The following is a 61,913-nucleotide window of genomic DNA, read 5'->3' as shown; positions in this document are numbered from 1 at the left end:
ATGAATATGTTTATGTGAAGAGCAGGTTATGATGAAATGTTGAATGTTTTGCCTTTCATGGCATATTTTCGCAATCTATGATGTTATGATCAGACGAATGATAGAAAAATTGACATATGTTTTCCCGGAGAACATAGATTGCTATAAGTTGCATGATCACAATTTTAAAAGAACATAGACTACTAGATTAGTAGGATATCTCTACAATCTAGATTCTCAAGGTGATGATGTAGAAGAATGAAAGAGAACTTAGAACGTCTCAGCTCCCTTAAGAAAATGATGGTTCTTTTGAACTACAAAGAGGAATGAAAAGATATGTACGAGGTAAAGGAAAAGCACAGAATGAAAATACGAGATGAATTCAAGGTAAACGTTGCATCAAAGGTTGAACCATAGTCTCTACGTTCGAATGTTCAAGTGCGACGGAACATCGAATCGACTTTTGCTACAGGACAGATTTTAAGAATAGTGTGTTTTGCCTGTGTACGTATGTCTGTGTGTATATGTCTTAAGAGAGGTTTGGGGTTTGAGATCAATAGGATAGAGAACTTTAAGATAAGTTTAGTTGTCATAATGAGCTTATGTTTTGTTATGTATAATATGTTCATGGCTCTTCAAGTTCGGGACGATGTTTCCCGTGTGACTGGGAGGTGATGATGTTGGACCTGGCCAGTCCACATGATCCAAATCTCAGTAGACGTCTTTTGGGTTGAAAACCCATGTGTTTCAACTTTCGATTGAAAAGTCAGATGGGCTCTTACTCGAGGTCATTTTGTTCGACCTTGTAGTTAATCATTTCATACCCTCTGGTCAATCTTTTGATTCTCTTGAACAATTTCTACAACACCTTGTCTTGATGTTGTGTTGAGTTTGAGCCTTGCAACTCGTGAGTTGTCATAATAGATCCCCTTGTTTGATAAGACCAAGAAGTGTTAGTCTACCGATGTAGTATACTACCCAAATTATGGCTTCGTATAATTGTGTCTCATTGTAATTAGTTGAGATTATTAGTCTTTGTCCTATAAATGATATCGACCACTCATTATGATAGAAATTCAGAGTTCAAGCTAAGACCGTAATATAGTGTTCGAGTACGAGGACTTAAGTTAATTGGTCTATGATAGTTTTAAGATAGATTCATAGGAAAGTGTTGTACATGTGTAGGTAACAAGAAATGGGTTGATGACCATTTTGGTCTTTGGAAAATAGGATACTCCGTAAATGAGCCCTAGGAATGAGGTAGGAGTAATGAACCGCCGCAAAAGGACGAGGGAACTTATTCTCAAGTAAATCTCATGTATATAAATTGGAATTAGGAATCCAATTGATATGAGGAGAGACCCGAATCTATTCTAGATCGGAAAGTTAAAGTACTAAGGAATAAGTCGATACCTTTAGTAATAGTTCTTTGGAAGCACCATGATCAAGAAGAGGCGACGTGAGAACTCGAGTTTAGCATGAAGGAGAAATACCCAGAATTATTTCCTGTGGTACAAATTTCGTGACGAAATTTCTTTTAAAGTGGATAGTATGTCATACCCCGACTTTTAATCCCTGATTAAGGGCTTAATTATTAATAATTAGGATTCGGCATCCATTTATGATAAAAACTGGTTTGATTTATCTGATGTGATTTGATCGTTATATATGTGTTTTAATGTGCTTAGTTAAAGAAAATTTTTATAAATGTGGTGCATAAGTTATAATTGGTGAGTTAAGTGTATTTATATGAGCCACATGAATTTTAAATTATGCATGAAGTCATGAATTTTATCTAAATTTGATAGTACATGTAACACCCCGTACTTTTCCCTATGTTGTGAGATAGTGTCTTAACACTATTGAGAATACTGAGATGTCAGAGAGATTGACTGTCCTATTAAGAAAATAGGAATAATGAGTTGGAAATAGAGTCGAGAAAGAAAGAGTGAAAAACCTTGATAAAAAAAAAAAAAAAGCCGGTCGGAGAGACGTCTAGTTTGTCTGTGTTTGTCGACTGCTTTGACGTGATATTATGTGAAATTACGTGACTGATTGATTATGTGAAGTTTTGTTACGTATGTCATTGTGAGCAAGTTATTATGATTTTTATTTGATGATTTTAGCACTTGGAATTTTAATTAAGTTTTCAAAGCAAGTGCAGTTTATTTTTACCGAGAAATCAAAGAATGCCGGTTAATGAAAATATTTCCAAGCATATATTTTGTTTTAAAATTATTTTTCCTATGAGAGGAATATTATAATTGAGTGAGTGCACTAATATTAGTGCTATAATTATTTTATGTGGTCACATGAATAATTATGTATTGGTATTTTATTAATTAGTACATTTCCATAGTTTTTGTGATTTATTTTTGATCACCCTTCTCACCCTATTACTTTAATTTCCCTACCATGTGTCTAAATATCACAATTTGCCAAGTGTAGAGATTATTGAAGAGAGTGTAGAGATTAGAGAGATAGTGTAGAGATTAGAGAGAGAGAGATCAAGGCATTAATTGCCAATATTTCCTTAAGATTACAAAATCCTCTTTAAAGATCACAAGATCATTTACAATCTTGCAAAATCCTCTCTCACTACTCACTCATCATTTTCGACCAACACCTCTCTCCCTCTTTCTCTCACTTTCCTCCATTTTCCTCCATTGAAGAGACCTTCGGAGCTTCCAAAAATTTTACAAAACACCTCAATCCACTCTAAAATCTTCCATAAACACATCCTAGCTACTTATATTCAAGAGAATCATTGAAGAAAGGCTTCCAAGCTAGAGTGAGAAAATGTGAGTTTTGGTGAGAAATTTGGGTAAGTGGTCATATATTCCATAAATCTTGCTTGAATGATGTTGTATGAAGAAAGAAAATCACCTCTCCCTTGTTCTTAAAATTTTCAAAAAATGGGTCTTTACCCTTCAAAAATTTTCTTTTTCTTTCCTTGATTTGGGAAAAAAAAAATGAGATCTATGTGGTGTTTGTTGATGATTGATGTGTGTTGTGAAAGTATATGCTTTGAGATGTGAAAGTCGATTGAGTTTAGTTTACAAAAAAAATTGGGAAATTGTGAGTCGATGATTTATATGATGATTGATGATTATTGAGTTAATATATATATGAATATCTTGATGATTAGCCATGAGATATAGATTTTTCTATTAGGTTAGTTTACCTAAAATTGGGATGTTGAGATCCTATGAATCAATTGATGTATTGATGATGGATTTGAGTTTATGAGATGATCTAGATGATTAATGATGGATGAGATTGAAGCTTGAGGTTGAGAGGTGAAAAATGAAAAGTGTTAGTTTGAGGAAGAAGATGACATACATGTGTATCTATATGTGATCTTGTTTTATGATGTTGATTTGTGCTAATTGGTAACCTAGGATGTTAGATCTATGATTTGATCAATAGGTTATACATGATTAGTGATATTTTCAAAAGAGTTTAGTTTAATAAAAATTAGGACTTTTTGCCTATGTGTTATTAAAGTGATTTTGGCTTAAGATATATGTATTTGAGCATGATATTAGTGTATAATTATGTTTGAGTAAGTCTTTTGTTGGCTAAGAAAATTTTTGACTTAGTTTAGTTTATATGAGTTTTTGAGTTTTCATATTTTGAGAAGTCGATGATTGATAAAATGAGGTTTAATTGCTTTATGACCATTATGTGAAAGTTGTCATGTTTTTTTTTTAAGAGTTTTATAATGATACATGAAGTTTCATTAGAGTTTAGTACATGATAAAAGAGAATCTATATGTGTATAATGATTTATATGATGAATGAGATCGTGTTGAATAATTGAGTAATTTTGTACATGAAAATGAAAAGAGAATTTTAATGATGCGTTCATTGAAACGTTTTACTAGAGATTTGAGGTTATGATGTAAGAAGAGAGTCAAGATTTGAGTATGATGAGCATTATAATGTGCCTGAATGTTTGTGAGTGTTATATGTGTTTAAAATGAGCTTTGATGAGTTTCCTTGAAGGAATATTGAGTTGAGTATTTTAAGAGTTTGAGATGAGATTTTGGTGAATTTCGTAGGCCTACTGACCTACTGTGATCGACGGTTTTTCAATGTCAAAAAGCTTTGACAATTTTATACCAAGTCTCTACATGAGTCTTGAGAACATCGGTAAAATTTCAAGTCATTTGGACTTCGTTTACTATTTTTATAAAATACAAAACCGAAACTGCACATTACTACCGAGAGTTTCAGAGAACAGGGGAAAGAGTAATTCATTTCAGTAGCTTCCTGTGTGATCTAGCTTTCCACAATTTTATGGTATTAACCTTATTGAGTTAGCTAGATATCCACAAAATTTGAGCTCAGTTTGACAACATTTACTATTTTTCAAAAATCCAAGTTTTCGATTGCTCAAAACTGCCGAATATGGTAAACTGTAGTAAAACAGTCATATCTCCTACAATACTTGGAGTTTTTGACTCTATTTTTTTTATATGAAAATAGACTCGAAGACCTTTCTTTTGGTATGAGTCTCGAGTCCAGGAGGTGTCGAAGTAAGAACAGGTTAGATTTTGAAGTTGAGTCAGTGTAAAAACAGAGCATGTTTTGATAATGTTTGATTGTGTTTTCTTATATGCCTTATGTGATTGTGTTGTCTATGTGTTGAATGAGATTGGACGAGCCTTATATGAGAGATAAATCGAGACTTAGTACCATGATTTTCTTGAAACCTATCCTTGAACTTAAGGATTTGAGATGAGTGGAGAGTTTATATAAAGTTGAGTAAAGAGATAGAATATGAGATAGAGCATGAGTTAAGGCTTTATGAGTATGGATTTTAAAAGGATTAAAATGTTTTAAATCAATTCCTTTTTAATGGAGTTTAAAATGCTTATTTAAGTCATTTATAAATGAATAATGAGAAATGCGTAAAGAAGTTCGTAAATGAATCGCGGCATGAGATTTTCAATTTCCCTAGTAAACTAAGGAGATATTATGAAGGAACAAGCAATGAACGAGATTCTCACCACCGAGTCACTACAACAATTGGAGAAGGAAAAAGTTCACGCACAAACAAGATATGTACACCACCTCAAGATGGAGGTAAAGAAAAAAGAAATGGAAGGAAAACACTAGAACTAAACTTAAGGTATAACCCAACCCCAAGACTAGTAGGCTCAAGGTAAGAGAGTGAATGCTTTGGCTAAAGTGCCAGAAGCTACAACAAGAATAAAAGTTGGAACGCCACCACAATGGAAACTTAGAAACCCCATTAAATAATCATTTGGAAATGAGAAAATGAGTTTACATGGCAGAAGGAGTGTCATTAATCTTTAAGTGAAAGTTACCAAGATGATGAGAAAAGTTTGATGTTAGAATTTCCTAGTCAAATCTGAGAAGGTGACTTAGGACGAAGGAAACAATTAAGGTAGTTCACCACTTTACTAAGATGAAGTGGGTGAAAGAATGTTGTTAGGTCCTAAACTGGTCCAATAGATGATTGAGAAAGTCGACCACATCAAGCAAAGAAACAAAGAAACTCAAGATAGACAAAAGTCTTACGCCGATAAACGCCGATCGGAATTAAAATTTAATGTTGGGGATCGAGTTTTCCTCAAAGTCTCTCCCTCAAAGGGAGTTATACGTTTCGGAAAGAAGGGCAAGTTACGACCCCGTTATATAGGACCTTTTGAGATCCTAGATAAGTTAGGTCTTTGTAGCCTATAAGTTGGCTCTGCCACCAAGCATTGTGGATGTATACAATACGTATAGCACCTCGCAATTAAGAAAGCATGTGATTAAGCAAGATAAAGTAGTCCTAGCCAGGACCTAAGTTGTGATGAGAAATCAGTCCAGATACTTGATCGCAAGATTCAAGTTTTACGAGGCAATAATATTGTTCTCGTCATGTAGTGGAACCATCACAGGATGGAAAAAGCCACAAAAGAGATGAATGAAACGAATGACTAGTATCACAAGATAGAATACCAGATATGCAATTCCGAGGACGGAATTTTTATAAGGAGGGAGGAATGTAATACCCCGTTTCCCTGAGTTAAATTTAGAATTTATTTTCGAAATTTAGAAGTAAGATGATTCACGCCGGATTGAGAAAAAGAATTTATTTTAATTCCAACAAAGACGATTTACAAAAATATATATATGTAAATTTAGTTATTAAATTTATATGCATTACATATTTATTTAATTGAGCATCGATCATTTACACGAACTATTTTATTTAGCGAACACTGAACGATTATTACAGTTTTCATAGTACAACCCGGAAGATTTTTATTTTATTTTATTTTATTACTCCCACTTACTCCTACACCCACCTACTCCATCAGCCACCATATGCCACAACTTTATAGCTTTTGTTGAGACACCTCATTCACCACCATACCTTTCAATCATACCATTACCTTTCAATCATACCATCCTCTGCAAAGACACCTCATTCATCACCATACCTTTCTCTACAAAGTCATTTCACTTCAATAAAGGATCTATCTTTTCCCTCACTTAGCATTTTCGATCAATCTCATTTCTCCCTCAAGTTACTATCTAGTTCCAACAAACCCAAAGAAATCCAAGTGCAGAGCTCAGCCATATTGCGAATGGATCAAATTGCCACAAAACTCAGATTTCAGCAACTCAAACCAGAGGTTTCATCTTTGAATCTCTCTATCTATTATATACTTACTCATTCAGTTATGACACTGCAATTGTAGCACATCAAACCTTCACATACTTCAAATCCATGATGACCCATTTCATTCATATACATGTGTTTACAGAAACAAGAAAACATTTTGAATAAATGTACAAAAAAAAAATATAAGTTATGTTAAATCTGCATACAATTTATGTGCATATAGATACATACATGAAAGCATGATTCATTGAAAAAGAAAAGAGAAAAGAGTTCATTTTGAAGCTTGAAATTTTTGTCTCCTGTCCTTGTGTGATGAGTCGAGAGGGAGGTGAGTTTTAGCCCGGTGGCTGCTCGACGCCGGCGACGCCACGGCGGCAAAGGCACCGCCTTTTTCCTCTTCCTGCCAACGAGAGAGAGAGAGAGAGGAGGAATTAGATTTTCAGATTCTATATTTTGAGAGGAAGAGAAGGGAGATTTGGGGGTTTACCTGTGTGGGGCGGTGGCTGGTCGGAGCTGGTCTGAGCGGAGGGAGACAGGGGCGGCGTTGTCGTCGTCTGCCGGAGACAGAGAGGTGAGGCGTCGGAGTCGGCGGACGGTGGTGGTTAGCTCCCGCTGCTACAGCCGTCGGATCTGTGAACAAGCGAGAGATTTGAGAGAGAAACGATGGAGGTGGAGGGCTCAGCGGCGGTCAGTGGCGGTCCTTGCTGCTGTCGACCTGAATCGAGAGGGAGGAGGTGCCGCTGTGCTCGGCCACTGTCAGAGAGAGAGTCGACGGCGGTGGCGCCTATCAAGGCTGCTCGCCGGAAGTTAGAGAGAGAGGAGGCCGCTGCACGGCGGCTCTGCCCGCTGATGTCGGGCGATGACCGTGACGGCGGTTGCTGCCGCCGAGAGAGAGGGAGAAGAGGAGGGGCGTCGGGAAAGGGGCGCGGCGTGTGTTGGTTTGTGAGGTGGGGGAAGAGTGAGAGGGAGACTTGAGGTCGAAGGGAAGGAGAGAGGAGGCGGAGCCGCCGGCCTCCGGGGACGGTGCTGCCGTCCGGTGGCGGCGGCGGGAGAGGCAGAGAGCGAGAGAGGGAGTGAGCGGCTGAGAGGAAGAGAGATATGTGTTGTGTGCGTGAGAATGAAGGAAGAGAGGGGAAATAGGGTAGAGGTTTGGGCTTGAGGGACTTGGGCCGAATATTGGGCCGATTTTTATGAGTGATGGGCCGATTTTTAAATAGATTTGGGCTGCGATTTTTTTTAAAAGCTTGGGCCGATTTTTAATTTTATTTAGCTGGGCCCGATTTATTTTATTCAGTCTAGGCCATTCCTATTTTATTGAGTTGGGCCTCATCTTTTAAATTTATATGAGCTATTATTTATTTAAGCATGGGCTCTATTTCATCTATTTAAATGGCTTCCCTATTTTATTTAATTAGACTATTAATTAGTTTGATTAATTATTTTTAAAGACTTTGGATTGCCTTCAATTAATTAAATTGGGTTTTCTTATTTTTAATTAATTGAACTATTATTAGTTTGATTAATTTATTTAAAGGATAATTTTCATAATAATATTAAATTATTATTATGTGCATATTTTAAGTAAATTACTTATTATATGCTAAGCATGACATGAAATTGCATTATATTTTGCAATAAAACTATTTATGATTTAATTGGTTTTATTTATAATTCCAATTATTAAAGAAAGATGAGTAAGAATATTGTTGGTGTTCTTAACTCAAGAGAAATGTTTTCAATTATTTATTTATTAAATTTTGAAAACCCGGCTAAGTGAATCATAGAATGTTAAGCACTACACCATGACTTAAGATTAGATTTAAGGAGACCTATTGAGAATAGATTTCTTGTAGGCTTTGAGCATCAGAAGGATTAGCACTGCTACTCCGATTCAGAAATAAGGTTAAACGACAGGCTTTGCCTAGACAGGTGGGCATTACTTTTACTATACGTATATAGAGATCCCCTGCGTGACGTAGGCCTCATATGCGAATATATATGCATGATATGTTTTGACTATTTATTCAGTTCTTATGAAATGCTTATATGTTTAATGCCCTTTATGAAAATGAAAATGTTATGAAAATAAAATGTTTATGAAATGATTGACTGCCAAAATGTTTATGTTTTTATATGTATCCTATCTGTGTTGGTTCGCCAACTTTAGAGGAAATCCAATTGGGATCCTATGCTAGACAAAGGTCGCTAGCTAGGGTTAACGTGTACACTTATGGAGACCGCGAGTCGCTTGCGACCGGTCTTGGCGTCCGTGGTAAGGAGGCCTCCTTCCCGGCGCGTGACAAAAAGGAACAGATATGGATCATATGAAGGAAAATGATCGGCCGATCGACTTTATGAAAATGAAAGAAATATTTTAGTAAGCACAGGTCATTTAAGAAAACCCCTGTGTGTTACTGTTATGGCAGTTCAATTTATATATGTATGCATGTTGTATTTTCGGCTATGCCCACTGAGTATTTTTATACTCAGCCCTGCATGTATTTCTAAATGTGCAGGTTGAGCAGTTGATGGAATGGAATGATGTTGAGCGGGTGTTCCTTTGACATTTCAAGAAATGTAACCTTGAGTATACATCTTCATATGTATATCTCACACGTTTTCCGCTGCAAAACACTTTGATTAGGATAACTTTATGTTATGAAGTTGGGATACGTGTTATTGGGTAACCCACCTTAATCAGTTCTCATTTATGTGTATGTTTTATAAGTATCCAAATAATCATATATGATCCTAGCATTTTATCTATGAGTGACATTTCCATATACTTTAATGCTAAGTAATTGTCCATCCCATTTCTTATTGTTCACCCAAAGTCATAACCCCGGTTAACCCGTCATTGGGATAGTGGGCTGTGACAACTATTGTGCACGTATTTTCAATTATATCTATTGTTATGTCTTGAATTTGACATAGGAGATTAAAAATCCAAATTTCCGATGCCCGATGCCCCATGCCCTTGAAATCGGGAAAATAGCAAGAGTTCTACGGTGCACGATGACAGTGCACAACTACGTACACAGTTTAACAACTACATACACAGTGGGCCCCAAACGGGGCATATTTTAATAATTCCTATGCAATTAAGTGAAATTAAGTATGCAATTTCAATCAATAGGCATTATATTCAATAAAAATGAGTCAATAGTGTTCAATTCCATTACCCCCTCAAACATATTGGACATATATCGCATGAGAGTTAAGTATACTAAGAGTACGTGTTAGAGTACATATGATAGCATCGTAGTAATTGATACGTGTTTGATAAAAAACAAGTATTCCATTTGATGTGTTATGTCTTGAATTTGACATAGGAGATTAAAAATCCAAATTTTCGATGCCCCATGCCCTTCAAATCGGGAAAATAGCAAGAGTTCTACGGTGCACGATGACAGTGCACAACTACGTACACAGTTTAACAACTACGTACACAGTGGGCCCCAAACGGGGCATGTTTTAGTAATTCCTATGCAATTAAGTGAAATTAAGTATGCAATTTCAATCAATAGGCATTATATTCAATAAAAATGAGTCAATAGTGTTCAATTCAATTATACGGTCCACAATGACAGTGCACAACTACGTACACAGTTAATCGGGACTTACACAGTCTTCAACAACCGGGTCTTTTTCTTTCTCCGGGCATCTTCTCTTCGTATGATCTGTAATCTTACATATACTGCACTTCTTTTCTCGTCTCTTCCGTGGTTCAGGGTCCAACGAGTTGTTCAAATCTATGGCCTCGCTAGGAATGGATGCCGTGCATGATCTCCTATTGTGCCCACGTCCTTGACACCTACCGCAAAATTGTCGAGGTGTGGTAGACGATTTCTTAAGATGTGATTGAGCTCTACTGTCTTTCGGTCGTCCAGATTGTCGCTTAATGACCGGTGGTCGAATAATGTAGCTAGATACTGAAGTCGGCACATCCCACATGTCAGGTTGTGGAACTGGCTCTACCCGAGCTGCATAAGTTTGTAATAAAGCATGTTGTTTGAAATAACGTCCTACAAAGTCATAGACGTTGAGGTTGGCATGCCTAAAATAGAAAATAATTGATCAATTGTTAATTTCATTTATCAACTAAATAAATTGGAAATATTATACTCCCTCCGTCCGCCAAAAGTATGGCACTTTGGTTGGGCACGTGATTTAATAAAATTGGTGATGATGTTGATGTAGTGGAGAAAGGGTCCCACCACTTTTTGAGATGTGTGGTTGAGATTGAATTTGGGGTGGGTTTTTTGTAAATAAAGAGTGTTTGTAAGGATAAAATATAAAGGTGGATGGTGGGACCATGGCTTTAAAAGGAAAGTGGAATACTTTTTGCGGACGCCAAATATAGTAATTGCCATACTTTTGGCGGACGGAGGGAGTATTAAATAAATAATCGAGATACCGTATAGCTGCACAAGCGTGACGACAAGGTATCATGTCCAAATCAAACTCACGACAATCGCATGTCAAGCTTTGTAGATGGACAAAGGTTGTCCTGTTCTCTGATTCGACTTTAAATACATGTGTCGTTGTTCCCCAAACGTTATACCGACGACCCAATTCTACAGACAAAGAAAGTTTTCTGAAAGCCTCCTCTGTTATCTCGTGGTCTCTCGCTAAAGCTGCTGCGCATCGCTGCTCAAACTATTGTTTTACAATTGAGCGATACACTTCCAACATAGCGCAAACCGGCAAACGTCTCGCCCATAACAATCGAGCATTCATACTTTCGGCTGCATTGGACGTCATAAAACCGTAGCGCCGTACCGGGCACTTAGATCTTGCCCACCTTAATAAATAACTTAAAATCAGTCAACTGTGTATAAAGTATTCAATTGATTGTGTACTATAAAGATCAACTGTGCATATTGTACTCAGCCTGTGCATATCATATATATTTAATTACTAATAAATATATAAGAAAACTAACCTTTGAACCCCAATATCCGTCAGCCTTTTGTAAGCACCCTCCGGGTTGTGGGCTTCCAAAGCAGTGAAATTGACGTTAAATACTTCATGTCGATAACTGTACGCTGCATTTTTGTATATTTGAGCTACGTGACGGCCAAATCGCGCCAAGTTCTTTTGTATATGATAATAGCATAACCCGTGAGAAACATTAGGGCATATGGACTCAATGGCACTCTGGATGCTCGTGTGTTGATCAGACACGATCAGTAAGTCATCCGGCGGATCTCCTAGGCTCATACGCAACATCGAGAAAAAATATGTCCATGATTCGTCATTCTCGATAGGACCAATACCAATTGCAAGAGGAAAGACCCCTTCGTTCCCATCTTTGGTAACTGCGACGAATAGAACCCCTTTGTTCTTTCGTTTAAGGTGGGTTCCATCCACTACAATGACAGGCCTCAAATGATGTTTAAAGGCGTGAATAGACTGTCCAAGAGCTAAAAACATGTAGCGGAACTCACCCGTCAGAGTACTAGTCTGAACATCATATAGGGTCCCAGGATTACGCTCCCTCAACAAGTATAGATAAGTCGGGAGTCGCTGATAAGACTGCTCGAACGCGCCATACATCATCTTTATAGCAATATCCCTGGACCGCAAAGCAAACTTGTAGCCCATCTCAATGCAAAATAGCCTAAGCATCTCATCAATCATCTCTTTCGGTTTGAGAACAACCCTCTCCACCGATAATTTACGTGAAAAGTATGCAGCAACTACTCTAGACGACAACATTCTCGGAGCAGTGCGACTCAAATTCGAACGACAAGTGTGGTCCGGAATGAACTTAATGATTCTCCAAATTCCAACTTCCTGTACTGCACGCAACATGAAAGGGCGATCGTCGTCATGTTTGCATATATAACCCAAACGTTTGTTGGTGGATCGATCCACCGCGTACTCCACTTTTTCCTCCATGTGATAAAGCCCTACAGCAATTGCCAACTCATCCTTAGACCGAAATGTGGCATTCACCGCAAGTTGATCTTTATCTGGAAACGAGGGTTCATCCTAACATAATGGTAAGACACTATCAACCTCTGGGATGACAATCAACCAATTGCGGAGTTCATTACGCGAATCAGGATCGTCATCTTCAGCATGCACGTCTTTGTCCCGATGACGATCATTAGAAGAAAATTTAAAATTCCCAATCATCTTCTCGAGGTGACCAGGATGGCGAATCCAACCTGTAAATTCATGGATTGCCGATAACACTATCTCTTCACGACGCTTGTCCACGATCTCATCATCTGTAGACACTATATCATCATCAGCATCATCGTCATTGGGTATGTCGTCATCGGAAGAGGCTATCTGAGTATGCGCGTTGACTGTTGGACGCTTGCCATCGCCAAAACGCCTTGATTCAGTGCGGTTTTCTACACCTGTAGCTGATTATTTGCCTTTCTTGACCACATATACTATTGGATAGTCATTTTGTTCCAAAAGCAATCGAAAAAAATCTGTATCATTTTTCAAAGCAACTTTTGTTCTCCTACCATCGCTCATGCTCGTCAGGTAGTGAAACAAAAAATCAGAGGCGCTTTCACCACAATCCAGTTGCTCGTTAATCTTTCGTACTAGATTATCATAAGATAGCAAACCCACATGCATGTATACAAGAACCTCGTCCCCACCTATGTAATTAGATCTCTCCCAATGACCACCATGACGAATTGCTACACGTCGCGACGACATATCTGCAAATGAATCACGTAAAGTAATTGAGTACGTATATATCATGCATGCATATACAATTCAACTGTGCACAATATTTACATAATCAACTGTGTACGTATTATACTCAACTGTGTGGAAAATAAATATTGTATTTAAAAAATAAATAAAAAATAAATAATATACTTCATTAGTCACTTAATTAACTAGCTAATTTAACAAAATTAAATATTTATTAATTTTTAATAATAAATTATTAAGATTTTTACGAGCTTGTAATTCAAATAATTTGTTAATGAATATATTAACAAATTCAAATAATAATTAATTAACAAATTCAAATAATTAATAACAAATTCAAATAGTAATAATTAAGCTAATTCATAAATAATATGTCAACTGTGTATATAATTCAACAATGCACAACATTTTTTTTTATTGTGAATGCAACTGTGTTTCTAACTGTGTAGTTAAGAACAGTTGAGCTCAACTGTGTAGTTAAGAATAATTGAGCTCCCAACTGTGTAGCTAAGAACATATTCATAGCTCCCAACTGTGTAGCTAAGAACACATTCATAGCTCCCAACTGTGTCATCAAAATCAACTATTTATTTTATATTTTTCACACTCAATGTGGTCTTAGACGTGAATAAACTAAATTTTTTCATTACAAAACAACAAATCATGAATTTGATATCAATATATTTTAAACTGTGCCATTTACAAATACAACTGTGTTCTGCAAAAATACTGTTCATCGCTCAGTAAAATCGAAAAATAAGACATACAATTGATACATTTGCCATGAATTTAACATACATACCTAAATACAATCAGAATGCCCAAAGAATTTCGTCCGACCCAAGTGTTTTCAAATAAAAAAATCGCTATTTTTTTGGAGAAAATTTTCGTGGGTTTCATCCATTTTCGTCCGACCCAAAGAAAAGAATGAGGAAGAAGAACACAAATCCACTTTTCATCCATTTCTTCCCAACCTACCTTACATTCTCATTTATTATCACATTAATTTAGCTGTACGAACCATCTTAACCTACGAAAATCAAAGGTACGATGAAGAATAAGATCGGCAGTTTCATTAATGGTGAGGAAGAAAGAGTAATGGAAGCCAAAATGAAAATGGAAAGAGAGAGAGACGATGAAGAGGGGTGGGTGAGGAGTAAGTGGTGCTGAGTTGGCAGTTGGAGGTGGGTGAGGAGTAAATTTAATTTTTCTTTATTTTTATTCAACAATTAGTAAGGGTGAGATTGTCTTTTCATTCCATTTTGACCCCCAAAGTCATTCTTTAAAAGTGGTGGCTACTAAAATCATAAACTATATGCTTTTGACTAGAAGTGTCTATTGTCACTTTTTACTTTTCGAAACTGGGGTTTTAAGCCGCTGGAGGCACCATCGTACGTTTTGGCATCTGCAACTTCAAAGCTAGGAGCCATCAATCACACAATCAATCTACAAAATCATGTGATTTGAGTGAGGGGTGAAGACCAGAGATGGCCTACGCTGCCGTGGTTTCTCTTCTGAATATTCTGGATGAGCTCCAACATCCGGATCCACTTCAAAGCATCCCATATCCTAGGGCACAAGTCCAACTCCTCCATGAGAAGCTCAGCTACTTGCAACAATTTCTCGAAATGACTTTCTCTGGCGGAGATCTGGAAGTCAACATCAGAGAGGCCATGTACGAAGCCGAAGACGTCTTCGATTCCAATCTCTCCAATTTCGTCCTTTCCTCCGAAAGCGCAGGCTGGGCAGAAGAGAACTACATGTCCAGCTTCTGTGATGCCTTGGAGGGAGTCATAAGTGCAGTCAATTCCATCGTCGAAATGGCCGAGAAGATTAGCCCTAATGTTTCCGATCGCCCCTTGTCGTCAATACCAGAAGTCAGCCGCAGGAACAACTTGATTGTGGGGCGTGAGGCTGACTTAAACCATCTAACCGATCGGCTCATGGCGGGATCTGACGCGCTCCAAACAGTTCCAATTTTGGGGATTTCCGGGATTGGTAAGACTCATCTCGCTCGAATTGTTTATGAGGATCCAGACATTGTGTCAAAATTCAGATTGCGTGCCTGGGTTAAAATATCCCAGGAATACAGCAAAAAGGAGGTATTGCTGAGCCTTCTGCATTCCCTGAGAAAGCTCGGAAGTGGAAAGGGTCAGGAGCGTACGGAAGATGAGCTGGCTAAGCTTCTCTTCAGAATCTTGAGGTCGGGGAATTATCTTATTGTGTTGGATGATGTTTGTAACCCTGAGGCCTGGGATAATCTTGAAGAATTGTTCCCGGATTACAATAATGGAAGCCGGGTCATGTTAACAACGAGGCGAAAGGAAGTAGCTGAGTCTGCCGCCGGCAGCCAAGGGGGTTTTGAGGAAATTTTACCCTTCAACGAGGAAGAATCGTGGAGCCTGCTTCAGAGTGTGGTCTTTCGTTACAAGCCGTGCCCAGAGGAACTAGAAGAAACTGCGAGGCGCGTTTCGGGCAACTGCAAAGGACTCCCTCTAGCAATAGTCACTGTTGGAGGGGTGCTTATGGAGGCCGGCCCAAAGGATTGGGAGATTGCAGCTTCTTCTCTCGGTGACTGTGGCAACTGCGATGAGCTCATAGACGCAGTCATGTTATTGAGCTACAAGAGCTTGCGACAGCACGTCAAGCCGTGCCTTCTCTACATGGGGATTTTCCCAAATAATTACGAGATACCCGTGGCGAAGCTCCTTAAATTGTGGATTGCTGAAGGATTTATTGAGAAGATGAGCCAGCTTCAAAGCTTGGAGGAAGTGGCGGGGGAGTGCTTGTCGCAGCTTGTGGACAGAGGTATCGTTTTGGTTTCTGAGCAGAGCCCCATTGGCAAGACGAAAACTTGCAGGATTGATGGAGTTTATCACGAGTTTCTGAAGAAGAAGGCTGAGGAGGAGAAGTTCTTCCATGTTGTAAACGGCTACACAAGCTGTTTTCCGGATGAAACTTGGACTCAGGGACGGTTTTGCATTCTTAATAACATCCATTTCGCCAACAGAGATGAGTTGAAGGCAAAGGAATCAGTTCCAACTGTGCGTTCTCTGCTTTTTGGTGGTGCACAAGAGCAGTTTCCATTATGGGTGCACTTAGATTTCAAGCTGCTGAGGGTGTTGGATGCTCTTAAAGTTCGGTTCTACAGTTTCCCAGATGAAGTTCTCAAATTAGTTCATTTGAGGTACCTTGCTCTCACCTATAACGGCGAGATCCCCGAATCCATTTGTGGGCTTTGGAACCTTCGGTTCTTGATTGTTCTTCGACATCTCAGCAGCAAAATCTCTGAAGCTGTGTCGCTTCTGCCGTTAGAGATCTGGAATCTGAATGAATTGAGGCATCTCCAGTTGATGGGAAGTGACTTGCCGGATTCTTCCACACCAACTCCACGCCTAGAAAACCTTGTAACGCTTTTAGATGTGAGCTCCCACAGCTGCACCCCAGGAATTCTGCAACGAGTTCCCAACTTGAGGAAATTAGGGGTTCGGATTGAATCACCAGCGTTAGATGCTGCTGAAGATTTCAGCTTTCTCACTCATCTCATCACTCTTCAACACCTTGAATCATTCAAATGTGTAGTTATGCATCCTGATTTTGCGTCTCAAGTTGTATCTTCCATTCCTTGCTTCCCCACCACTCTTACAAAGTTATCTTTGAGTGGATGTGGATTGTCTTGGGATATTATGAAGGTGATTGCCATACTGCCGAATCTTGTATCAATGAAACTGCGATGGTATGCCTTCCGGGGCTCCGAGTGGAAGCAGGAGGGAGATGGCCGCGAGCACAAGGACTTCCCACGGCTGAAATTCTTACTGCTTGAAGACTTGGATATAGTGTGGTGGAAAGCCAGCAGCGGAAACTTCCCTTTGCTGACAAATCTGGTTATTAGGCACTGCTACAAATTGCAAGAGATCCCTAGTGGAATTGGCAATATCCCAACATTGAAAAAGATAGAACTGGTTGATTGCAGCTCAGCCGCGGTGAAGTCCGCCCAAAAGATAAAGGATGATCAACGGAGCAAAGGATTTATTCAAGTCGACTTTCATTCTTCACGTGATGATTAGAAGTTCCACGCAGCCTTTTAGAGCATCAAAGCATTACTGATGAGCTTCACTTACTTGTCAGTTGTCATACATCTATGAGAGATTTAGTATTTAAGTTGTTGTGCTTTAGATTGTGATTGTGATTGGGATTGATATTTTCTAATTGCTTATTGGCATAAAATTAAGTTTCACAAGTTTAGTCTATGCTAGACTTTCTTTTTACTATATAATGTGTATGTTTGTTATATGGTCAAGATTACATTTTGTGTGTCAAGTATTGCTTGGTGTTAGAACAGCTATATGCAACCATGGAGCTATCTCTCCTATTCCTATATCTGAACTAGATCAAGAAAATGAGAATAAGTCAACATGTCCTGCTAAGCAGCCACGTATTCAAGATACCCTCCATGTTGGATCACGTGCCAAGTGTAGCAGCAAGAGGATACTGTCTCGTACAGATAGTGACTAATGGATAGAGATGGTAGCTGTAGCTTGTCCTTGTTTCATTCTTTGCAGTGTTGCTTTAGGGTTTGTGTTATGGTGTTTAACCCATTCTCTCCCTTGTTTTAGTATTTTGTTTAGTCATTTCAAATGGCAGAATCCTCAACTAACACAACTTCTATCTCCTCTCTTTTCATCCCTCAAAAGTCAAAACAGTTAAATTTCTACCAAGTTGACTGATAGTAACTTTCTTATATGGAAGCAACAGATTCTTACCACAGTCAAAGGTTATGGTCTTGAAGAATACCTCACTGCTGTTCGAGGCCAAAATGGTGAATCTTGACCTAACCCAAATCTTGTTCTTTGGCATCGACAAGATCAGCTTCTTGCAACTTGGATCCAGTCTAGTCTCAGTGAAAGCATCATGCTTCTTATTGTTGGTCTATCTACAACAAAACAGATCTGAAAATCTCTGATGGATAATTTCTCAAACCAATCTAAAGCAAAACTTATGCAATATAAGCTTCAGCTGCAAACATTGAAAAAGAAAGCCCTGTCCATGAGAGATTATCTCAATAAAGTGAAAACATGTTGTGATCTCCTTGGATCTGCTGGATATAAAGTGTCAGATGAAGATCATATTATGCACATCCTTGCTGGTTTAGGAGCTGATTATGATGCTGTGATGGTGACTATCACCTCTTCAGCCAGAAGATTGGAGTATTAGTGATACATCAGTTGGGCTAAACTTAGAAGAGCCCAATACCACAAATGAGGAAGAGGAAGCCCAGCTGAAGAAAGACCCGAAGCCCACACGCATGAGAAAATTGCCAGCCCACTTTGAGGATTTTGTCATGAAGTAGACGTTGAGCACCTGGTTCTTAAAACCCTAGGTCCCCACCTTTCTGTTAGTTTTTTGCAGTAGCAGCAGGAAGATGCTTTTGGCTTGTAGAGAATAAATAGCAGATATTGTACCAAGAATGAATTAATGAATGAAGATATCTGTTCCCTATCTCTCTCCTTCCTCTTTTAGTTGGAGTTTGGCTCACTCTAAGTAGTCTACCTAGCTTTATCGTATCATTTTGGTGCTTTCATTTACTCTCTTCCATGGCGGATAAAGACAGCCAATTGCATATTTTAGCAAGAAGCTTAGTCCTAGACTACAAGCAGCCTCAACTTACACTAAGGAGTTGCACGCAATTGTCGAAGCTGTCCATAAATGGCGTCAATATCTCTTGGGCCGATTTTTTGTGATTCGAACTGACCAGAAAAGCATTCGCGAGTTGCTCCAGCAAACCATCCAGACCCCCGAACAACAGAAGTATGTACGGAAGCTGCTCGGTTTCCACTTTAGAATCGACTACCGCACTGGCGTGTCTAATTTAGCGGCGGACGCCCTATCCCGGCGTCACGAAAAGATAGTGGAGGGCAGTATTGATGTTGCTCCAGTTGCACAAGTTTACCTCACACAGAGTGTGCCCGTGGCGGATCTCTTGGATCAACTCCGGCGAGAGAATGTGAATTGTGTTGAAATGCAGGAGCTGCACCGCCGTTTTCTTGACAACAACCTGAACTCGAACTTTGCGGTGGTGGAAGGCATTCTAACCTTCAAGCATCGATTTTACATCAGCAGATCATCGCCTCTCATCCCTCGTTTATTGCAAGAAGCTCACGCTACTCCAATGGCAGGACATGGAGGAGTCAAGAGGACTTTAGTTCGGCTTGCTTCCACATTTTATTGGCCTAGTATGCATCTAGCAGTGAAGGAGTTTGTGGCCAAGTGTCTCATTTGCCAACAAACTAAATATTCCACACAGCCACCCGCGGGCCTACTACAGCCGCTGCCGGTGCCGACCCATGTTTGGACGGACGTAACGATGGATTTCATCACTGGTCTTCCCCCTAGTCGCGGTTTTACGGTGATCCTAGTTGTGGTGGATCGGCTGACTAAGTTTGCTCATTTCGGCGTACTACCTACTGCATTCACAGCTGCTACCACAGCTGCGCTCTTTGCCGAGATGGTTGTGAAACTTCATGGATTTCCGGCCTCTATCATTTCTGATAGAGATCCCATTTTTCTCAGCTCATTCTGGCAACACCTATTTAAGCTCAGTGGCACTACTCTTCATCACAGCACGGCCTATCATCCTCAAACCGACGGCCAAACAGAGGTCGTTAATCGGACTTTGGAGCAGTACCTGCGCGCATTTGCTCTCGCACGACCAGCGACATGGTCTTCTTATCTAGGCTGGGCAGAGTTTTCCCATAATACTTCATATTGCAGTAGCATTCGAAGAACCCCTTTTGAGGCTCTGTTTGGCCGACGCCCACAGATGATCCCACATTACTCTGCTGGCGCCACTTCGATTGAAGCCTTAGATGACCTTCTGCAGGAGCGCGACATACTACTTGGCCAACTGAGAGAGATGCTTCGACAGTCCCAAGTCCGCATGGCGCAACAGGCTAATCGCCACCGACGTGATTTGGAATTACAAGTGGGGGACAAGGTGTTAGTTCGCCTCCAACCGTATCGACAAACCTCTGTTCAAGGCCGCCGTTCGCCTAAGATTGCACAACGGTACTATGGACCGTTTACTGTCACAGAGAGAGTTGGTCGTGTTGCTTACCGTTTAGCACTTCCACCTGAGAGTCGCATTCACCCCGTGTTTCACATATCCAAGCTCCGGCCATACAAAGGTGATAGCTCAGTACCGATCTGCAAGTTACCCGTGACAGCCAAAGACTCCGAGCCTATGCCACAACCTCTAGTCATCTGCGGCGAACGGAACGTAATCACCGCGGAGGGGCCGCAACAACAGGTACTGGTGCAGTGGAAAGGGGAACCACCAGAATGTTCGACGTGGGAAGTCCGAGATCAGCTCCAACGATGGTTTCCTGACTTTAACCTTGAGGACAAGGTTATTTTCGATGGAGAGGGGAGTGATACATCAGTTGGGCTAAACTTAGAAGAGCCCAATACCACAAATGAGGAAGAGGAAGCCCAGCTGAAGAAAGACCCGAAGCCCACACGCATGAGAAAATTGCCAGCCCACTTTGAGGATTTTGTCATGAAGTAGACGTTGAGCACCTGGTTCTTAAAACCCTAGGTCCCCACCTTTCTGTTAGTTTTTTGCAGTAGCAGCAGGAAGATGCTTTTGGCTTGTAGAGAATAAATAGCAGATATTGTACCAAGAATGAATTAATGAATGAAGATATCTGTTCCCTATCTCTCTCCTTCCTCTTTTAGTTGGAGTTTGGCTCACTCTAAGTAGTCTACCTAGCTTTATCATATCAATTAGAGATATGCATTCTCTTTTACTAAGTTTTGAGACTAGACTTGAATCAGCCAAAATGACTGTGGTGAATATAGAAGGTTCACAACCTTCAGCAAATTTTGTTCAAGGTGGTTCGTCTAAAGGAAACAACTCAAATTTTGGGAATCAACATGAGAAAGGAAGGGGCTATCAAGGCAATAACTACGATCCCAACTACAAAAGTGGCTTTGGAGGTCGTGGTCGTGGTGGAAGAGGCAGGGGTTATGGAAAACCCTCTTGCCAAGTCTGTGGTGGTCCTGGGCATACCGCTGATAGATGTTATCATCGCTTTGATCCCAACTTCGTTCTGAGACACATGAATCAAATGCCTCCAAGTCCACAACATTTTCAGCAAAACTTCCAAGGTTTTTAGCAACAATAGCAACCTCGACTTCATTTGGCTCAAGTTCCTTCTGGAAATTAGTTTTAGTCACATTCAGAGTATATTTTTGACATTGCTAGTCACAACACTTGGTATCCAGATTCAAGAGCTACGAACCATGCGTCTCATGATTACAATTCTTTCCACAATGTTGTTGAATTCAGTGGAGGTAAACAACTTCAAATGCGTAATTAATGGTTCTTTAGTTAAAATTGCTCATGTTGGTACCTCTTGTTTACAATCCACATCTCCTTATTTCTCTACCTGATTTGTGCTCAATAATTTGCTTCATGTTCCTCGTATCACTAAAAATCTCCTTAGTGTTTCTCAATTTGCTCAAGACAAAACACTAGAGTTATCACGTTTTGACCAGACTAGGGGGAAAAACTGATGAGGACAAAAATATGCATCCTTGGAAGATCGGAAGACTAAGACCTAAATTCAACGATAACAGCCCAGTTTCAGCCCTATAGCCGAACAACCCTATTTTTCCGGGATTTGGAGATATCTTGAAGACTATCAAATTCTAGATAAAGAAGGAGATTATCATGAAAGAGAGGATAAATATGAAGAATTATAGTCCTAATATAAGTCTAATAGAGTCCTTTTATTACTAGGTTGCTTAGTATTTTGCCTATAAATAGAGACATGTATTCTCATTATTGAGGGATTCAGGTAGGATCAAAACCGATCCCCGACCGACCTCGATCGATCCCGAACGATTAACCTTGTACGAATGTAATCTCTCCCCGAAAGATAGTGAAAAACACCCTACAACCTCGTGGACGTAGATCTTTATGATCGAACCACATAAATCTCGTGTTCTTTACTGCTTTCCGTTATAACTGTTATTTTTGGATGCAACAAAACATAACAAATATAATATTTTTGAAACATTACATTTGTATATATCAATAATTACTTTTTTATCATAATATTCACTTGACTAAACTAACACTTTAATAGGTGAGGTGATCTTGGGTACACCCGGGTGTACCGTACAACCGGGTTATACCTTCACTAAAATTTTGACCCATACCCTAATTTGAATCCATATCCTGACCCAACCCATATAAATAATACTATTATGGATACGGGTCAACCCGGTTGTACGGTACACCCAGGTGTACCCAAGATTTTGTGTTAATAGGTAGCTATCATCAAATTCTCAATTACAGATAGTTCAACACAAAATTTAAGCAAATAAAAAACAATTAAAATTAATATGAAATCAAATAGTCAAACTCATTTAGCAAATTGTACCATATTGTGAGCTAGAGCCAGAACCACTGACAAAGCTATCAACCAATAGTTACTTTTGCTTATAAAAATAATTACTTGAACAAATAACTAAAATTAAATTTTCTTATGAATAAAAATAAACACTATAGTGAAGAAATGTACTCCCTCCGTCCCATTAAAGTTGGCCACATTCTTTTCGGTACGGAGATTAAGAAATTTGTTGTTATGTTTTAATTGAGTATAGCCTCACTAAATTTAATAATATTAAATGTCTTAATTAGTGAAAATAGAAAATTGGCTTCATCTTCTTTCTTAATTCGTACACAATTTTTTAGTATAGCCCCACAAAAAATTGGCTTCATCTCTCCCTCCATTCAGTATTACCCACCGTCGTCGCGCGAATTTCTGGTGACAATTTACTCCCTTCAAAACCAGATACCCAACACCAGATAGACAAAGTTCTTACCTTCTTCTCCGCCGACAAAGAGCTGCCGGAGAATCAAAAACAAAATCTGACCCCAACACCAGACACTCCAAACCAAATCAGAATGCAGAATCAAAAAGCCCCAATTCCATAAAGCAATCTGACCTTCTATTGAAAATCATCAAAAATTCCCAAACCCTATCTCAAATCGCTACCCAATGCCCCCACCAAACGGGGATATGCACAAAATTGCAAAATTTATCGGTTCACTGAACATTCCATACATCGTTCCGCGGTCGGCTCGAACTATAGTCGGTGGCCATGGGGATGGCGTCCGCCGGAGATGAACAGAGGGAGAGAGAGGGAGAGACGGCGGCGGCGGCCATGGGGGTTGCGTCCGCCGGAGAAGAACAGAGGGAGAGATGGAGAGGCGACGGCGGCCATGGGGGTTGCATCCGTCGGAGAAGAACAGAGGGAGAGAACAGAAGTAAGAGAGAGGAAAGTCAAGGGGCGAGGTGGCGCTCGGCGCTGTCCGCCGGAGAATAAGAGAGAGGCGAGAGGGAGGTGCGGTGTGAGAGAGAGAAATATGAGTGAGGATAGGTTAGGTTAATAGGTGTAGATTAGTTGACTTAATTATAGAGTTTAATTTGGTGTAATTTTTACCCAAAAAGGAAAGTAGCCAACTTTAGTGGGACACCCAAAAAGGAAATGTGGCCAACCTTAATGGGACGGAGGGAGTAATATTTTCTAAGCATTACCTTTCATCATATCAATGGTTACGTTTTACTACAACAATAATTACTTTTTATTACAATAATAATTATTTGACCTAATAATTAAAAGTATAAGTTCTCATAAATAAAAGTAATCCGTAGCAGACTACTTCTTTGATATTATTTGGCACTTTTAGCAAACCTTTGTGGACTGTTATTCGGAGATCATTTGTGATATCCTGTTGCTCCCTATCAGCTTGGATGCGGACACGCGTTATTGGAGGCCAACGGTTAGCGGCAAGGTGACAACTGCGCTTGTCTTTGCCAATTATTGCCATCGCTTTCCTCGAGTCTCCTGGGGAAATTGGATTTGGAAGAAATATATTCCAGAGAGGCGATCGATTACTTGTTGGCGGTCCTTCATAGTCGCCTTCCCGCTATGGATCGCCTCATCCAGCAAGGGGTTCCTAATCACTGCACGCTGTGTGTGGCCTCGGCTGAAAAATATTCACCATCTTTTCTGGCAATGCAGTGTTACTAAGCAGATTTGGACTTCTTTTCTCGAGTGGTTTGGGCAATGACACCTCCTTCATTGTGTGGACATTCATGATTTTATGGCGGCGGCATGGAGTGTTGATTTTAGCTCCCAGCTTCTCAGTTTCTGGAAAGCTGGTTTCATCTTTATCTTATGGGTCATCTGGGAAGGTTGCAATGCTAGCAAGTTTGACAATAAGCTTTTTTCTCCAGATCGCGTTGTTTCTTTTATCAAAGCTTTTTTGAAGGAGATGGATGCAAATTTCCCGAAGCTCGGCACTATGCAGAACTCTTGGACAGATTACACTACGCTTCGTGCCATTGGCCGTCGCCCAGGCCCGCCCGCCCTCAGGGCCGACCCTGATTATGGTCTAGCTCCGTTGGCTTTTCTCTTTTCTGTGTGTTTTGTTTTATCAGACGCATGCCCCATATTCTTTGGCATTATTTTTCATTTTTGCTTGTAATAAATGTTTACTCTTTTTCTTTGATCAGTGTTTTTATCACTGAGTTTTCGTCAACAAGTTTTTTAATGAGGCTCAACCCTTAATTAGCATTTCTAGGTTTTCTTTTCTTTTCTTTTTAATAAAATTTCAATTTAGCAGTGTTAACAATAATAAATCATATTTATCATATCAATGTATATATAAATTTTTTAATGAGTGGAATTTAATTAGAGATTTGAAAAAAGATAAAAATGAATGAGACTTGAGGAAAATTGGAATAAAATGATTATACGATAACAATTGAGAAACTTAATAACAAAATCTTTGTTATTATCATAAAATATATTTAAACTCATGATAAAATGAAATAATTAAACAACAATTAAAAAATTAATTACGAAATCTTAGTTGTTATTAATTATAATAACAATTCTAAATTATATTTATCATATCAATGTATAGATAAATATTTATATAGATTTTTAATGGGTGGAGTTTGATTAGATGTGAAAATTAATTAGAGATTTGGAAAAAAAATAAAAATAAATAAAATGATTATATGATAATTGAAAATTCAAGAAAATTGGTATAGGCGCAGCGTCATTTTAGCGTCCGAAGTGAAGTCCAATTCAGCAGTAGTCACATGTCTTTCTCAATGTAAAGTATTAACGTATCAACATATTACTAAACAATAATTTAATGAACATGCATCTGCCATCATTTTTATGATTTCATTTATTTATACTCACTTTTGTTCCAAGCCGTTGAGATGGGCAGTAGGGTGGGCAAATTAAGATGTGTAGCATAGTTTGAATTTGTGAATTACACTTGGCCTGCAAGATATTATAGGTGTCAGAAAATATTAAGTTACAAATTTATTGAATCAAGGGATGGAGGTTCTTACCATGAGACGAAGAACAGATCCGAACTTGTATATCATCATTTCCAAACGCCTCTTGCTCCTTCTTTATGCGTTCTGCTGAGTGAATGAGGGACATGCTGCAATCATCCACCTCTATAAGTTGAAGTGTTGATATCTCTCCAAATTCAGGGGGGATCTCTTCGAGGTTGTAGCAGCGCCTAAATATCAGTTGTTCCAGAGTTGGGAAGTGGGACCACTCTGCCATCAACTGCTTTATATCTAAGTCTTCCAACACCAGGACTTTAAGACGCATAAACCCCCCCTCGTATGATTCCCACTCATGGCCACAGAAGGCGTGCCATCGCAACTTTAGTACTTGAAGATGCGGTAATGAAGCAATGATGGGCATATGCTCACCCCATACAAATCCACATCCACTCAAGCTTAGCTTTCTAAGACAAAGAGGAGGGAAACCTGTAAGGGAAAACGCAGCTTCTGATCGATTCATTGGTGTGCATTTGAATGACTCTAGCCGATGGAGATGGGTAAAAATAGCGTCAAAACAAAAAGTTTCAACTGCATACTCAGTTGTTGTTGGCTCGAGCCATATTCCTAACTTGATTAGGTTAGGCATCCTTGCAAGAACTCCGTTGATACAACTACGAGCACTCACACCTGAAAGCGTCTTGAGCTTTCTCAAGAATAGAAAATCCGAAGCATCTTCCATTGAAGGATCTGGAAGGTCAAATCCCATGCACTGTAGGTGCCTCAGTTTGTGCAGCTTCCAGATCTCTAACGGCAGAAACACAGAGCAATTGATGGTATGACTAGGACGAATAATCAATACTTCAAGGTTCCAGAGCCTGGATATGGATGACGGGAGCTCCTCCCCGTCATATGTGATGGCCAGGTACCTCAACCGAACTAGCCTTAATACTTCATCAGGGAACTTGCAAAATCTGATTGAAAGTGCATCAAGTACCCTCAGCCATCTACAACGCACAAACACCGGTAATGGGTATTGTTGCTGTGGGCACATAAAAAGCAGAGACCGTACACTAGAAGCTGACTCCATCGCTCCAAATACAACATCACTCTGGATGCTCTGCCGCCGCTGATTTCTTGTGCCAGCTCGAGAACTTGTAAGGCCCTGGTTTACAAGATGGAACAATCTTTGCCGTTGAGCTTCAATAACACAGAGATCCTGAAGGAGCTGATGCATCCTGCAGGTTTTAATTCTTCCGGTGGAGCTCCGCTCATTAATTATAACTAGGCTTCTGGAAACAAGGTCCTCCAGATACTCCTCGGCTATTTTTTCTAAGGTTTTATCTGGTGCAGGCTTGACAAATCCCTCAGCAACCCATAATGGAACGAGTTGAGAAGTAGGGATATTATAGTTGGGTTGGAATAGCCCAAAGTAGAGAAAGCATGCCTTCAAATGCTGAGGCAATTGAGCATAAGATGTATTCAGAATCTTTGGGATGGCTGTTTGTTGGATATGTGATTTTATATTTTGAGCTACTCTCCTCCAACTTTCCACCGTTGTTGGTAAAATAGATAGGAGTTTACCAATTTCGACAATTGGGAGAGGAAGTCCTCCCAAATTTTGGGCAATTGTCTTGCCGATTTCTTCAAGTTCCGAAGGGCACATCTCCATGTCAGAGAATGCCATCTTACAAAGCAAATCCCAACTTTCGTTATCATCCAGGAAACACTTTTGGAGAATTCGGGTACTGCGGCCAATATAAGAAGCCACGTGAGTTATCCTAGTTGTGCAGATGATTCTACTACCATTGCCGTAATCCGGAAAGAAACGTCGAATTCCATCCCAGGCCCGAACATCCCATATATCATCTAATACAACCAGATACCTCCCACCATATAAACACTTGTGGAGCTGATATCCTAATTCATCAACCGTCGCTTCTTCCATATGCTCGGAAACCAGTTGACCAAGGAGACGCAGCAGCAAGTCTTTCAACTCATACGCTATACCTATTTCCAGAAATAAAAGGGTAGTGAAGTGCTCATTTATAAGTTGATGGAGATATACCTGTTTGGCAAGAGCAGTCTTACCGATGCCGGCCATTCCAACAATACAGATCACTTGGAGGCTGGAAGGCATCCCAAAAACCCAAACTTTCAGATGCATTGTTTCATTTTCCAATCCCACTATGATGTTATTCCTGCCAAAATCAATCTCTGATGAAACAGCAACATCCGCAGCAAGAGGATCGGCCGATTGCTGGTTTCCTGTGAGCCAATCTTCCTTGGCCTTTACCATTTCGATTAGGGAGCCAAGTCTATCTTTGACTTCCCCCAATTCATGGGAGAACCCTGAAACTGAACTCTCATCTCCAGGGTGAACTAGATCTGATAGATGGGATTCAATCAGATCTTGAGCCTTCTGCACTACATCCTTGATTTGCTTTTCCAGCTCCTCCACGCTATTGCTGTGTTCCAAAGAAATTATTTTATTGAAAAAGGATTTTAGGTAGCAAAGGTCGTCGTAAATTAGTTTTAGCTCTGAGTTGGGAATTTGAATTTTGGATGCAACGGAATCAAGCAGGGGCTCTAAGGTCTGCTTCAGAGAAACGATGAGTGCATAGTAAGCCATTTCTGCTCTGCTTTCTCTCTCTCTACAACAGTGAAGAAATAATATTGATACTTCAACCAACGATATCTCTCGAATTTATTTATCCTAAAATATTTGAAACAAATATCTCTGAATTTTACAAATCTTGTCTTCCAACAAAACAACAGTACAAAACGTTGTAACTATCAAACTTAAAGAACAGGCCATCCGGCTCACTGAGTGGACACCTTGGGAATATGGGCTTAGTGGGCTGCACTATTTGACCCAATTCCGAAGCATTTTTAAGTGAAGTGACACTAATTACAACCCCCAATTTTTTAACTATGCCCTTTATTTAAAATAAATAATAAAAATAAAGGTTAATAGCAGGCAAATTCATGATTTTTTTTTTTCATTTTCTAGTTTATATCAGATCCCTCTGATTTGACTTCTAAATACATCAATTTGTAATTGGTTTGCAATTTTCCCACAAATTATAAATTCGCCCAAATCAAATCTGATTTGGCGATCAGAACGTCAACATGGCAGTCGAAATGCCAATATGGCAGTTGGAATCACTACATCACACACACTCACATTCCACTCTCTCTTTCTCTCTCTCTCTCTCTCACACTGATCACTAATTTCTTAGCAACAAAAATGACTGCAACTAACACAGGTAATTGTAGCACGCAACAAGTAATCGAGTATCGTATGCACAGAGACTGAAAAACCGAAATCACTCTAGCTATCCCCTAAACAGACTATAACAGTAAACAGTCAAACGAAAGTAGGAAGGTTTGATTAACACTAAACTCAAATAGCAACAAATAAAAGCACGTAGAAAAATCAAATATTAAAAGACAACTGATCCTAGGGTAGTAAATTCATTAACTAAATCTACGCAATTAATCTATTAATCATATGTACCAGTTTAATATGATGAGAGATCACTTAATTAATCAATCACTCTCGCTAGAGCAGCAACGATCGTAGATTAATAAATTCTCTACCTCCGCGTCTTAAGAAAATCTACTAACTCCCAATAGCTCCTAAGAATAGCTCCCTATGATCCACCTATCTCCCATAGGTCTCAAGGTTAAAATCATATCATACATCCCTGAATCCGCTAAACAGTTATCTCCGCTAGGTCTCAAACCGAATAGCTAAACATGCAAACTATTGATGAGATAATTCACAAGAAATCAAGCACCAGGAATTATGAATCATAAACTGGAAGGCACAAAGGTATTAACAAATAAATCACATAAATTCAATCAACTATTTACAAACCCTAGAATCAGCTAAACGAAACTAGTCAGACATACTGAAATAAAACATAAACATAATTAAAAAGAACACAATTGGAAGAACTGAATTATATAAAAAACCGAATAAGAACAATTGTAGCAACTTGAATCTTCAATCTTGTAGAAATTCAATCCAAGCTCTAAAAACTGGAAAACAATATTAATCTAAAGTTATAAAACTGAAAAACTAAAGTTGGAAACTAAAAAAGGAACCCAAAATAGGTCAAAAGAAGACCTATTTATAGTATCGGAGCAAAACACAGAGTTTGAGCTTGAAAAGAACTTGAAAAACGCGTAAAAACGTAAAAAGACGGACGAACGGCGACCCCGCGGCGGTCGCCGCCTTCTTCACAATTTTTCCTCTGGCTGCGGCAGGCTCACGCTGGGCGCCGGCTGGGTCGCCGAATGCTGCCTTAAAATCCTTCTTCGGCCGGCGGTCGCCGGCTGCTCCGTTTCTTCCTTTTTTCGAGCTCTTCAAGCTCGTTTCCTCGATTTTCGCATCCGGAACACTTGTAACTTGATACTTGGATCTTCAACATCCATATGTAGCTTTCAAAACACTCAAACCTAAAGCAAAATAACCAAAATCATACCCAAAAGCAATATCACAAAAGAATATGAAACTTAAACCAATTGATATCACAATCAAGCATAATTCTAGCACTTTGAACACTTAAACACTCCTAAAAACAATGCAAAATGAGTGTTTATCACACACACACCCCACTCTCTTTCTCTGTCACACGTCACCTCTCTCTCTCCCCCCCTAGATTCATCATTATTTTTCCACTTGGAATTCCCCTTGACCGCCGCCACTTCTCTAGCCGGTAGCTTCGCCGATCACCGCCCCCAAAATCGACTCATCTCCTTCACAGAGCCGGTAGATTCATGTCTCACACAGAGCCTCCGCCTTCGCCTCTCTCTCTCTCTCTCTCTCTCCCGCTCATCTCCTCCGCCTCACACAAAGCCTTCGAACCCATACCTCGTATGGCTTCTCGATCTCTGCAATTTCCTTCATCGCGGATTTTCAATTTCGATTTCGTTCACTTTCCAATTTTCTGCTTGAATTTTCTTCATCAGTATACCACGACGCCACCTTCTTCGTCAACAACCCCTCCATCGCGTGCCAGCAGCAACCGACAACGAGGAAATCGACGGAGACGATAAGCTATCGTCGGCTGGGGATAGGGAAAGGGGTATTCGATCGGTGGCTTTATGGTTGGGATTCCGCCGAGAATCGATTGGAGAGAGAGAGAGAGAAAAAATGGGAGGGGGAGAAGTGGCGGCGGCGGAGGTTGGGGATGGGGAGGTCAGGGTGTGCCGGGAAGGGGGTGGGGGAGGAGGAAGATGAGGGTGACGTGTGAGTTTAAAGGTTTTTTAATTTATTTTTAATTTTTAATTATTCTTAATTACATATAATTTCTTTTTAATTTTTAATAAAACGACGTCGTTTCTTCTAATAAAATTGACACGTCGGTTTTAATTTTGCCACACAGGAGACACATCAGCTTTATTTTTGCTGGAGGTTCTCGCCGAGGAAAAATTGCGACTCAATTGTAAATTGATGTATTTGAAAGTTAAATTAGAGGGTCATGGTATAAACCAAAAAATGAAAAAAAACCCATGGATTTATCAACTATTAACCATAAAAATAATTACAACTTTGAAATTGTTGCTTCACCCGGAATAGAATATTGTGCACGATGTTGAAATAACATGCACAACAACACAGAGTAAATAACATTGGAAATTGAAAACAAAAATTAGAGAATAGACTTTTTCTACATACTAGCAGTAAGAATGTGCGATGCACATTAAACACATGTGATTTTATACTATGAAAATAAAATTTATAGATGTTACTCCCTTCGTCCGTCAAACTTCCTACATCTACGGTCAGTTGATCAGACTGACAACTTCACTGGGCATGTGCTTACGGGTGAACAGCAAACCGATGCGTGTGCTTACGGGTGCACAACAAACCTATGTGTGTGCTTATGGGTGCACAACAAACCTAAACGTGTGCTTACAGGTGCACAACAAACTGAAACAACTGAAGAGCCTATCTTCAGTACCAATACACTGGGTTGGATTTCTCACTCCTAGTGCACACTGGGCACTAAGATCTCACGGAGACAGGACATTGGCCTAAACTCATTTTCGACACAAACTCTCAATTCTGTCCGTTGAAAGGAGGTTTGAGCACTTGCCAACTAAACCACAAATAACAAGTTCTCTATAGTCAGTTTTACCTAGGCTTTGGATATACAATATTTGCCTAAGTTCTAAGAGAATATATGTAATCAGCAGTGACTGATTTTTGGCTTTGTGATTCTCTTATTCGATTCAAGCTTTGGGGAGGCTTGATTTTGCTGAGTAACGAATTCGGCAACGTTTCAGCTTATTTTGTTGAATCGGTGAAGATTGAAGTGATCCTCGAGTGCAATTTATAGGAGACGTCTTGAATAGATCCGTTGGCGGAGATGGTCTTTAAGATTTCTTCCGTTAGAGAGTAATTTGAACTTGGGCTGAGACTTCAATCTTCGAGGTTCCTTGTTTGGTAAGAACGGCTACTTTGAGGAGCAGGAGATAGGACATCTTTGAAAAGGTAATCATAAAAAAAGAATGGCCTCTGCAGAGAAAGGACGATCCTGAGATCTCTGCATTTAATTTGGCTGTACTTTTGGAGTGCATGGCTTCCTTTAAACTTTAGAGGTTCAGTCCGAGGAAGAATGTTTAACTGATACTTGACTTTAGTATCAGTCCGCTGAATCCACATGACGCGCATTAAGTAATCAGTCGAAATTGATCCTTCGATTGATAAGTCAAATATCAGTATTTTGACTTTGCCTTAATCGTCACATCAGTCGGCATCTTCAGTCTTCAGTCCTTCGTTCTTCAGTCTTCAGAACAACAACAAAACTAGAAAAAGAACTCTAACACTTGAGTTCAAACAGTTCTAGTCTATTACAAGTGAAACCTATTGATTTTGGTATCATCAAAACTAGGATTAGGATATTTCATTAAGTTCCCAACAAAAACCGCCCAGTTCCTCAAAGACAAAATCTCCAACACCAACCTCGACATCATCCGCGCCTTCGCCAACCGCGACATCATCCCCGCCCTCACCGACCCCTCCTACGCCCACTCCTGGCTCTCCTTCCACATCGCCCCCCTTCCACCCCCGCACCTCCATCAACTACATCCTCGTCGGCATCGAGGTCCTCCACTGGGGGGCCTAGCCCCTCGTCGCTGCCATGCGCTCTATCCACTCCGCCCTCAAGCAATTCAACCTCACTGCAGTCAAAATCACCACCGCCCACTCCCTCGGTCGAGGGGGTGCTCGCCCCCCTCCTCCAGTTCCACCGCGAGGCCAAAACCCCCTTCATGGTAAACCCCTACCCCTCTTTCGGCTACAGCCCCCAAAACGCCGATTTCGCCTTTTTTAGACCTAATAAAAACACATTCGAAAAATTCACCAAGCGCACCTACGGGAATCGGGATCAACTTACTTCGATGACGACAGGGATGGGGATCGGGAATCGATGGTCCTCTTCACCGGTGACGAGGCGCCAGTGGTGAAGGCAGGAGGCGGTGCCGGCTTGTGGTGACGACCGCCGATGGAGGGAATGAGGAAGGGGGAAGAAGCCAATGGGGTTGGGGGGAATTTGTTTATTTTATTTTATTCCACAAATCATAAATATGCCTAGATGTCAATTCCGGTTGTCACCTTGTCAACTTCGGCTGCCACCATGTCATTTCCGACGCCGGCGTAAGATAAAATCGGTAACGGGACAAAAATCAGACACAAATGTAAGGTTATGTATTTAGGGATAGATTTTTCAAAATAGGAGCAAAAACCAATTATGTGTAAACGTTATGGATTTATAGGCCCCCTTTTATTTAATAGGCCAATTTTTAAATTTATTTATAAGAAAGTGGTCAATTCTATATATGACCTCTTTAGGATATTTATATCTTTAATGATAATATAATTAAAAGTAATTTAAAAAATAAATAAATTTAAATAATTATATGCCAATTATAATTGGGTATTGTAAACACAAATTTTTGTATTTCAATTTAACAAAATACAAAAGCGTTACAAAGATAATTTGATAGACATGAAGATATATTTATGCGGGTTACAATCTAGTTGATCCTCTTATTCTTCTCTTCCATTTGATTCTTGAACAATCTCGAATATTCTTGAAATATTTATAACGTCAATCCAAATGACTCAAGTCATGATTTTGGATTGAACGTTGAACTTGATTTGATTTGAGGGAGAACGCTCTTAGAATTTGTAAGAACGCCTTGAAGCTTTTGAACTTGATTTGATTTGGTTTGAAGACTGCCTTGAATACTCGAAGATTTCTTTGGATACTTGAAGATCACTTCGAAGATTTGAAGAAATACTTGAAGATTTGAAGATACTTGAATTTTTGAAGATTTGAAGGATACTTGAATATTTGAAGAAACTTGAATACTAGATAGAATTCTTAAAGATACTTGAAGATTTGCCTTGAAGATACTTGAATGCTAGATAGAATTCTTGAAGATACTTGAATACTTGGAAGTAGGGATGTCAAAAAAGTCTGAAACCGACGGGTCGACCCAAATAGACCGATAAAAAATGAGGGTTAGGGCTGGAAATTTTTAGCCCGATAAAAATTTAGCCTGAATGGCCCGAACCGAAAATAGCCTGAGCCCGATAGGGTTGGCTCGAAAACCGAGTGGGTTGGCCTGATTAACCGAACACTTTCTTAATAATTGATTTTTAAACTTTAATACTTTACTTTTTAATTCGATAATAACATTTTGATGCTTGTAGAATATCTTTCGATTTTTTTTTCTACGGTTAATAACAAACATCTATGATATAAAAGTCAAAGAAATATAGTCATTTATGTTAAATATATATACAATTTTTTTTATCGAAAATGAAGTCAAAGTTAGATATCATGTAAATTTACGTTAAAATAACACTAATTTTTGTATATAAACCATGGAGAAATGTATTGATTTAAAAGCACGACATATTTTTATTACAAGAATATGATTATTTATTAAAAAAGAATTAAACATATAAAAAAAATCATAAATTTGCGGGCCCGAATGGGCTAGCCCGAAATCGAGTGGGTTAGGATCGAAAATTTTTAGTCTGAAAAATAAAAAAACCGACTAGCCTGAACCGAAAATAACCCGAAACCGAATTGGCTGCAAGACTTCACTTGTGATACAAGAATACTTTGAGCTCTCCAATCTTCCTCCACTTCAACTTATGATAGAAGAATACTTGAGCTCTCCAATCTTCAATTCCTTCAACTTCAACTTGTGATTTATGAGTACCCCAACACCTCAATTTATAGATATAGGAGATGAGCTTCATGGACTTTGAGCCTCTATGCATGGGCTTTAGGGTTTAGGTGCCAATTGGCCTATTAATTCATGTATATTAAATATTAATCATATATCTATTTACATGTGGCTCGATTTAATTGGACGACAATTTTAATTGTCTTCCTGTATAACAAATGTAATTTGCAATGACAAAATACAACTGAAAAACAAGAAATTGATATCAAAAGGTTTTATATAAAAGAAAAACTTAAACAATCGAAAGTCTAATAAGAATAGACAAAAAAAAAAAAACATGATAAAAAATTTGGAGCGGTATAATACTACAAGACAAGACAGTGTATGGATAGGGGTGAGCAAAAAATCTGAAACCGAATAACCAAATCGATCCAAACCGAAATTTTAAAATATGGTTTGGTTTTTTCGGTTTTTCGGTTCGGTTCAGTTTTTTTCCATAAAATTTCGGTTTTTTGGTTCGGTTCGGTTCGAATTTTTTAAAACCGAACAAAACCGAAAAACCGAATTATATTTATAATATATATATATATATATATATATATTTTAATTATAATTTTATAATATCTAACTTGTAATATTTTTTTAATTTTATAGTTTTCTTTTTTCAGTTTTTTTTTTTGGAATTTTCGGTTTTTTTTCGAAAATTTCGAGTTTTTTGTTTTTTTTTCTTCGGTTTTTACGGTTTTCTTCGGATTAATTCGGTTTTTCGGTTCGGTTCGGTTCGGTTCGGTTTTAATTATAAAAATTTCGGTTAATTCGTTTTGGTTTGTTCGATTAATTCGGTTCGGTTCGATTTTTTTTAAACCGAACTAAAATGTGATTTGGTTTGATTTTAGCAAAAACCGAAGCATATAACCGAATGCTGACCCCTATGGACATAGGAGGATAGAAATGGACCTACATTATTAAAAGTTGTAGCAAGACAGAAAAATGAGAGTCGCATGTGAAGACTGAAGAGAGGGAAAATCTAGAGAGAGTAAAAATGGCGGACGCAGCAGTAGAGTTCCTACTGAACAACCTCAACGACCTGCTGGTCTACCACACCCACTTGATTACCAACACCAAGAGCCAAGTCGAGGACCTCGAGAAGGATCTCCGCGTCTTCCGAGCCTTCCTCAAGGACTCCGTGAAGAAGCGGAGGAAGAGCGAGGGCATCCAGATGCTCGTGCGCAACATCCGCGACGTCGTTTATGAGGTTGAGGATCTCATCGACGCCTTCGTCACCCAGGCCACCGAGATCAAGACCCAGAATTACATCCTCAGAGCTTTCAAGTCGCCGGTCAGCCTCCACGACATCGGCAGGCAGGTCGAGGCTGTGAGGAAGAAGGTCGAGCAGGGCAGGGTTGACTTCTCCCTCCTCATCGTCGCCGATCAAGATAAATATGAAAAACCTGAGGTCAACTTTCAATTTTTATTTTTATTGTTTTGCTCTGTCGATTTTCATCATTTGGTTTGTCCGAAGAAGTATGATCTATCTTTGTTTTAAAGTTCATGTTCATTTTGGAGTTTTTCAAATTTTAATCTTGCTGCTTAAATTGTTGCTCAAATCTGTGTAGTATATAGTTGCTCATTGCTAGATTCAGACTTAAGATTGAGCCATTCCACATTATCAATATTTCTCTAATCTTATTCTCCAATAATGAGAATAGAAATACTTAATTATGAAAAGTATCACTTTAGTGATTAAGGTAGATTATAGAAATACCTAGATTCGGATGCACGAATCTGAATTCCACCGTTCATAATTTTTACTCTAAATGTCATTTATCTTTACCAAGTTTAATCAATGTGAAAAGCATGATTAAAGAGACTTTTTTTTGAGATGTAAATTTAATCGATTATTAATTAATGTTGGTAATATCCTGAGAAATTTTGAAACAGGTTCGGCCTCCAAGGCAGAAAGATGTGGTTGGTTTCGAAGATGTGAGCGCAGAGCTAATACAGAGGCTGACTACAGAAACTGAGTATTTGGATGTGATCTCTCTGATTGGAATGTTTGGGCTTGGCAAGACGACTCTGGCATGGAAGATTTTCAATGATACAGACATCGTCTTCCAATTCCCCATCCGTATTTGGCTCTCCATTTCACAGCAGTTCTCAGACAAGGACATCTTCCTCGCCATCCTCGAAAAGTTCACCACTCTAAGCGAGGAGTTACGCAGCAAAGACGAGCATCACTTATCCCAAATGGTTGCCGGCCATCTCGACAACGGGAAGTTCCTCATCGTCATGGATGATGTCTGGTCTACTAAAGATTGGGACAGGTTGAAAGTCGTTCTGCCTCTCAACAATAAGTTGGGTAAAGTCTTGATAACTAGCCGCGAAGAGGATCTTGGTAAGTACGCTAGTCTCCCGAGGGATCCCAAAACGCTGCGTTTCTTTACTCAGAAGGAGAGCTGGGAGCTCCTCCGGCTGGAGGCACTCGGCCAGCTCGACTGCCACCCTGATCTGTATAAGGTCGGCCAGTTGATTGCAAAAGATTGTAAAGGATTGCCACTCGCCATAGTAGTGATCGGGGGCATCCTCGCCACCAAGGCCCCAGCCTCGGATTTGTGCGCCATGAGAAGGGTGTGGGAGAAGGTGTCGAAGCGGGTGAGCACGCATCTCAACGAGGACCCGAGAGATCGCATGAACCAGTTCATATCTTTGAGTTACGACAAACTGCCATACCACTTGCAGGCATGCTTTCTCTATCTGGGGATGTTTCCCGAAGATTATGAGATTCCGGTCTCCAAGCTGATCCGCATGTGGATCGGAGAGGGATTCATACAGCATGTGAGGGAGTATAGCTTGGAGGAAACTGCAGAGAAGTATTTGGAGGATCTTATCAACAGAAACTTGGTCAGAATTGATAAGATGAAACCTAATGGTAAGATCAAAACATGCCGCATTCATGATGCCCTGCGCGATTTCTGCAGAACTAGAGCCGGAAGCGAGAGCGAGAATTTCCTTGAGGAAATCAAGTTTAGTGACGGAGTTTTTGAGCCTCAGATCTCCGAAATAAAAAACTACCGTCGCCTCGCCGTTCATTCCAACTGCTTGAACTTTCTCTGTTCGAAGCCGTTTGGTCCTCGCGTCCGCTCATTTGTTTGTATCCCCAACGACGAATTCATCTTACCGCAGGCACAAAGTTCGGCCATCCCCGCGGCTTTCAAATTGCTCAGAGTTTTAGACGCCAAACCCATCGTGTTCACTAGAATCCCCAGTGACATGTACCAACTGGTGCATCTGAGGTTCATTGTCTTGTCTTTCAACCTCGCAGCTCTTCCGGCAAAGTTCAGTAAGCTGTGGAACATACAGACTCTTATAGTCAACACGACATCTCGCACGCTTGACGTCAAAGCGGATATATGGAAGATGAAACAGCTAAGGCATTTCAAGACGAATGCATCCGCCACCCTGCTCAAGCCAGGCAGGGATAGCGAACACGGGGCAGAGCTTCAAACACTAGGCACAATCTCAGCAGAGAGCTGCACTGCTGAGCTCCTGCACCGTGCCTCTAGTCTGATCAAATTGGGCATCCGTGGGCGACTGGCCGCACTCTTTGAAGGAAAGGTTGGATCTTTTGAAAGTCTGGTGAAGATGAGGAAGCTCGAGAAGCTGGATCTGATCAACGATGTGTACCCTAAGCCAGCCTCAGAAGGGCAACTGGTCGTCCTTCCTCAACATTACCAGTTCCCTTCCACTCTCAGGAGCCTCACGCTGTGTGCAACTTACCTCAGATGGAGCTACATGTCTACCCTTGGATTGCTCGAGAATCTCGAGGCGCTCAAGCTCAAAGATAAGGCGTTTATGGGGAGGACTTGGGAGGGAGTTGGGGAGCGGTTCTATCGCCTCGAGTTCTTGCACATTGATCACACGGATTTAGGTGTTTGGGAGGCTTCGTCGCACCATTTCCCTAGGCTTAAAGGCCTCGTGCTGCGCAACTGTGAGGAGCTTCTTGAGATTCCAATTCAGCTGGCTGAGATACCGAGCTTCCAAAAATTGGAGTTGCATATCTGTAAATCTGCAGCTCCCTCTGCAAGGGAGATCAAGGAGCTAAAGAAAAAGAAACAGGCAGTATTCAACCTCTCCATTTTTCCAGCTAATGATGAAGTTTCTTGACAGGTAACTATTTAGTTATATGCCAATTTTCTTTTTTGCAGCATTTCACATTGAGCCCACATTTGATTGAGTGTTGTTAGAGGTTAGAAATGGATAATTAATTGAATCAATTACTTGTTGTTTGGTTTGGGTAATGAGTTAACTATTACTCTTACTTGAGGATAACCCTTACTAATGATTCTTTTTCATTGTTAAACCAAACACTCAATAAAAGTAACAGTATGTACATTTGATTTCATTCATTTACTTGAACCAAACGAGCACTAAGTTTCATCACTATTGCTCTAGTCTCTTGAGGGAGCGTTTGCTTTTTTATCCTCATTATTAGGATATCTTCAATTCGATCCTTTAAATAGGATATTGTGATTAAGCAAAATTAACTAAAATGATATAGAAATTATCGAGGACCTTAAGATATTCTGAAGTTTCAATCTATCTTAATAAATAATGAATAAGATTATACTATTTTTATCTATCTAAGCTAATACTGAAAAGTACGCCCCATCCACCCGCTTCCATAGAACAATATGGTGGCTAGTGTGATATATGCTCTATTACAAGAAGATAATTTCTCTATTGCTAAATTCCCTGTAGTTGAAATTCAAGATGTTGATTACCATTATATTTACTACTCCATATGATTGCAGTTTGCAGTCAAGTTAAAAATCTGGCTTCCTTGAAGAAGTCTATGTAGATCCTGTGGAACAAGCGCTGCTTGCATTTGACTCGAGAAGAAAATGCCTTCGCCATCTGTATGTGTGTTTTTTGTGCTTGACGGCTACTAGTTTTCCAATCACGGTTTTTTAATGAGACCAACTCACTGAATTCGCTAGGTAATGTGGGACTTGGGGATATTGTTACTGTTGATTTATGATTAGCGTCTTTCCCTAAAAAAAGAAAAAAGGGGTCTGACTCACTCAGTCTTTGAGCCTTCGTTTGTGACATCTTGTTGTATTATGTTTTTCGCACTTAGTTTGAAGAAGGCTATTTCAATGTATATGAACGCTCCCGTAATGGATTTGGTGGCAACATACCTTCCAAGAATTCCTATTTTATATATACAAAGCACAACTCCTGCACCATGTAACGTGGCCAATTTTGCTTCAATAAAGCCCACAAACTCCTCAATGATAACTTTATTTCACATTTAAATATGAAACAATCCACCCAAATGGTCATAATGAAGAATGAAAATCAAATTTTGTCCACCATTTGAAAAAACATAAATTTTGGCCATTTTTTGTATGTCATGACTATTCTACCCTTCTCTCTCTCCTCTCTCTTTCTCATCTCCCTCTCTCTCCAGCGGCGCCGAGCTTGGAGAATTCGCCGGAGCTCTCGCGGCTTGGGCAGACTTCGTCGGAGTAGAGGATGAGGCGGCGGCGGTGGAGGAGATCCGGTCCTCTGAAATCGGCGGCGTGGAGGAGGTCGGTCAGGTGGCGGAGGATGAGGCAGCGGCGGCAGATCTGATCTGATCTGATGAGGCGACGGTGGATCTGATCTGATGAGGTGACGGCGGTGGATCTGATCTGATTGTTGCTCCGCCTCCTCCATCGGCAGATCTGATCTTCGCCTCCTTCGATTTCAGCCATCGACAGATCTTATCTGATCTGATCTGTGCTGCACGTATGGCACTTATGGCACTAATAGTGCCATAAGTGTCATAAGTGCCATAAGTGCACACTTCCCCCTAGGGTTTAGATATTTCATTTAGGGTTTAGATTATTCATTTGGGGTTTAGATGTTCCATTTAGGGTTTAGATTTTCCATTTAGGGTTTAGATTATCCATTTAGGGTTTAAATGATGTTGTTGTTTCTGTATTTGTGCTGATGACCATTTTACTTAGTTTTATTTTGAATTTCGTTGGCACTTATGGCACTAATAGTGCCATAAGTGCCAAAATGACTATTTTACTTGATTTTATTTTGGATTTTCGATGGCACTTATGGCACTAATAGTGCCATAAGTGCCTAACCCGACCCGGCACGCGACCCGCGTGCCTGATCCTACCCAGTCCGCCTCATTAAGGGCAAAAACGTCCAAATCAATAAAAATGGCCAAAATTTGTGTTTTTTCAATGTGTGGCCATAAATTGTGTTTTATGCTTCATTTTGGCTACTTCAAAATTTTACTCTTTAAATATTACTATAGCAGAAAAAACACACGTTGTATGTATAATTTAATGTTATTTTAATTGGTAATCTATTACTCACTCTGTCCCCAAAATAAGTTCCTCTTTGGGGACGACACGAGTTTTAAGGAAAATGGTAAAGTGTATTTGATAGTGGAGAAAAATATGTTATAATTAGTATTGAGAGTGGTGAAAATGTGAAGATGTGTTATAATTAGTATTGAGAGTTGTGAAAAAGTGAAAAGTAAGAATAAATAAAGTACTCCCTCCGTCCCGCTATTCATGTCTCATTACTTTTCGGCACGGAGATTAAGGAGAAGCAAATTAGATGAATTAGGAGTGTGGTCCACATGATTTAGTTTGTGATTAAGGAATAGTTAATTATTTCTATTTAATCATTATTAAAAAAGACTTATTTTTTTATAATTTAATTTTATATAATCTGTAATTTAATTTATTTTAATATAATCTGTAATTTTATTTTAATCCTACCTAAATTTCGAACAAACATGTGCATAAGTTTGGAATTGGAACCAATTTCCATTCATCATCTGCCTATAATTCAATGATTAACATGTTGCAAAGCACAAAAAAAAAATGGCGCCACAATGAAAAAGTGCAAACTGGAACCAATTTTGCATTGAAATTTTAAACAACATTCAAATTTCCCACCGTTTTTTGCAAGTTCAGAACTTAAACCCTTTATAAATAGGGCAGAAATCACATTTCAGTTTCTACAACTCCTACAAAACAGAAAAAACTCCAACATGGCTAGAAGAAAGGACCTCTCGGCCTTTGAAAGGGCTGCCATAATCCAGTTTCTTCTTGAAGGAAGCCACAATGGAAAACCAGCTAGAGGCAAGATCAATGCTGCAGTTCAAAAGTGGAGTTGTTGCCGACGAACGATTAGTCGTATTTGGGCAGCTGCAAATAAACAAAGAGCAAGTGGTGAGGTAATAAGTTCATTGAGTAAAAAAAAGCTTAGGCCAAGGAGAAAACTGGTTCATCTTGATTTAAATTTGATTGCTATCTTAGAATTGTCAAAGAGATCTACCATAAGAAGGCTTGTATGTGGGATTAAATGCAGTAAAAGCACAGTGGGTAGGTGGATTAAATTGGGACTGATCAGACCTCATTCTAGTGCAATAAAACCTGATCTTACTGCTCCAAACAAGTTGCTTAGGCTACGGTTTTCCTTAGAAGCTCTAGAATATGACAGGATTCTTAGGAGTTTAACTTTCAAAAGCATGCACAACACAATTCACATTGATGAGAAATGGTTCTACATCACAAAAAGTAATCAGCGGTTCTATTTGACTCCTGATGAGATAGACCCTCATAGGACATGCAAGAACAAGAAGTTCATCACCAAGGTGATGTTCATGTGTGATGTATGTAGGCCAGTGTTTGGGGCTAATGGTGAATGCTTGTTTCATGGAAAAATTGGAATTTTTCCATTCACTGAACTTGTTCCAGCCAAAAGAAACAGTAAGAACAGGGCAGCAGGTACTATGGAGTGGAAACCAATTCAAAGCATCACCAAACAAGTAGTGAAAGATTGCCTAATATACCAGGTATATAGGGTGAATGAGATATGCCCTAAATGTAACAATAGCATGTTCCAAGTTCAACTGATTTCTGTGTATGATTAGTTTTATTGAATGATTCAATATGCTGTGTATGTATGGCAGTGGCTACTTAAGATGTATGGCAGTGGGTACTTAAGAATAAATGCAGTGGCAGTGTGTATGTATGGCAGTGGCTATTTAAGAATAAATGCCGAGTTTGTTTCTTTGAATTTTTTTTAAAATCAGATCATCCCTGCTATTAAAGCAAAGTGGCCAGCAAATGCAAGCAAAACCATATATATATATAGCAAGATAATGCTAGGCCTCACATTCAAGACTCAGACCCAGATTTCAGGGCAGTAGCTTCAGCTAATGGCTTTGATATTCACTTGGTGCATCAACCACCAAACTCCCCAGATACAAACATCAATGATCTGGGGTGGTTCAGGGCAATACAAAGCCTCCAAACTGAATCAATGTCTACAAATGTTGATGGTCTAGTGAATGCAGTCATCAAGTCATTCAATGAGTTAAGTCCTAGCATTTTGAATAAGGTGTTTATAAGTTTGCAAAGCTGTATGGTTGAAATTTTGAAGGTTAAGGGGAGGAATAGCTACAAGATCCCTCATCTAGGGAAGGATGCTTTAATTAGACAGGATATGCTTCCCTTGAATTTACAAGTTCCAAGTGAACTTGTTAGGGAGTGTTTATCCTACTTAATTGAGAATGGAGCATTGTCATATGGTGATGCACTAATGAATGAGTTGGGAGTGCAAGCAGGATGCACAAATGAGGTTGAGATGATGGTTCATCAACTTCAAATTCAAGGAACAGAAGTTATGTGAAGAAGAAGGATACATTTTGGTATTTTTTGTAAATGCATAAACTTTTATTACTGCAATATGATGTAAATGCAGAAGCTTTAATGCAAAGCTGTGAATGTAAAGCTGTGAATTTTTGTAAATGATCAGACCTCATTACTAAATGCAGGAAGGATATGCTTGTAAATGCAGAAACTTTTGTAAATGCAGAAACTTTTATAAATGCAGAAGCTTTGGTTTTTTTTGTACATGAATGAAAGGATATGCAGAGCTGTACTTAACCATGAATGCAGAGGCTATGAATGCTGCACACACAAAACCATCAAGACCAAAAAAAAAAACAGCCAACCAGAACCAAAAACACCACCAGCCAACCACAACCAAAACCAACACCACCATCAGCCAGCCAAACCAGAACCAACAGCACCATAAACATCAACCAACAACTCAAAAAAACCCATTAATGCTAGAACAACGAAAACCAAACCATAAGAACAGGGGAACATGGAAGAATCAGGTTTTTTGCATCTCATAAATTCTTTTTTAAATCATAGCAGAACCATGTACACCGAGACATAAAAAATGAACATCAATCATCATTTCAGACCACCTTTAAACACATACCACAATTTACTAACACTGCAAACCCCACATGCAATTGCCTAAACCAAACCATAAGCACAAAAGATCGCCCAAGAGCCTACACCAAAATAAAGAGTAGGCTAGATCTCACCAGAAAAAAATCAGGCAGCATTGATTTCAGCATCAACAACACGCTGTCGTTCATATCCCTATGTTGCCAGTTTTCCTCACACATAAAAAATGAATCTGGGTAAGAACTAGGGTTTGAATCACAAATCGGTTCTTCACCGGAGGAAGAACTAGGGATAGACGAAGTGAGTGTACCTTCTTGGACTAAAGCCCGGCGACGCCAATCTTTGCATCCATCTTCAATCACCAACAATTGAATCCAATTCTCCAACTCAGCCATCCATTTGAAATCATACTTGTCTCCGTAGGATTTCGACATTGAATCGGTGGAATCCCCCAGAAAGTGAATAATTTTGTGTTATTCGACGAAAGGCGTAAGAGAGAGAGAGAGATAGCTTCAGATCTTTTGTAAATCTACATCATAGGGATCGGGACATTATCGGTGATGGAGAAGCATTACGAGGTGAGAGATGAATGCAGAGAGGCGGCGGCTTACACCCAAGAAAGGCGGCAAACGGCGAACTAGGGATTTCAGACGGCGGATTGATGCGAAATGAGAGATGAAGCTTCGCGAGAGAGAGAGAGAGAGAGATAGAATAGATTAGGGTTTCTCGGTGCGGCAGAATCGAGAGCCAAAATTAAAGAGGAAATGAAATGGGCTCCCCAAATCCGAGTCCAATTAGTTAATCATTAGGCATTTTAATTAGCATTAAGTAAGCCCTTATTATTTCCTAAAAAGGAAACGGGACATTATCGGTGGGACAACCCAAAAAGGAATACGAGACATGAATAGCGGGACGGAGGGAGTACTATTATTAGTGGTGGGGTAGTTGTCCAAAAATAGAAAGAAAGAAAGAGGAACTTATTTGGGGGACGTCCCAAAATGGAAAAAGAGGAACTTATTTCAGGGACGAAGGGAGTATTTAAAGTTGAAAAGTTACATTTTCAAATTCAGAATTTTATTGAGTAATTGATATGGATTATTTTATTTTATTTTATATGTAACACATATTTTACATTTGTTTATATTTTAATTTTGTTTAATATTTATTTTTATTTATTTATTAAAATATATCATTTAATTTCAATATTCGTCGTGTGTCGTACGAATGGACATACTAGTACGATATACATTAATTATTAAAATTGTAAACGCCTTAATTTCAAGCAGAAAATTGCACCGAAATGATGCAAACTATTAGAGTTGGCCTTGACAACATGAGCTTCATGTTTCTTTTAATTTACTTGATAAAAACGGAAAGTATGGTCGAACTTATTGTTCTTTTTGAGATATAAAAGAACAATAAGGAGTTGGAATTAAACTGCTCATTTTGAATTTAAACCTCTTCAATTATTTTCCGTAATTTTATTTACAATGTTTTCTTGTCTTGATATATATAACTCAACTAAAAGTGCGTTTGCTTTGATGAAAAATGAGAGAAAAATTATATTTTCATTTATTTTTCATCATTTCACATGTTTGTTATTATGAAAAAAAAAAATCCAGACCTAATGGAGAATTTTCTCTGGTAGCTCATTTTCTCTCAAATGTTAGATAATATTATCCTAAAGTAAGGGTGTGAAAATATTTTTCAATAATTTCTCATATTTTCATCTATAATAAATATATGATAAAAAAAAAGAGAATGAAAATTTTACCACCAAAGTAAACACACCCTAAATAGAATAAGTGGGTTTGGCAAGCGATAAATTGTAATTGAGCACCAATGGTAAAAATTAGCCTCTTTTTTTTTTCCGCTGATATATAGCATGCCACTACTTTTAAGCATTTGATTTTGCATATATTTCTTTGAGGTGGTATTGGGTACAATCGGGTGTACTGTGCAATCGAATTGCATCCTCACTTAGACCTTGACTCGCATCCTGATTCGAATCCATATCCTGACCCGCTATTTTGAGTGCGGGTCAACCTGATTGTACAATATACTCGATTGTACCCAAGTTTTTGTGTATTTCTTTTCTTTTTAGCAAGAGATCCAGCCAATTGATAATTTATCGTTTCGATCGAATTCAATCAAGTCAAATTCGAGTACTCCCTCCGTCCCACGAATCTTGACACGTTTTCCTTTTTGGACCGTCCCACGAATCTTGACACGTTTCCTTTTTTGGCAATAATTATTACATTCTCTCTCCTACTTTATCACCTTTATTATATTCTCTCTCCTACTTTATCACTTTTATTACCTTCTCTCTCATACTTTATCAATTTTATACTTTATTAATTACACACTTAAAACACTAATCTACAACTCCTTAATTCCTGTGCCGAACCCAAACGTGTCAAGACTCGCGGGACGGAGGGAGTAGTAGTATATTCAATTGTTTTAAGAAAAGAAGAAGAAGAATTTCATTAACTCGCAGTACACTTAATTTCTTATTGAAAACCCGTTTCTAGTATGTGCACTTTGCTGGACAAAGGTTGATTGCCAGAATTTTGAAGTTCATATCGAAATTTACTTTTCTTGATTTGTGATTATTTTATATTTGAGTGACTAAATTGGAAAAAAGTGGAATATGACTAATCAATTCTCTTTTTGTTACTACATTAAAATGCATACGAGTGGCATTTATTAGTCTCCATAAAATCACAACTTCTCATTCTAATTAAATTTCAAATTATATTACAATGTACGTATCTACACACGCTCACTCTCTTTTAATTAACTCCAATCAGTTTCCAACTTGTATCTTGATTCTTGAAGTCCAAAGTGGGATGGACTGTATTGCATTCTTAAAATCGAACAACAAAAATTGGTACGATGGAATGAGATCGTTCATAAGTTTATTCATAATCGCATGATTGAATGGAGAATACATCATGCATGAGCATATATATACGATCCTATGAGGCAGATTTAAATACACAAAACTAACAATAACATATGAGTTTCCATAAATCACAACAGATCCATGCAAAGCAATGATAAGTACTTTTGCAGTTGAAAAGCAAGAAAGATGAAATGAATTTTTATAGTAATTAAATTAAGTTTATTTCATGTATACTATTTTTTCTTGCCCACAGGCCCCAAATTAATTTTCTAAATCTGGCTATGTGTTCAAGTTGAAGGAAAAACCTTAAACCCTCGGACATCATAGATCACGATGACTCAAGGGCCGAGCCTCATCAAAACCTACTCGCAGCGAGGGAAAACACTCGAGTAGGAAAAAGAGTACTCGTCTAAACCTCCTCCTAATCATCTTCTTCATTCTTCATATGCAGACCAAGGCGACGGAGAGGCTCAGAAGTGGGATAGTACGAACCAAACAGCATCTTCAACATAGTTGGCGTGATGTCCACGACGTGACCAGCAGTCTTCTCAATCTCTTGCAATGCTTTTCTTTCTCTCTCACGACGCATCTTCAACTGATCATCTTGCTCCTTCCTCGGTTGTTGATTTCTTGAAGGACAATCACCTGCAGATTTGTGAGGAAGCTGCAGCGTCTGTGCAGGGCCGGCCCTGACATTCCGGGGGCCCTAGGCGAAAACGAAAAAAGGGGCCCTTATTAAAATAAAAATTTGAGATTTTTTTTATATATTATTTTTTTTTTCTTATTTTATAAACAAACATTATTAAATAAAGAGATTTAAAGGCCGCTCCATAAGGGACTTGAACCCAAGACCTTTGACCTTAGACATTAACCCTTTACCCCTTGGCCAACACATGCACACTAAAATTTGAGATTTTTGTCATCGAATAGAGATAGCATGTGATTGTCTCTCATGATTGTGTGACTACGTAACTTTATTATTAATTATTAAGTATAATAAACTAAATAACAATAATTAAATAATTTAGATCTTCTAGCTTTTGAAAAGCAAAATCATCAATAACATCTTTAAGATCAAGTTTACCTGCCCTAAATAATATGTTTTCAATATCTCATTTTCAATGCACAAAATTGTTAGCACATTTAATATATCTTTCTTCAGACATAGTAATCGGCAAATGTGATTTTATCAATTTTAATTTACAAAAAATATTTCTATTCACGCTACAATAACTGGTATACTTAACAATATCCTACATGCATTTGAAACATTAAATTAACAATATGATGTTTTGACAAACTCAAACTTCTACAATTAACTTTATTTTCTTATGATTAGTATAACACATTTGTATCACTTATCATTTTAAAATAAATCTTTAATATCAATATCAAATAATATTTATTTAATAAATTTAAAATTAATAAATAATACTAACTTATAATTTTTTTTAAGGAAAATACTACTAATAGAACTATTTTTAAATTTTGGGGCCCCTCAAATTTGGGGGCCCTAGGCCTTTGCCCCATTTGAATTGAAGAAGGGCCGGCCCTGCGTCTGTGAAGCTTTGAAGATAGTATCAGCAAAACGGGTTTTGAGCATTGCAGCCCGCGCAGCCTTCTCCGGCGACGTTTCAACATGATCAGCAACAACAGTCGTCGACGTCTCATTGACAAGATTCGGCTTGATAAGTTGATGATTATCCAACAAATCCGTCAACCGCCTCCTGAAAATAGCATCCAATACCGCTGCCCAGCGAGGGCTGTAGGGTTTCGCATTCTGAAAACACTGTCTGACGTCATCTGCGAATTCCTGTGCGCCAGAGTAAATATTTCCCTCTAGCTTTTGTTGAACTCTTTTTAAATCCCTCGGAATCTTGACCTCCAACGGCTCGCTGAAACTATGATCGATCAAATCTTTCAAGATTTTAGTGCACTCTGCCTTGATATTCTGGTCCATCTGAATCCGCGGCTTCACCGCCATAGTACGACACCGCTTGATTCCATTATGTTCTGATAGTCCACACCCAACTCTCTTCTTCCCAACAGGAAACATCATCATCGCAGAATTCATTGCCTTGCCCTACCTATGAAATAGATTGTGCGTAAATAGATTGAGAGGCACGATTCTGCTGTTTAAATATCTCTCTCTTAAGGCGGCAATGCACTCCGATAACATATATGCTTGGTTTTTTTTTAAATAAATTAATAATTACATTTAAAGTCCATATACCTTTGTAGGTTCACATTTTATGAAATAAAAAGTTGGCTATAAACAAATGGGTTAGTTTTACATAAATATATTTTAATGTTTATTCAGTGCAATTAATTTTTTCTAAACTTCCATTTATTAATTCGTTTATTGCATATGTTGTAATTACATAAATTAATATGATTGCAAATAGGAAAAACACAAAATCCCCCAGATTCTGACCTGGATTCAACCCAATTAGACTATACTACCTGAATGTCAAGTGCTAGTTCATTTTGATATAATGTTAGTGCCATTTACATGCAGTGTTAGTGTCATTTTAATATAGTAATAGTGTCATTGGTAAAATAAAATAATGAATAGTGTTGTTTTCGAAAAAGTGTCATTTGTAAAACCAAATAGTGTTAGTGTCATTCCAAGATCGTGTTAGTGTTAGTGTCATTTCAAGAAAAAATGGATTAGGATAGTCCAACTAGGTCAGGATCTGGGTCGGGTACAACCCGAGTGTACATGAGACCACGTACCTCTAAAAAAAATAGCCTTATAAATTATGAACTACTATACAACTCATTTTCTAGTTATTACTCCCCCCGTCCACAAAAAAGAGTCATGTTTCCCCTCTTTTTTTTGTCCACGAAAAAGAGTCATGTTTCACTTTTTTGACAACTTTACCCTTATTTTGTTTCACTATTTACTTTAGTTGCCATTGATTGGCCCACCACAAATCAAATTTAAACACTCTAGTTATTCCTTAATTAACTTAGATGTCTTAATTAATTACCCTAGACGTCTGAAATTAAAATCCCCCTCCCCACATTATTTCTTAAAAAGCATGTGTATATAGTGTTGCCAAGGGCCGACCGAAACCGGCGGTTCGACCCTGAACCGGCCCGCCGGTCAACGGTCCGGGCCGGGACCGTTGACCAACGGGCCGGTTCAGGGCCAAACCGGCCAGTTATCCGGGCCGGTTAAGGTTCATAGGGTTGCCAACCCTGAACCGCCGGTCCGGCCCGCCGGTTCGGCCCTGAACCGCTGGGCCCGACCAATTTTTTTTTTTTTAATTTTATATTCAAATCCTAATAATTTTAACTAAATGTAGTTTCACTATTTATAGTGTACTACACATGGTAGAAAATCCTACATTTTTCAATGTGGGATAATGTAACTTCACTATTTATAGTGTACTACATATGGTAGAGAATCCTACATTTTTCAATGTGGGATAATGTAGCTTCACTATCTATAATGTACTACGCATTATAAAGAATCCTACATTTTTCAATGTGGGATCACTCAACCTAACTTATAAATATATAACTTTTTTTTTGATATATAAATATATAACTTATATTCATGTAATAACTTATAACTTCTAAATATATAACTTATAAATATGTAACTTATAACTTATAAGGTCTAGGGATCAATTAGTTAATATTAGTTAGTTTACTTATTCAATTTTAAAGATTATGTAATTTGTATCCTTGTAAATATTCTTTTGGTACGTAGAATAAATTCAATAAAGATATCTATTTTTATGAATTCATTTGAATTTTTGGTTCTCAGTGTGTTAATTATTTTTCCTTTATTTTATTTCAATTCAATTCTCAATGTGCCTTAGTTATATATATACTTATATCAAACATTTGAAAACATATATTTTTTGTAATAGAGAGTCAATTGATTAATTTTATGTTACTTTTCATCGTTGATTCTTGACTCCCTTTTATGAACACTCTATAGAAAAATTAATTAATCATTAATTGAGGGCCTAAAAAAATATTAATTGATTTTGATTACTAATATTTTTTTTGAAAGCCATACCTGACGACGGTTCATTTGATGGGTTTTCTCCCATAATTTAATGTTAGTCCAACAATTTGATTGAGAGAAGAGGGGTTTCAAAATTAGTAAAAGTAATTATGTCAAATCTACTAAAAAACACATTATTTTAAATAAGTGTGCCATGATACATCCATTCGAATAAAAATTCGATATATTAATAAAGAGGCCTTGAATTCATTTTCCCCCATCTCCCAATTCAAATAAAAAAATGTAACCATTATACCTTCACGCCATTAGACAAATTAAAAAGACCAATGAATGATTAAGAATGAAAGTCTATATATGCTATAGATAATTTAAGTTGAGTGATCTCACATTGAAAAATATAGGATTATTTACAATGTGTAGTACAATATAAATATTGAAGCTACATTAAGTTAAAATTATCCCACATTGAAAAATATAGGATTCTCTACAATGTGTAGTACACTATAAATAGGAAGCTACATTAAGTTGAAATTTTCCCACATTGAAAAATGTAGGATTCTCTAAAATGTGTAGTACACTATAAATAGTGAAGCTACATTAAGTTGGAATTATCCCACATTGAAAAATGTAGGATTCTCTACAAGGTGTAGTACACTATAAATAGTGAAGCTACATTAAGTTGAAATTATCCCACATTGAAAAAGGTAGGATTCTCTACAAGGTGTAGTACACTATAAATAGAGAACCTACATTTGATTAAAATTAAAATATTATTTAAGTGGAGTAATTTCAAAAATTTTCAAAAAAAAAAAAAAAAAGAGGAAAAGCCCGAGAACCGCCGGTTTTCGGCCCGGCCCGGAACCGCCGGTTCAGGGTTCGAAAACCGGCCCTTCAAATTTTAGGCGGGCCGGTTCAGGTTCATGAATTTTTTGAACCTGAACCGCCGGTTCGGGCCCGGAACCGGCGGTTCCTGAACCGGTGGCAGCCCTATGTGTATACCATTTAAAATGAAAACCCCTAATTCTTGAACCATCTCTCCGTCGTCCGCCTCTCACCCTAAGCCAGGGCTTTCGTCACCGTTTACCCTTTCCGCCTTCGATTCATCATTACCTCTCACCCCTGATCGATGGATCTTGAACCATCTCTCACTTTCTTTGTAAATTTGGTGATTCTACCAAAGAATCGTTGGATCTGTTGCCATCTCCGACGGATCTCTGTAAATTCGGTGATTCTACCAATGAATCACTGGATATGTTGCTGGCGCCTCCAATTTTAGGTGATATGACGCCTCTAACGGAGCCTTTTCATCGTGGGCTGACGAGCCGCCTCCCTCTAAGTCCGAAAACCCAAATCGTCGCTTCTCTCTGAGCCTGAAATCCTAAGGTGTCTCCTCCCTCAAATCGTTGTCTCATATCCGGCGTTTTCGCCACCGTTGACGTTGGTGCCAAAAACGCCTCTGACGCCTGTCGATTTGGTTGTGGATGTCTTCATCAGAGATGAATTTATTGATGTTTAACTTATTTTTTTATCTGATTCTAGGGTTTGTAAATAATTAGTTAGGTTTATGTGATTGATTTATTGATGTCTTTTGCCTTCCTATTTTTTATTCATAATTCTTGGTGCTTGATTCCTTATGAATTGTCTGGTCAATAATTTGCATGTTTAGCATTCGGTTTGAGACCTAGTGGAGATAACTGTTTAGCGGATTCAGGAATGTATGATATGATTTCAACCTTGAGACCCGGCGGAGATAGGTGGATCATAGAGAGCTATTCTTGTGAACTTTTGCAAGTTAGTAGATTTTCTTGAGACCTAGCAGAGATAGAGAATTTATTAATCTACTGTCATGTGCTGCTCTAGCGAGAGTGTGGGATTATACTTGTGCTCTCTCATCATAGCTGGATTAAATTGGTAATTAGGATTGATAAGTTAATTATGTGATTTTGATTAATGAAATTACATTCCTATTATCAGTATTTTATTTATCTATTTAATTTCTTTTTATTTATTTATTTTATTTGAGTCTAGTATTTTATTTTGTATCCATCTTATTTGTGTGTTTGCCTGAATATTGCTAGAGAATTATTAGGATTAGTTAGAGTATTATCACTTAATTGCGGTAACAGTCTCTGTGGATACGATACTCGATTGTTATATATGCTACCATTGCACCGTGTTAGTTGCGGTATTTTGTTGCTAATAAATTAGTGATCAGTATTGTAGATAGTTACTCAAGGAAATTATAGGTTTACATTTTGAAAAGTAAGGATACGACCTATCTGAAATTCAAGGATTGGTGCACTAAAGTGATGAATGAGAAGGGTACTGGAATCAAATATCTTAGAACAAATAATGGATTGGAGTTTCTCTCAAAAGAGTTTCAAGAATTTTCTGCAGAGAAGAGGATTAAGAGGCATAAGACTGTGCCAGAGAATCCACAGCAGAATGGGATGGTTGAGAGGATGAATAGAACGATTCTGGAAAGGGTAAGATGCATGTTGTTATGTTCTGGAATGCCAAAGCATTTCTAGGGAGAAGCCATGAATACAACTTGCATCTTAATCATCAAATGCCCATCATCAACAATAAACTTCAAAACACCAGATGAGACGTGGAATGGTTATGTTCCTGATTACTCTTATTTAAAGCCTTTTGATTGTAGAGCTTAATTACTCACACATTAGACAAGATAAATTAGAGACAAGGGTTCTGAGATGTGTGTTTTTCTAGGTTATCCAAAAGGGGTGAAAGGCTACAAGTTATGGTGCATAGAGCCTGGTATGAATAAGCTCGTCATAATTAAGTAGGAATGTCATCTTCAAAGATGATGTTAAGCCATATTTGGAGGAAAAGTAGAAGAAAGTGAGTTCAGAAATCTCTAAAGCAAATGATGCCATTTTTTAGGTGGAGTTTGAAAGCAAGGTTGCAGAAATTGGTCAGGAAATGTTTGAAGATTCAGGTAAGCAAGGCAATAGTTTAAGTTCAGATCTATCTGACTATTTGCTAGCAAGGGACAGACAAAGAAAGACCATTCAACCTCCATCAAGATATGAGGATATTGACCTGCTAGCATATGCAATCAGTGTAGCAAAGGAGGTGCAGTATCAGGAGCCAAAGAACAAGTCAAAGGCCATAAGAAGCAAGGATAATAATAAATGGATTGAAGCAATGAAAGAAGAAAATGACTCATTGCAAAGGAATGGCACCTGGATCCTAGTGAAAAGGCCCAAATCACAAAAGCTTATGAGTTTAAATGAATCTTCAAGAGGAAGATTGAAGTAGCAGACAAAGAGTATGTGAGATTCAAAGCTAGGTTGGTGGCCACAGGATTCACACAGATGAAAGGTGTGGATTTTAATGAAGTTTTTTGTCCTGTTGTGAAGCATTGCTCAATTAGGATATTATTAACAGTAGTGAATCACTTCAATCTAGAACTCCATCAATTAGATGTGAAGACAACATTTTTTCATGGAGATCTAGAAGAGACTATATACATGACTCAACCAAAGGGATTTGTGCTGCCAGGAAACAGTGACAAAGTTGGCTTATTAAACAAGTCTCTTTATGGCCTAAAGTAAGCTTCTAGGTAATGGTACTTAAAGTTTGATGAGTATATGATGGAACTTGGGTTCACTAAATCTCAGTTTGATAGTTGCGTGTATCTCAGGCAAGGAAGTGATGGAGAATATACATATCTATTACTCTATGTTGATGATATATTGGTGGCAGGAAAGAATCTTGTTGAGATTGAAAGAATAAAGCAAGGAGTTGAGTAAAAGATTTGAAATGAAGGACCTTGGCTGTGCAAAAAGGATTCTTGGTATGGATATCCTAAGAAATAGGAAAAAAGAAGATGTTTGTGGCTGACTTAAAAGGATTATATACTCAGGGTGCTGAAAAGGTATCACGTGAGTGATCACTAAATTCTTAGCAACAATAACTGGAACTAAACAGTGAAATTGTAGCAAGAAAACAACAAGTAGAGTATCGTATCCACATGGACTGAAATAACGAATTACTCTAAATAATCTTAAGTAAACTCTAGTAATATTCATGCAACACACAAAGCTGAAATATTTAAATAAAACTAAACTCAAAGAACAGCAAATAAAAATTCAGAAATAAACTTTAATGATAAAAAGACTGATCCTAGGATAGTAAATTAATTCATTAACCAGATTCACACAATTAATCTATCAATCCTAATTACCAATTTAATCCAGTTATGATGAGAGATCACACATTTAATCAATTACTCTCGTCAGAGCAGCAAAGATCGTAGATTAATAAATTATCTATCTTCGTCAAATCTCAAGATAATCTACTAACTCCCAATAGCTCCTAAGAATAGCTCCTTATGATCCACCTATCTCCGTCAGGTCTCAAGGTTAAAATCATATCATACATTCCTGAATCCGCTAAACAGTTATCTCCGTCAGGTCTCAAACCGAATAGCTACACATGCAAATTATTGATAAGATAATTCACAAGAATTCAAGCACCAGGAATTATGAATCATAAACTGGAAGGCAAAGAGGTATTAACAAATTAATCACATAAATTCAGTTAACTATTTACAAACCCTAGAATCAGATAAAGAATTACATAGCAAAAGAAATTAAACATAAACATAATTAAAAAGAAAACAATTATAAAAATTGAATTATATAAAATCGTAGTAAACGAATGTAACAGCTTGAATCTTCAATCGTGCAGAAATCCAATCCAAGCCTTAGAAACTGGAAAGAAAACAAAAACTAAAAGCTATATATATAACTAAGAAATAAAGTTGGGGACTCCAAATAGGTCAAAAGATGACCTATATATAGTGTCAAGGTAAAATACAGAGTTTAAACCCGAATAAAACAATAAAACTCGGAAAATCCCGCAAAAACTCCCGACTCGGTGCCCCGCCCAGTGGGTCGCTGTTTTACACCTTAAAAATACCCAAACTCGGCGCCCAACTCCAGTGGGTCACTGAGTTTGGACTGCTGCGTGTAATGTTTTTGTTTCGGCTATATCTTTATCGTCCAAACTCCAATTTGCAATCCGTTTGCGCTCACGAACTCCTCTCGAGATGAACTACAACTTATATTTCAGACCATATTTCCAAATTCGATCTCAACAGTCCTGTAAAATCCAATATTGGAGCAAGTATCATATTTCACAAGATAAAACAATATAGGCACAAAACAAACATCCAACACTCAATTTCCTATAAAATTAACATCATATGAACCACTAAAAACCATGGAAATATGAGTGTTATCAACGAGTCACTGTCCTCTAGATTCTCATTTCAAATTATCAGCAAAACAAAGACCTTTTACAGATGAGGAAAGGAAGGGAAAATGGAAATATATTGTTGGAAGTGTTATGTATACTATGTTCTGCACAAGACCAAATCGTGCACACCCCATAAGTGTGATTAGTAGATATATGGCTGATCCAAGAAAACAACATTAGAGTGCCTTAAAGTGGTTGCTTAGATATCTTAAGGGAAGCACTGATTTGGGAATTAAGTTTGAAAAGTCTAAGGTAGATGAAAGTGAAATACTAGTTGATTTTGTGGATTCATATTTTGCTGCGAATTTGGAGTAAATGAGATTACAAACATGTTACATTTTCATGTTATTTGGGTATGCCATAAGCTAGAAATCAAGTCTGCACTATCAACAACATATGCAGAATATATGAGTTTGACAGAGGCAGTGAAGGAAGCAATATGGCTTAAAGGGATAGTTGAGGAATTTGGAGTCAAGCTGAATGAAGTCAAAGTATTCTGTGATAATTAGGGTGCATTTTATGAAAGATCAAAACACATAGATGTGAGGCTGCATTTTATTAGAGACACTGTGAGCAAGAAGACTGTTCAGGTGTTGAAAGTTTCAACTGATTACAATGCAGCTGATATGCTTACCTAACCTTTACATGATGATGACAAATTTTAGGTATTAATTGTCTGCATTTGGTTAACTTGATTTCAATTGGGGAGCTTTGTAATGGGGCTTACTTCGAGGGGAATCAGGTTAAGATATATGTTACATGCTTCTGCAAGGTGGAGATTGTGAGGGATGTGTTTGCAGAATATATGAGAAGTTAAGAGCCTTGCATGCAAAGTCAGTAACAGTGGAATATTTCTCATGCACCGGTTTTGTTGTGCAGTTAGGATCGATCTAGAAGGAATTATAGTTTAGTCTTTAATGTAATCTCATATATACATTTCATCCACACATTCCTGTGTATGTTGAGCATTTGTAGTTTAGTTAAGAGAAAAGAAAAGTACTTGAAAGATCAAGAAGAGAACAGAGTGTTAGCTAGGCGATATAGCTCTAAAGTTTAATTATGTTTCTTGTTTGATTTATACCATAACTCTTTCTCCTCCGATCAGTAATAGAAATCTCCATTTATCCTTCGTGCACGTAGGTCGATTGACCGAATCACGTTAAACACTATTGTCGATCAGTTTTCTCTTTTCTATTATTAATGCTATTCTTGAGCTTGCAGCACATTTTTTTTTTTAAGGAAAACACCCAAGGGGTGAGGGGTTAGGCAGATCCCCAACCTGTAAATATCAACCGTAATATCATACATGACACTGCCCAAAAGTAGCAACGTCCAACAGAGACCAAAGGAGAAAGAAGAAAGAAACCGACAAAACATAACCATACATAAATGTAGTCCAAAAGTGACTACATCCAGAAGAGAAATGAATCAAAATCAAACGGGGACAAAACAAAAACAAACTAACTATGAATATGATATCTAAATCTTGAAATTAGCATAATCAAGCTGGTCCATGTTGTGACTGTGTAACACTTAAATGAATAAGTACATATATTATACACTAGTATTATTTTGAGCTAGACAAATAAATAAATAATACTTCAAATTTATTACTTTCATTATAGCAGACAACTTTTTCAACTATTAACGTCGAGGCAAAGTTTTGATCTACAATAAATCTATTTATAATCTTCATAATAATACATTTACTTTTGAGTAAATATATAAAACTATCCACTTTTATATTGTAAAGATAAAAATTGTCCACTAAGATAAAAATAATAAAAATTGTCCACTTTTTGATTAAAAAGACGAAAATACCCTTAACTTTAAAAACATAAAAATTAACCATTTTTCTCTCATTCTCTCTCTCTCTCACTACCGCCGCTGCCACCACCTCTCTCTTCCTCCACCACCTCCTGCTTCACCACCGCCGCCACACTCTCCGATGCCGACCTCCGCGCCACCGCCTAACGAGATGTACACCGCCTCGACCCCGTCGCCTCCGCCATCTCCTGCTTCGAAGTAGAGGAGGATGAGTGCGGCAGCGCTTCGACTTCGGCGGTAGCTGCGGAGGATCTCACCGATGCGCCGTCGTTTCTAGGGTTTCTCTCGAGCTGGTCGGCGATCAACAGAGGAGATGGCGACATATCTCTCTCTCTCACAACAGATCTCCCCCAGATCTGTTGTGAATTTGAGTTTTTCTAATTTCCCTCCCCCAGAAATTGAAGGCGGCGGCGGCTACCTTTCCTCTCCAGCGACAGCGACAGAGTTCCTTTCTCCATCAGCTGTACTCCAGCAGCGCGGCATTCTTTAGCGGGCGGTGATCCAGCGGCAGTGATTCTTAGGGATCCAGCGGCGGTGCGACGTTCTCCGGCGTTTTTCGGCGCTTCTGCCATCTCCTCTCTCTCCCTCTCTTTGCTGCGACGACGTTCTCCGGTGATCAGTGGATTCCGGGCTCCGGGGTTTGGCCTCAGTCGGGGGCAGAGGCTATTGATAGCTTGCAGAGTTTATCTCTACCGGGGGACAATGGGATAAACAGAAGCTGTATATCTCCTTTCCACCGCATATTGTGCAGGCCATATGCTCGATAAAATTACCAAGAGAAAATAAAGAAGATACTCGGTTCTGGGAAAATATGGCGTGAAATCGGGATATCTCTACGCGACTAATTTCTTCCAACCTCATCAGATGTCTTCTTGCTCGAATTTTAGCAAATGGTGGAAATTATTCTGGTCTCTCGAACTCCCTCCTAAGGTACTTCACTTGCTTGGCGAGCTCTTCATGATTTGGTTGCGGTTGGAAGGAGTCCTCGGTGGACGGGGACTCTTAGGCAGCACAGCGGCTACGAGGAAGAGCAACTCATGTGTGTAACATATATGGTTTTAGAGTTGTTGATTAATTTGGAGTAGTATTTTGTATTGATTGTGTTTGTATTGAAGTGTGATGCATTTATCTAGAATATTCTAGGTGAGAATAAGCTATGTATATTCTAGAGAATTCACCACTAGCTAGATTAATCTAGAGTATTCTAAATAATACTAGGACAAGAATGAGTATTCTAGAGATTAGATATTTTCTATATAGTATCTAGATAATTCCTTAAGTGGATGTTAGTAGAGAATTCTAGATACAAGTTAGTGTAGTGGGATCTAGAAAGATCTTCCCACACCTATAAATAGAGCTCTTGTGAGCCATTTGTAACCAATCTAAAACCAATCTCAATAATCTCAAACATCTCAAAAACATCACTCTATCTAATATTATCTAAGTTCTTTGGAGACAAGAGCTCCACTCTAAAATCATTATCTCTATCTTCTACACACACTACACTCACAATATTCTCTACACCACTTCACTACAATCACTCACCACACTCAAACCTCTATATAATCACCTCCATTTTCTAACAAGTGGCATCAGAGCTTGTTCGATCATAAGCGGGCGTTATGGCGTCGTCAAGTCTCTCCATCACGACTCCAATATTCAATGGAGAAAACTATGACTATTGGAGTGTTCGTATGAAGACTTGCCTTGAATCCCATGATCTTTGGGATGTCATTGAAGAAGGAATCACCATGCCGGGAGAAGATATCGACAAGACATCCTCATCCGAGGTACGTAAGAAATTAAAGCAACAAAATGCTAAAGCTCTTTATCTTCTCCAACAATCTGTTAGTGATTCTATCATGGCAAGAATTATTCGAGCCACTACTGCAAAAGAAGCTTGGGATATCCTTAAGGAGGAGTTCCAAGGAAATATTAAAGTTCGAACCATTAAACTACAAAGTTTAAGGCGAGAACTAGAGAATCTTAAAATGAAAGATTCAGAAGCCGCAAAAGATTATTTCTCAAGAATAATGGAAATAATCAATCAAATGCGGTCATACGGAGATAACGTCTCCGATGAAAGGATCATACAGAAGGTCTTAATCAGCCTTACCGAGAAGTATGATCCAGTAGTGGCGGCGATTGAAGAATCAAAAGATTTATCAAAAATGTCCGTCGCGGAGCTGATGGGTTCCTTGGAAGCACACGAGCAACGATTGAGTAGGCGACATGAAAGTTCACTTGAGAGTGCCTTTCAGTCCAAACTCAACGTTAGAGGCAATAAGTTAAGGAGCGGCGAAAATTTTAAAAGCAATCACAAGGAAGGAAGCTCCAGCAACAAGGAGAGCAAAGCAAATTTTCCACCATGCGGAATTTGCAAGAAGACAAATCACTTGGAGAAGGATTGCTATCATCGAGGAAAGCCACAGTGCAAAAACTGCAAAAGGTTCGGGCATGTGGAAAAAGATTGCAGAGATAGAAGAAATCATCAAGCCAACTATTCAGAAAATCAAAATGAGAAAGAGTACATGTTCTATGCATGTCACTCGGCAACGGAAGCACGAGAAGAAGAATGGTACATCGATAGCGGATGCAACAACCACATGACATCCAACGAGACCATCTTCCGTGAGTTAGATACTTCAGTCAAGACGAAGGTGAAGATGGGCAATGGAGAACTGGTGGAGACAAAAGGGAAAGGTACAATTGCCATAGAAACTAATAAAGGTACGCGATTTATTAGAAATGTTCTCCTAGTACCTCGTCTTGCACAAAGTCTATTAAGTGTTGGCCAAATGATGGAAAATGGATATGCCCTCCACTTTGAGAAAGATTCTTGTCGAATTTACGACAAGAAAAATAACCAAGATATTGCAGTAGTAAGAATGGGAAAAAATAGAAACTTTCCCATTCAATGGCAATATCCACAAAAGGCAATGGTGGCTCAACTCGACGATACGAGTCTATGGCACCGAAGATTTGGGCATTTCAACCTAAATGCCTTAAGGCTACTTCATCAGAAAAATATGATGAGAGACATGCCTCTTCTAAATGAAAGAGAAGGTGTATGCGAAGGATGCATGATCGGAAAGCAACACAGACAACCATTTCCAACGGAGAAAACATGGCGAGCTAAGGAGATACTAGAGCTTGTCCACACCGACGTTTGCGGTCCAATGCGCACACCTTCAGTAAACCAAAACAGGTACTTCATACTCTTTATTGATGACTACTCTAGAATGACTTGGGTATATTTTCTCCAAGAAAAATCAGAAGTCTTTAGAATCTTCAAGAGATTCAAGAACTTTGTAGAGAACCAAAGTGGTCGCAAAATAAAGAAACTGAGAAGCGATCGAGGTACCGAATACAACTCAAAAGAGTTCGACAAGTTCTGTGAAGATGAAGGTGTGGAGCATCAACTAACGGTGGCCTACACTCCACAACAAAACGGCGTGTCGGAAAGAAAGAATCGAACAGTCATGGAGATGGCGAGATCCATGCTGGCGGAGAAAGGATTGCCAAAGAAGTTTTGGGCGGAGGCAGTATATACATCGGTCTACCTACTCAACCGATGTCCAACAAAGGCCGTGCTAAACAAGACGCCGATCGAAGCTTGGTCAGGACAAAAGCCTTCAGCCAAACATTTGAGGGTCTTTGGAAGTATCTGCTACATCCACATTCCCTCAGTAAAAAGACACAAACAGGAGGA

General features: G+C 38.7%; 4 protein-coding genes and 1 long non-coding RNA gene across 5 annotated transcripts; 4 read left to right on the top strand and 1 right to left on the bottom strand.

The window, feature by feature from the left end:
* The first annotated feature begins 5,608 nt into the window (after positions 1-5,608).
* Positions 5,609-9,433, top strand: LOC131019678 (uncharacterized). The gene is made up of 3 exons (XR_009100372.1): positions 5,609-6,635; positions 8,479-8,554; positions 9,142-9,433. It is a non-coding gene; the product is annotated as an uncharacterized LOC131019678 (long non-coding RNA).
* Positions 9,434-14,799: 5,366 nt separating this feature from the next.
* Positions 14,800-17,379, top strand: LOC131023258 (putative late blight resistance protein homolog R1A-10). Its single transcript, XM_057952801.1, has one exon. It carries the CDS (start codon positions 14,800-14,802, stop codon positions 17,377-17,379), a length of 2,580 nt encoding a protein of 859 aa, XP_057808784.1.
* Positions 17,380-25,417: 8,038 nt separating this feature from the next.
* LOC131019676 (putative late blight resistance protein homolog R1A-10) lies at positions 25,418-28,405 on the bottom strand. Its single transcript, XM_057948267.1, has 2 exons — positions 25,756-28,405; positions 25,418-25,684 (listed from the first exon to the last, which is right to left on the bottom strand). Exons 1-2 carry the CDS (start codon positions 28,328-28,330, stop codon positions 25,674-25,676), a joined length of 2,586 nt encoding a protein of 861 aa, XP_057804250.1. The 5' UTR covers positions 28,331-28,405; the 3' UTR covers positions 25,418-25,673.
* Positions 28,406-35,861: 7,456 nt separating this feature from the next.
* On the top strand, positions 35,862-40,125 carry LOC131019675 (putative late blight resistance protein homolog R1A-10). The gene is made up of 3 exons (XM_057948266.1): positions 35,862-36,373; positions 36,859-39,084; positions 39,729-40,125. The coding sequence occupies exons 1-2, from the start codon at positions 35,960-35,962 to the stop codon at positions 39,079-39,081; spliced, it is 2,637 nt and encodes an 878-aa protein (XP_057804249.1). The 5' UTR covers positions 35,862-35,959; the 3' UTR covers positions 39,082-39,084; positions 39,729-40,125.
* Positions 40,126-42,053: 1,928 nt separating this feature from the next.
* LOC131023257 (uncharacterized) lies at positions 42,054-43,626 on the top strand. The gene is made up of 4 exons (XM_057952800.1): positions 42,054-42,166; positions 42,301-42,787; positions 42,905-42,955; positions 43,090-43,626. The coding sequence occupies exons 1-4, from the start codon at positions 42,054-42,056 to the stop codon at positions 43,624-43,626; spliced, it is 1,188 nt and encodes a 395-aa protein (XP_057808783.1).
* Positions 43,627-61,913: the final 18,287 nt, after the last annotated feature.

Source organism: Salvia miltiorrhiza, chromosome 4 (genome assembly GCF_028751815.1).
Source record: "Salvia miltiorrhiza cultivar Shanhuang (shh) chromosome 4, IMPLAD_Smil_shh, whole genome shotgun sequence".
Taxonomy (NCBI): domain Eukaryota; kingdom Viridiplantae; phylum Streptophyta; class Magnoliopsida; order Lamiales; family Lamiaceae; genus Salvia; species Salvia miltiorrhiza.
The sequence above is the reverse complement of the archived record's forward strand: the minus strand, read 5'-3'. Positions and strand labels throughout refer to the sequence as shown.

Excerpts from the sequence above, each read along its gene's own strand:
- LOC131023258 (XM_057952801.1), top strand. The coding sequence starts at position 14,800 with ATGGCCTACGCTGCCGTGGTTTCTCTTCTGAATATTCTGGATGAGCTC.
- LOC131019676 (XM_057948267.1), bottom strand. The coding sequence starts at position 28,330 with ATGGCTTACTATGCACTCATCGTTTCTCTGAAGCAGACCTTAGAGCCC.
- LOC131019675 (XM_057948266.1), top strand. The coding sequence starts at position 35,960 with ATGGCGGACGCAGCAGTAGAGTTCCTACTGAACAACCTCAACGACCTG. Across the intron at positions 36,374-36,858 it reads ATAAATATGAAAAACCTGAG|GTTCGGCCTCCAAGGCAGAA; the intron begins GTCAACTTTCAA and ends ATTTTGAAACAG.
- LOC131023257 (XM_057952800.1), top strand. The coding sequence starts at position 42,054 with ATGGAAAACCAGCTAGAGGCAAGATCAATGCTGCAGTTCAAAAGTGGA. Across the intron at positions 42,167-42,300 it reads AACAAAGAGCAAGTGGTGAG|TAAAAGCACAGTGGGTAGGT; the intron begins GTAATAAGTTCA and ends GATTAAATGCAG. Across the intron at positions 42,956-43,089 it reads TAAGAATAAATGCAGTGGCA|CAAGATAATGCTAGGCCTCA; the intron begins GTGTGTATGTAT and ends ATATATATATAG.